Source organism: Uranotaenia lowii, unplaced genomic scaffold, assembly GCF_029784155.1.
Source record: "Uranotaenia lowii strain MFRU-FL unplaced genomic scaffold, ASM2978415v1 HiC_scaffold_57, whole genome shotgun sequence".
Lineage (NCBI taxonomy): Eukaryota > Metazoa > Arthropoda > Insecta > Diptera > Culicidae > Uranotaenia > Uranotaenia lowii.
Window position 1 is genome coordinate 54,604 of NW_026598500.1, and position 70,397 is coordinate 125,000.

The 70,397-nt window shown below is 37.5% G+C and overlaps 1 protein-coding gene across 2 annotated transcripts; it reads right to left on the bottom strand.

Moving 5' to 3' along the window:
- Window positions 1-9,682: 9,682 nt before the first annotated feature.
- On the bottom strand, window positions 9,683-57,364 carry LOC129760311 (GTPase-activating protein CdGAPr). Of its 2 annotated transcripts, none has more exons than XM_055757953.1 (8): window positions 57,252-57,364; window positions 25,171-25,674; window positions 18,842-20,499; window positions 18,499-18,773; window positions 18,165-18,436; window positions 17,537-18,102; window positions 14,064-17,063; window positions 9,683-12,027 (listed from the first exon to the last, which is right to left on the bottom strand). In XM_055757953.1, exons 2-8 carry the CDS (start codon window positions 25,408-25,410, stop codon window positions 11,949-11,951), a joined length of 6,090 nt encoding a protein of 2,029 aa, XP_055613928.1. In that variant the 5' UTR covers window positions 25,411-25,674; window positions 57,252-57,364; the 3' UTR covers window positions 9,683-11,948. The 2 variants fall into 2 exon arrangements, with proteins under 2 accessions (XP_055613928.1, XP_055613927.1); XM_055757952.1 differs by having other exon boundaries at window positions 18,842-20,649; window positions 57,252-57,363.
- Window positions 57,365-70,397: the final 13,033 nt, after the last annotated feature.

The following is a 70,397-nucleotide window of genomic DNA, read 5'->3' on the forward strand; positions in this document are numbered from 1 at the left end:
GCAAATAGAGTGAGAAAATCTGGTTGAAATTCGGACAATCTGGTAAGCTTAGTCTAACTTTTTTGGAATTCATTATTTGGGACTGAATAATTATCAACAAGTGAGCAATTTGTTGAAAAACTGTTGTAGAATTGTGGTCTTGACATGAGATTTCGAGGTTTTGGAGTTGAGATTGTAACTCTATTGATACTCTGGAATCATTTTAGTTGTTCATCAAATTTTGATTAGAAATGTCAAATTTTATGTTTAGCATAAAAAATTTCACTTAACATTTTTGTATCTTCATGGGGGGGGGGTTTAACTCCCAACCCCCCCCCCCCCCCCCCTACGGCCATGTTCACGGAAAGGTTCACCGCACAAGCAGCCCTCAACCAGCTAACCAACAACCCTGAATTAGTCATCGAGTCTTTATCGTCGAATATTTGTCTTTGCCAAGTTTGACAATGCAAACAATTGAGGTACGGTTGTTACTTAGGATAAGGTTTGAACGTGATAGTCCACGACAGGTACCTTAACTTCGTTCTACCGATATAACAGGGATTTCATTTTCGAGAAGACTGTCGAGAAATCGAAACAGCTCTTTGGAGCCCGGATGTTCTGTTCAGCAAGAGGTAACCTTGCTTCCTTCCGTAAGAAGACTTCGAGTTGAACAGCATCACTTCGGATCGATTTAAGAAGTTAATCTTTATTAGGGGCCGTTCAGATACCACGTGGACAGAAAAATGAGATTTTTTACCCCCTCCTCCCCCTCCGTGGACAAGCGTGGACATTTGGCAAACCCCTACCCCCCTCCCCGGATGTCCACGTGGACAGACTTGAAAAAGTTTTTATTTTAAATACCTATAATTTGACAGCTAGAAAACACCACTTTTTGCCTTTTTGTTATAGAAAGGGCTGATTTTGTAAAACCGAATAACAATTTCCTGATATAAAAACATTAAAAATTTTAAATTTCTTAATTATCATATTTATCACTTGCTTTCAAGTAGCTACTCATTGTTTAAACTTAAACTGGAAAGGTATGTGATTTTAAGATTTTGATTTAAACATCTTTATATCTATTCACCTTTAGAAAATATTTGAAAGTAAGTATGTCCACGTGGACATGACTCAAACCCCTACCCCCCTCTCCGTGGACAAGCGTGGACATTTCCATACCCCCTCCCACCCCTAAGTTGTCCACGTGGTATGTGAACGGCCCCTTAGAGGTCTTCAATTTTCTAAGGATTCCGATGTCCGATCAAATTTCTCGGACATCCCACATTCACCAGATCACGCTCCACTTGGTTTACCCACCTCGCTCGTTGCGCCCCTTCTCGTCTCGTTCCTACCGGAATACCAGCGAACACCTGTTTTGCAACACAGTCTTTTCGCATTTTTGCAACATGTCCTGCCCAGCGAATCTGGCCAGCCTTAACCACCTTCTGGATACTGGGTTCGCCGCTTCGCAGGTCTTCCTCGAGCAATATCCCTTCTCGTGCCCGTAGAGAACAACTGATCTGATGAGCGTCATGTTCAGGTTGCACTTTGTGCGGGGGTTAAGTCTTCTCGACCGCAGTTGCTTGTGGAGTCCATAGTAACCACGACTTCCGCTGATCATTCGCCGCCGGATCTCACGGCTGGTGTCATTGTCTGCGGTCACCAGTGAGCCGAGATAAACAAATTCTTTGACTGTCTCCAGGTCATCGCCGCCGATCGTGACCTTGTTATTATAGCACAAGCGGGTTCGGTCGGTCTCGGATCCGCAAGCCAGCATATACTTCGTCTTGGACGTATCCTCAACAAAATCCTTTCCACTTCGCGTTTCTCCTTCACCGCCTCAAATGATCTACCGATTATATCAATGTCATCGGAAAATTTGGCTGGTAAATGGTGGATAATGTGCAACACGAGTCCCATAGTGGTAATATCACCTCTTATTCACAACTCCTATCTCTACCTCCCCGTGGTGCCGGCTGGGATGCGAGTAACCTAAGCGGAGATCGGGTACCCAACCCCGGTGGATGCTTTGGTCGCATGCAGACTGAGAAGGTGGCCGCACGCGTCTGTTCCCCAGGTTCAAACAGCGTCTGTCTCGCAGCGAGCGGTTGAATTTTATTAAATGAAATGCGGCTCCCGCCAGCTAAGTCCAAGATGGCAGCCCCATCGCGGGATAGGGACTTTGAGCTGACAACCTACTGCTCCTGAGTCATAAAATTGTTACGGAATCCGAAAGAAATGACCGACCTGGAACTTTGGCGACGACTTTTAGCATGAAAACACGGACACGAATTGGAACTTGGAACATTTTAACCCTTGCCCAACAAGGCAAGCTGGCTCAACTTGCTAGAGAAGCTAGCCGCCTCAAGCTTGAATGCCTGGGACTGAGCGAAGTCCGTTGGCCTTACACTGGACAACACAGACTGTGTGGGCAAGTCCTGGGGACTGGGGAACGAGGAGTTAGTTTCCTGTTAAGCCCGCAGGCCTACGCGGCCCTCATTAGATGGGAACCGATAAACGAAAGAATAATCGAAAGCCTTCTTGAAGTCCGCAACAAACGAAGCGCAGACATTGCATCTGACCATCACCTCGTCCTTGGCGAGAAAGTCTGGTGTCGATACGACGTCCGCCGGTTGGGAAATCCAGAGGTGAAAAGGGCATACGTTGAACAGCTAGAATCCCGAGCCTCGGAATTGCCGACAGACGGTGCAGTCGAAGAACAGTGGTGTGGAATCAAGAATGCCTTTATCACGACGAGCCATGGTACTCTCGGTAAAGTTTGTGGAAGACGAAGTGAATGGATGTCGGATGAAACCTGGAGGATGATCGATGATCGGAGAAAGGCGAAAGTCGGAATTGAGCAGGCATGTACCGGGTCAGCCAAAGCAGCCGCCCGCTTACGATATGCGGAGCTGGAAAAGGCAGTTAAACGAGCTTGTAGACGAGACAAGAGAGCCTGGACAAACTTCCTAGCCGCAGAGGGAGAAAGAGCCGCTGCCAATGGAACCCCCCGCCTTTTGGGGGACGGGGTGCTAGAAAAAGTTACTACCTACGGCCATTCGTTTGGAGGCGGCGAAATGTATTATTCTGAGGCCGTTTTTGTTTGTCAGCTGGTGCGCACTGAACCTTCTAATAGTCGGTTTGAATTACTCCTCCTGGCCAACCTGAGCGTTAACATCCCCGATGACGATCTTGATATCATGTTTTGGGCAGCGGTCGTATTCACGCTCCAGCTGCGCGTAGAATTTGTCTTTGTCGTCACCGGTACTTCCAAGGTGAGGGCTGTGCACGTTAATAATACTGATGTTGAGGAACCGGACAAGGTTGCCGAGATCACAGAAAAATCTGTAATTTCACAGAATTTTGAGTAAATTTTTATCACAGAATCTGTGTCACAGAACACAGAATTTTTAAAAACTCACAGATTTCACAGAATTTTTGAATTTTAATGGAATTCCAGAAATATGATTTTTTATCCATAATAATATTTATATTTTTTACTTTGAATTAAAAAGTATGATAAGATATGTAATTTTAATTGATTTTGCCAAACTAATATATAAAAAAGACTTAATTTATCATGAATTTTCTATGAAATTATAGCAAAAAGCATCACAGAATTTTTGAGTAAAATCACAGAAATTCAGATTTTTTTTTCTCAAAAACACAGATTTTTTTTCGGCAACCTTGGAACCGGCCCATGATTCTCAACCGGTACATTCGTGTGTTCATCGGCCACCATTCGATCACGCTCTTTTGCATCTTTTCCATCACTATAAAAGCTGTTCCAAGCTCGTGTGTGTTGCCGCTGCTTTGATAGATGTTACGACCATCTGGGTACTTCGTACCGTGGAGTCCTTCCAGCATATTTATGTAGCTACTAGTCTAGGCTAAAATGTATCAAAATGGAAATCAAAGATTCATATTTTAAATTAAATCTCGTTTCCATATGATTGGATATGATTGTTTTGCATCACGCGTTTGTTAATTTCAAAATTTCAACAACCCAAACATTAATTTTTATGATTTCAGCTAGTAGAATTTTGGAAGTTTTTTTACCCCTAAATGTATGCAACTCCCTTATGCTTTTTCTTTGAAAACATTTTTGACAGAAAGTCAAAAAGTAATAATAATAATATCACAAATACATCAAAAGCTATAAATTTTCAAATGTCTTAAGATTTTTCATTAAAATCAAAGTTTTTTGCAACCCTTGCTTAGTAGGGAGAAAATCGCACGTTTTTCTAAATTTTAAAATGGGAGGTGAAACCAATAATTTTTTCCGACTACGTCAATTTCATGTCCCATCAATCTTAAAACTTTTGATGTACAAGTGGTATGATTATCTATGGACATTCAGTTTTTAAAAGCCATTGAAACTGAAACGCGTTGCATGATACCCCAGTTGACGGTACTTAACAAGTGTAATATCGTCAAGAAAAAAATATAGAAAAAGCACGAATTAACTGTAGGTACTCCCCAAATCTGCCGAACAGAATAGCACTCAGCGTGAAAGGATTTTTTTTAGCTAGTCTAATATTTATTCAGTTATTTCCTCTACAGCCGCTAATATTACACCTAAGGCACCTTTTAAATGGATTAACAGCAAAAAGCCTCTCGCTCGAGATGACCTGCTGACTTTATACGTATTTGATTAACGTATATTCCCTGCCCTGGTAGCTACGTATTCAAACCAGACGCGTTGAAATGTTTGATCTCACCTTTTTGTCCCTCCGTCTCGTCGTAGCCTGTTGTCAATTCAGTCCTATATAGTATTCGAGAGGAAAGGGGTGATATTTTCGAGATGATAAGGTAAAATGCGGAAAGTGACTCCCGTTCGACTTGTTGTTGTTGTTGTTGTGAGTCGGCTCAGCAGGGGAGCTTTGCTGCTGTTCTAATAAAGAGGATAATGCTGGTTTATTGCACCCCCGAATCGTTTGAGCCATGGGAGATTTCAGATTATAGTGTTTCTATTATATAGAAGCACAATCTGTTGCTGAAGATTAATACTTGAAAAGGTTAATTTCCCAAATAACACGAAAGTTTTATATTCAAAATTTCCATTCGAAAAACGTTCGATGTTGGGTATGATGTACCTCAAAGCGCCTAAATGTATACTATATTTTAAAGTCAGATGCCACGATGTTCCATTTCAATCAGTCAAAATTGAACACCTTCATATGGACAACACCAGAAATAAGAATGTTAGAATAATCATTACTCGTGGAACTTAAGTAATAGCGGGGGGAAATTTTTACTAAACATTTTTTGACGCATAGATCAGAACTTTGTAATTATGATTGCCCTAAGCTGATCTGAGGGTAAGTCCTCTTAGGGATTTTTTAAAGTATAGTTGGAAGTCATGAGAGATTGCGCTGTCTATAAACATTTTCTCAGGAAGTTTACCGAACCGGATAATTGCTCATTGAACTGCGGAACAAAGGATGATCCGATCCGATTTAGAGAGGGAAGTTAAAAAACGGCAACAAACTGCATTCAACTCTCGAGAGCCACCAGCATCCGCATCTCGGCTCGTGCCACTTCTTAACGTAAGAATAATAAACGATAACTATACGCGGAAGAGTGAAATTTGACACTCTCATGGCGCCCTCCTTTTTTTAAGGCTCACTAGGCATACGTTTTACGGACGAGATCAAGGATTTTCCGTTTCCCGAAAGAGGGTTTGCCCGAATAAAAAGCATGCTGTTTACCGTCGAAAAGTAAAACATGCCCGACCTAATAATCCCAGCAGGACTTTTGCGGTGTTGCTTCCTGCTGCTGGGTTCCCAATATTTGCCACTGTAAAACGCTTCCGGAAGGCAATTCTTTTCCTTAACTTAAAAAAACACATCTCAAATCCGTTTGCGTTCTTCATCATCCGTACACAAAACACCGACTAATTGCTGCAAATTAGTTTCACGTGCTCGTCTAGTTGGATAGTCAAACTCCGAGCAAACAGATTAGGCCGGGCCACGTGGCGCAACTTGAGAGCGGCGCGTGTCACGTGGCAGACTGACTGATGATGAAGCAAGGCCTTGTTGGTGGGTGTCAATCAACAGCGCAAAGCAACTGAAAGGCCGAGGAACATCTTGTTGAAGGATGAACCTGTTTTGAGGTCGACTTGGACTTACGTGTTGGTGTTACGCCCATCACGCGGGAAAAATGGATTGTCGGATTTTCCTAGCCGATGAAGTCAACAATTTAATGGTCTTCTCGTGAGCGGATGACACAAATCAATTGCCGATTCATTGTGGTAATTGAATAAATTCGCGTTGGAATTGGTTAATTTTTGGGTGTGGACAGGAAATGGTTCCCAAAGTCACGTGAATGCAGTAGGTTGCTTGAGCAGATTCAAATTTAGATTAACATTCAAATTCAAAATCCAGATTTAGTACCTATTTATAGAGTCAGAAAACAAATTCGATTATCAACACTAAATCCAGGATTCAGATTTTCGTAATCCACAACAAAACTTCAATTCAGAACTTTGGAAAGTTAGAATCATAGTATGAGAGAAAAAGTGTAAGATAAATCTATGATCGGTAACTTCTCAACTGGAAGCAAGTTATCCTATGTGCGTTTAATTTTTTCGATTCTTAAAAAAAAAATCATTGCATCACTGTATAATAGCAAAAAAAAAACTAGGTAAATAAAACATATTTTTTAAGGATAAAATTTCAAAATATTGCTTACAAATTAGATTTTTCATTCAACCTATCGTACTTAAAGTCAAATATTGTTCTCAAAGGTATTTTTTTTTAATTCTTACAGGAATTCAAATTTTCTAGACGTTATACTCGAGAATCTCTTGAAAGGAAAACTTTTTTCAACTGAGATTCACTGTATTTGTTTACTTTTTATTACAATCTTCCGCGCTTGAAAGATAGTATATATTGTGTTCTCAGCATGCGTAAATTTTGTGTTTTTGCTCGCGTTTTTTAAATTAAATTTAACTTATGAAATTAATTTGCGGCTTTATCGGTGAGGGTTAAAGAGTTGAAATGAAAGACTCTTTAACCCTCACCGATAAAGCCGCAAATTAATTTCATAAAACAAATTCACGGTGATTTCTCTTCATAATAAAAAAAAAATTAAATTTAACCTGATTGCTGCCAGACATGCTGAGAACTGAAGTGTCCATTACCAGGGGGCTCTTTCGAGCTTTTTGATGTGGGGGAGTGTGACGGGCCATTAAAAAAAATTATGTGTTTATGCTTACTGACTTTAAAATTCACAAAATTGTTTTGGTTTGCCAACAAACAAACTTTCTGCATATTTTTTTTCTTTTTGATGCAATTTTTTTTCACATCGAATCCTCTGAAATTTGTTTGTCTATCTATAGAAATTTAAAAAATTAGGGTCATTCTTCTTCGAAAACTCTATCAACCAAAATTTAGAATAATTTACTTAAAGTTTCAGAGCTTATGAATTGAAAAAAAAACATCAACACGGTCTAGTAACGATATCCCCCGTACAAAGCTAAAAATAGACCAGCGTTTCAAATGGATTCGCACTGCGAGACTACTCTATCGACTTTATGAAATCTAATTGGAATTCAAAACAAACCAATCAGACTTGGGACAGATGTCAAAACATTATCAAAGTATCTTTTCTACGGTTATGTTTTGTCGCAAAATTTTCTGTTGTGATGTTATTTTTCATACATATTCAAGTATTTGATGAAGGAAAATGGTAGAAATGTAAGTAATTTCTAAGTTTTATGAGTTTTGAGACAAAATTTAAATGAATTCTTAGTACAATTTTGAATGTAGATTACGTTAAACTAACATTAAATGTAGGGTTTTGAAGTATAAACATTAATATTCAACAATTTCAAACAAGAATTTTATTCAGAAATGAGCATTGTGTTAGGGGGAAGTCGTCTATGGCCGGACATCGCCTATGGCCGGACAACATAGATTTTTCGAAAACACAATATCCTAATAATGTTTCAACACCATGAAAATAAAGTAAATTGTAGCCTGATATGGTGTTAGAAATATGGTAATCCAATCTGAAAAGATAAACCAATGATAGGCATCCAAAGTTTTTGCCTAATAGTACGGAAAGGATCGCTTAAACTTTGCATTTGTATTGTGGTAAGTTTTTTCGGCTTGTAAAATTTGAACTGAACATGAACGACATCATTGATTGGTTATCTTTCGACTACAGTAGATATAAGATAATAAAACGGAAGTTCAAACGAAATACATATAAGGAAAATTTAAAAAAAATGCGATTTGTCTATGACCGGACACCAAGTTGTTGTCTATGACCGGACAAGAAAATATTAAAAATTTTAAATGATTTCAACTTGAAACTTTCATTTTTTTCATCTCTATAGCACCCTCAAATGGTTTGCAGAAGATAAGGATTCAATACGAAACTATTTTGGTCCTCTGAGAAACTTAAGATTTTGCTGTCCGGTCATAGACAATTTTTCTCTAGTTTTTTCGAAACAAATGTATCATTCTGGTTTATCAAGAAAACTTTTATGACTGGCTTCATAGATCGTTGTTCAGTATTAGAAAACACATACTCACAAGACCTGTGCATGTGATTTCAGTCATTTTGCTACGTATTTGTGCCATTGGTGACAATTTTGGTGAAGTAATTCGTAGTGTCCGGCCATAGACAACACTTTTGGAAATGAGAGAAAACTAACATGAAATGATTTCTTTTACCACATGAATATGTTGTAATTTTTTTTTTATCTAATATAGTTAAGTGATCATAATATGGATACTCTTCAAATCAGTAGAGGAACCAATATTTACAAAAATCAAGTTTTGAAGTTACTGCTTAAAAACCTTAAGTGTCCGGTAGTAGACGACTTCCCCTTATATTATTTTTTTTTAATCATAGGTTTGTTTATTAAGGCATTTTACTTATAAAGTTTCATTTTGCCGAGTGTATCACTTTATTAATCTATGTTAAAAGAATGGGGAGCCGTAATAGTCGCGGCGACTCAACTGTTAGTTGTATACTAATTTGGGGAAGGGAAGAGGAGCATTTAGGGTTCACTATTGAAAACGTTTTTCCATCTGGGCTCGGTGGTGGCTTCCTGTGAGCATTGTGTTATAATTAATTCTAAAATCAATACTCCGTAACTCAGATTAACACCAGCAAATAAAATATTCCAATTTTTTGTTTATTCATATAGAACGACAATTCTTACAAAATAAAAGTAATTTAAAAAGAATCAATTTCAAACAAACGTATGCGGAAGAAAACAGTCAAAAAATTTTTTTTAACCATCAGATATATTTTTAAACTTTAGGTTCTATGGAACGATTCATCCAATAGGATGAAAATCCCCGAAAAAAAAAATCATCCCTAGGTTATTTTATTTGAAAAAAAGCTCAATTATTGTTTTTTCCACGAATTAAAAATTAAATCTGTTATAAAAGAGCCTTCATTTTCTTATGTATTCTAAACAAGAATAGGGAAAGCAAAAATAAACAAAAAAAAAAGAAATCAACCCGTTCCTATCGGAACTGACAGACATGAACGAAATAGTGTTCTAAAAATAGAAGCTCTTCTTTACCGACAAAAACAAATCTTATTTGAAGCCACTCTTCCTCATCGATTCCAACTGGTCATGGGATTTTTTTTTTCGAAGCCTTTTCATTACCTTCCAAGAATAGTTTCGGATCAAAATCACAACACCAACGAAAAAACTTTCAATTCAACTGCATGGAGAAAGTTTATTTTATACTTTTTTCATGAATATTTCGGTTTGTCTTCTCTTCATCTTCCTAACTTTGCACAACTCGGTGTATTCCGTTCCCTATTTTTGTTGCTATCTTTCGTCTGTTGTGAAGCAGCAAATTGATGCTAATTCTTGTGTTTTACTTTTTTTTTTATTAATTTAAATCATTACCTTTCAATATCAATACTAGAGCTGTTAATATCAATATATAATAGTATATAGCATTTAAGAAAAGTATTCAAGTAGTAGTGTTCGATTTTCATTTTAAATGTTATGTGCTGTTGTTCGATTAGTTTATATAGGTTTGTTGTTGTAAAAGTATTCACGCGATGTGGTTACCATTTTTTCTGACTATATTATAACTCTATCATTTCGCGCTAGCATTTACATCTTCCCTTAGTTTGCTCTTTTACAATTCTTGAATTGAAAAATAACTCAAACAATCGTTTCCAAGTTTCATTCACGCTGAATGTTGAATATCCGATCTTAACCAGTTAATATAATATTTACAAATAAGAATCAAGACAGATTTTACAAGCTTTGTCGATGCTTTTTGGCAAACGGTTAATATCGAATTTGTATGATCTGTATGTAGTTTTGATCTTCAAAACGCGTGGAATCAAATAACTTTGTGATAATATCTCAAAATATCTACATAAGAATGAGGAAATTAATACAGAGGAAAAGTATTGATTCTACTAATTGTGTATGTGTGAAATCAGAGCAGTTAGTCTGCTATTTATGGCTCTGATGGACTTGGAAGTATCATTTATGGAACCAGACCTATGATTAGTCTTGAGAAAATGGGGACAATGGACTAGAGGGAAAGTGTTTTCTGTAATGAGAGAACTTATGTAATTGTAAGATTTTTGCAATCTACTTCTAATCTTGATTTATTGAGTTTAAGTTGGTAGATTGAAAATCAATCGAAAATCGATTGTATAAATATGAAAGTATTATCTGGCTATCTGTTGCTTAACTATTTATAGTGTTGACGAAAAATTATTGTCACTTCTTTCTGCCATGTCAACCGTTGTTCACAATTTTCTTTTGTGTTTTTCTTCGAAAGGAAAAAAAAAACTAAAACCGTCTTAAACAAGAAAAATCAACAAATTTTGTTCATCAAAACAACTAAAAGATAAAGAGATTTTTTGTCAAAACATTTTGATATTGGTAGAGAAAAAAAAAATAAAACGAATCACCGATCCTATCTATTAAAAGTATAACGTCATGTTCCATGTGATGTTACCAGATTGTTGAAATGTTTCATTTTTTTTTGTGATCTGTGCTAAAAATTTACACTCATTGTTCTATTTACAATTATCAAACATAGTTCTTAACAAAACAAAACGACTTAAAAGTCTTGTTGAACGAAACAAAACAAACGATTTTTACACCTCTGCTAAAGGATTTTCTAAATCGAGTCACTCGCACACGCCCACGCTGTCGAAAATTTTGCTCGCCCTTATAAAAAATAATGCTTTTTCAATAACTGCATTTTTGTATAGCGGCAATTTTTTTCAAGCAATATACATACTTTCTATCAACTTTTCCCTATCAATATCGTTGGCTTTTGATTTTTCTTTGTAGTAAAATTATTCCAAAAGGAAGCAAATCGAGTTGATGGAAATATTTGCCATTTTTCTGTTATGGTTCTCACGAGAAAAAGTTGCGATACATTACCCTACACTGCGACGAGATATACATTTATAGCACTAAAATATGTCATTGTTTTCATGTAGATTTGCAATACTTTTGTGATGTTTGTTTCTGAGTATTCTCAATTAACGTCTTACCAATGTTGTGTTTGTAGACCAAATGTTTTCTGTAGTTCATTAGAGTCGCAATTATCTATCGAGCATATTTTCACCAATTTCGACTTTTTCTGTTTTCTTGATTAGTGATAAGAGTTTGCAATTGCATATATCTATCGAGCACGTAGTTTTTTTTTAAATTTTTACTTATCAATAACTTTCAGTTGGTTATAACAATAGCATGTATCTGTTCTTTTCTTTTAATTATTCGCATGTGTTAGATTTCCAATACTGAGAAAAATGGCTAGAGCTTTAGTAAAGTAGAAATTGGTCATCGCTATCATTTCTTTGCCTGATTTTCATAACACATATTTGACCACGCATAATTTCAAAAAGCACGTGTAAGTTAAAAAACTGTAAATTTTATCTTCCATTTCGTCTGAAATTCGTCTGCACACTATTTATAGACTTTGCTGACTTTGCTCCCGGAATTGATTGTTCGCCTACGACTGGCTTTGAGAGCGTGATTCAAACATTGCGGCCACATCTTTAATGGAAATCTGCGGGGAGTAAAGATCTCGGCTGAAAGAAGAATTGTTAAATAAAAGTATGTTAAAAGTTCATCGAATAGTCGGTTAAAGGTTAGAAATCATTGAAGTCAATTTAGTAGAAGTAAAGTCAAATAATGTACAAAGTGAACAAATTTACTAAGCAATGGCAAAATGGAATATTGCATTTCAGAATGAATGTTAGTGAAAATAATTTATATTTTGAAATTGTTAACTGAGATGGAATGCATGAAAATGTAAAGAAATTTGATGTTTTTTTTCTTACGTGCACCTTTGTTTTATTTTTTGGCCACATCGTGACATTCTTCCCTTAGTTTTATCTCTGTTTCATGTTAATGTGGCAAGGTTCTGAATTTCTAATCAGACGAAAATAATGTAGCTAAAAATAACTTTGTCGATAATGCAGTGCTACGAGAAGAATTAACCATTCGTACATAATTGTACTAAAATTTCCTTTTGTACTAAAAGTGTTCACTCAACATTGTAGGCAAGGTTGTACGCAACATACAATGCATTTCCACTCAGATTTGTCAACATAATGAAAAATGCTCAAAAAATTTTGAAAAAATTCAAATTTTCATTCTTTTTCAACTGAATTGTTAATCAAAACTCGAAAGATCTTAAACAAAATAAGAACAATTGCTTAGTTGCCCTTCAGTTCAAATATGCAAATGCAGAACTCGGAACTTGATTTTTTTTTGTAATTAAATTAAATTTTCTTTATTCGAAACGGCTCACACCTTGAGACAAAAGGCAGAAACACAATACAGCGTCGGTCGTCGCGTCACGTCAGCGGTCAACGCTGTCGATAAGTACTAAAACGCGGACGCTGAATGTCTCTTGACGCTGAATTGTGATGCAAAAATCGTCGGGTGCGTCGCGTCCGCGTTTTAGTACTTATCGACAGCGTTGACCGCTGACGTGACGCGACGACCGACGCTGTATGTATTGTGTTTAGGCAGCCACACAATACCGCGTCGTCCGTCGCGTAACGTCAGCTGTCAACGCCGTCGTTGTGTACTAAAACGCTGACGCGACGCACTCTACAATTTTCGCACCACAATATAGCGTCCACTGACAGGGCTGACAGGGAAATATTGAGAGAAAACTCGCAAACTCCAACGCAAAATGTTTCATTTATTTTTATTTAAAAAAACGGGAACATACAAATCAAGTTAATATTTCTAAAAAACGCTTTATATGTAATTTCATCATTATCATTATAATGTTAAAAATAAATTTCAATGACGTTTTTCAACAAATGTGTATCATCGAAGAGATAAAATGACGATGATATGATTTTTGAATCTGTTTGTGTCAATCTTTGACGAAAAATATCAAATACGATTAGTTCAAACCCATGCTGACGCGCTTAAATTTTGATATTTTTCAAAACCAAAACGTCGACGCTCGAAAACGCTGCCGTTTAGAACAAGTTTTGCGTTTTAGTACAATGCCTTCGCTGGCGCGACGCACCATTGTGGCGACTCAAACGGAAAATGGCATCCTCAAAATTAAATGTCAACGCGACGCGACGATCGACGCTGTATTGTGTGGCAGCCTTTTCTGCCTAAACTCGTTTCATATGTTGGAACAAGATGTCTTGGAATATTTGAACATAGTTTTTGAAATATTCAATGAAAAATAAGTAATTTTTTCAGATGATCGAATATTTAAAGACATGAAACAAACTCTGAACAGATAAATTATCTTTGCCTAGAAAACATAGATTCAAAACTAGTTAAATAATGATTTTTGAAAATTGTATGATGATGATCACAAGCTCTGAGAAGCGTGCTGTGTGTGCATATTGGCAGCTTCATTAGAAAAAAAGGCAACGATTTTAAGTGAAAAGTGAAATGAAAGGATTTATAAAGAATACCTTCGGTGCCATGTTCACGAATGTGCATGTTTCCTATCTCTAAAAACGTGATGATTTTCAGGTGAGTGGTCAAGAAGGGGTTTATCAAACACTGTACACTATTTACACCATCATTTGGAAAAACAGGGGATGCTAGAAGGACACAAAGGAAAAAAAACTATACTCACTGTGCACCGGAGCCGGAACCATTTCGCACAAAACTCTTATTGTTGGCACCACCACCACCAACGACTGCGCCACTGCTGGCGTTTTCCCTTTCTCGACCGGATACTACCGAGGCATCGTTACTACTTCCGCTGCCACTGCTACTAGTACGCTGTTTGTCAAATTTTTGACGAGTTTTCAGCTCGAATTTACTATCACACACCTGTGAGATGCTGGCATCTTGGGCCGAGGTATGACGCGGTGGAGAAGACGACGGAAGACAGTCGTTTTGATTCTTTTCGTCACTAATGCGCCGAGTTCGTCCGGTGACGGCAACGGTTGTGAGCGAAACGGCCGTCGTTAACGGGTTTGGCATTGGGTTATCTAGGCTACTGTATTGATGGTGCTGTTGCTGATGGTCTGACAACTCTACTCGAGATTTGGATCGGAATCGAAGTGAGTCGAACTTTTTACCCGGATCAACTACAATCTGATCTTGGTCTTTGAAATCTCTAAGCTCCGATTTTGATTTCGATTTAAGTTTGGCATAATCGCTAGTTCGATCGCCTTTAAATGATTCGGAGCGATATTTTTCGCTGAGTTGATGGCGTCGTTCTTCTTTGATTTTTTCGATTCGACTTCGGTCCAATTTGCAGCTTCCAAGCATTTTCAGACTGCTCACGCTGGTTATGCTATTGCGGTCTTCATCGTTCTGCAGTTGCTGTTTGAGAAAAGCTTCCTTGCGAGACATGGGTATTTGACCGGCAGGGACCGCTGTCGGAGACCGCGGGTCATAATTGTACTGGACCAGGGAAATGCGATTCTCGGTGGTGGGAGTTATTCGAACGTTATACGCCCGAGCTTCTTTGGTATCTTCGATCTTAGTGGACAGATCTAGTTTGAGTTCGGTAGGTGATATTTTCTGTTGCTGTTGTTGCTGTTTGAGACAACAATCGTGAACTGGAGTAACGGGAGTACCTCGATCGTTACGATTCTCAATTCCGTCTCCAATGAGCGATGGAAGTTTTTTCGGTGGATTTAGGCTCTTTGGTCTGGTGAAATCTAGCGACTTACGTCGATTAGGGTTGTTCTCATTGAGAATGTTGTCGATTTCCGGGATCTGTTGAATACTTTTGTTGAAGTTTTCCAACTTTCGCGCGCTACCAAACTCTCGCACGAATGCATTTTCGTCCAAGCTCCTAGTAATGTTCGTTAGATTGTGATAATCTTTAGCAGATTTATTACGTATAGTTACAACCGGACCAGCACTGCCTCGATTGTTGTTCAGCTTGGACTGTTGGTGGAAATCAAATGGAGGACTACTTTCAACTGGACTTGTCTCAAATTTGGTAGCTAATGCTTTAACATTAACATTCGTACTAGCTTTAATTTCGATTTTCGGTGGAATTTCGATACGATATTCCATTTCATTGTCTAAATCGCTACGATCCGCACAGAATGAGGAGAACTCATCGTCCGTTGTTGTGGACTTTAGCGTCGAACACGCAACAGGATTGATCGGTCCCGGAATCATGTTTTCGTACACCGGAACGAATGGTTTCTTGCGCAGTTCGACATTTTCGTAAAGTGAAACGTCCGCATTGTCGAATTCGAGACTATCGTCATTCACATCCGACATCGGGACGTCGTCACTTTCCTCCTCACTCTTGCTGGTCATAACGAAGTCAACCTTCTCCTTCAACACCTCCGAGTGAGACGAATCGGTTCCGATCCGCGAATCTCGCTTATTATTATTAATACCGTCCGTATTTTCATCCTCGTCCTCTTCCTCATCATCTTCATCTTCCTTAATTTTAAGTTTGATTTTTCCTTCGCCATTCAGCGACTCTACAACTGGCATGCGAACCTCTTCTTCGTTTATCGATAAGTCTACCAAATTTGAGCCCATTTCTCTATTCCCGTCCCGATGTTGTTGTTCCTGCTGCTGTTGCTGTTCTTCACCGTCTCCCAACAAACAGTTCACTTCGGAAACTGCGTTTCGGTAAAACTTGACCTGTTCATAGACCATAGTTTCATCGAAGTTTGTCTCCAGTAACCGTTTGGCAACATCTTGGGAACCATTCGCTTCTAACGGAGTCACCATAACATTCTCGTAAATGCTTCGCCGTTCACGTTGGTATTCTTCTTCTTCCAGCAGCTCTTCTCCAGATTGCGGCTTCTTCTCATGTGCCACCATAACTACCTGATCCAGTTTCTTGGCCGTCGGTGAAGTCGGGGTTATTGAGCCAGCTGAATTTGTCGGCGATCTAAATATACTATCATCCTGTTCCTTTCGCACTGGTGACCTAACGTTGTACGTTATGTTTATGGTAGCCTTAATGGGTGTTCCTGGTTTGTTGGGAACCACCTTGGATGCAAACGTTGCCAGTTCGCTTGGTGATAGTTCCGGATTCAGATTCTGATAGCAATACTCACTTGGAGTCATCGATTGACTAGTCGTAGTGTTTGTCGTGTTGGTGGTATTCGTAGTGTCCGAGGCGAAATTCGATGGTGTATTCGGGGAAGAAGTTTTCTTCGTAGCCGAATGTTGAACAGAATTCAACTTAGAACCAGCCTCACTCAGGTCAAGCGAAAGCTCCCGTTTCAGTGCCTTCATGTCCCGCTTTTCCGGGCACAAATCTTCTTTGGTTTGCTCTAATGGTTGGTGATGTAGCTGTTGACCCAACATACTGGAAACGTCCATTTCGTAGACAGGAGTGTTCAGCTGACTGCTGTTGTCCGAGCTTGTAGTTGATCCCACCAAGAGTGAATAACACGGACTCTGCACCGGCGATTGAGGTGTCATAACGCTTAGTTTGCTACGTTGGGTATCACTTTTGCGAATAACGTTCTCGGAACAACTCCTCGGCACCACCTGTAAATCGTCGCTCGCTCCTTCATCATTGGCACCGGTTGCCGATCCAGCTAGCAATTCATTTCCGGTATTGTTGCTATTGGGTTGGTAGTAACTGTAACGGCCCGGGTGTTTAGGTGGTTTCGGCGCCTGGCTGGACAGAATAAAACTGTGACGGAAAAAAGGGGAAAATAGAGTGAAAACTAAATAGCGAGAGGAACGAAAGACGATCGCAAGAAGTCAAACCTGGACTGGACAGTTCAGTAAAAGTTTGGTGACAGAATGAGGGCCCAGGTAAAGTTTTAATTTGTGTTTTGAAAAACCTAACAACGTTCTAATCAACTAGTTTGGTCATAATTAAAACTTCAAAATTATTAACTTTTATGAAAAAATGTGATAAGCGAGTAAAACTCATGTTTCCATAAACTTCATTTGGTTTCAACTTGTATTAAATTTGACTTCCTGCCATCGACGGTTTTAATTTTTTTCGAATGAAAGGCGACACATGCAAGATTGGAAACAATACTAATCTAACACAACGAAAAATACTTGAACGAGGGAATTTTGACAGGAAAAATGTGAAATCGTTGAAAACTTTATACTACAAACGGTTGTTCAAGGGATCTCTCCCTAAAAAGTTACCTCTCATACAGCGAAGTACCACCGATTTTTTGCGATTGTCCCAGTTGCTGCGGCCCTTCGGTACCACTGATAGGGTCCTTCTGTACGCTTCCATTTGCCTCTTTGCTTTTGGCATTGGTACCGGGATAACTGAATCGTGTTTCCTTGATGGGAGATTCATACTTGACATAACTGTACTGGGGTCCAGGGTAGGAGTTTCTGATTCCAATGAGTTCATTCTCGCCATCTGAATCCTCCTGTAGCGGGGGTCGGTGCACTTGAGCACTGGTAAAAATGGTACTGCTGTTCAGAGAAGTTTCACCGCCGGACACGTTATGCTCCGGAGTGTTACAATCTATGAACTGAATATCGCTGAGTTGATCTTCCAATTTGTACCGTTTGCACTGACTTTCGTCGGGATTCAGTAATCCGGTTTCTGCCGAAGCTACCATCCACTGCTGCTGCTGCTTGTTACCCTCAGTAGGGCTTTGTATGTTTAACCTGGGTTGCTTTTTGGGACTGGGATTTACACTGTTGCCTCCACTGGTATATTCTTCAGGCCGGGCTCGAAGCGTTCGTCGAATAGACTAAAAATGAAAAAAGGATAATAACATTTTTTTTATCAACATTTAAGATAGAAGTTTGTTACCTCCTTCGCCACCTTTGGACTGCTGACTAAACTTTCACTCTCGGAGAATATACGCATTTCCGGTTCCTCCCGGTCGAAGTTTAAACCGAGCTCGGAAAGTTCCCGACTGGGACAGGTTACGACTCCTGTTCCTCGCAGAGGAGATTGAAGCAGATCGAAGTAGGAATCGTGCGAAACTGACCGACTGTGGCCGGCAGTCCGCAAACTGTCCACTGAATTGGATCGTGCACATGAATCAATCGTCCGCGCCTTTCCGTCGTATAGATCAACACCTGAAATGAGAAATAAGCAAAAGTGTTCAATTGCTTTTCGAACCGATCATTAACGATCATACTCTTGGTCATTTTATCAAGCAGCAATCCACTGGTGCTCTCCTTGACGGCACCACCATTCTGATCCATGACCACTGCCCCTCGACTGTTACCGCCGGATCGCTCTTCGATAGTTATGGTTCGGCCACCGTTCGTCACTATCGTCGTCGGTGCATCCTTGGAGGTAGGCGTCGTCGCCGGGCTGTACTCTTTCATGTCGTGGTTGCTGTTCGATTGTCGGGGTTGACGAGTGAAGATCGATTTCCAAGAGGAGTGAGATTTGCGTTTGTTCCAACTTCTGAGAAAATAAAGACAAAATAATGTTAGATTAATCCAAGATTAAAAAAATATTCAAAATGTATTTACCTGGGTACCGGTAGCACCGTGTGGTATTTATCCGGCAGGCTGGAGGGACCACCTCCGACCTCGATGTAGGACCCAATGTGCGTCGATGGATTGGTGATGTTGATGGGGATGCTCTTTTCGCAGGTTTCCATGCAATTCCTGCGAATACGAGCTTCTTCTAGGCTCAGCAGTTTGGCACCACCCACACTTAGACTTTTGGGACGTTCCATCGAGAGTGATAGTTCCTGTTCCCCGCCGTGGTTCTGGATACTGTTACTATCGCTCAACGACGTAGGTTGCGATTCCTGATAGTGGCTACCAAAGTCGTCTGCATTGTCGTCGAAAATCTGTTCACAGTTGCTGATCAGATATTCGGTAACCACAGCTTGGACACCGACACCTCGAAGAGCAGCCACACCTCCGGATTCTAGTGCCGGAGATCTGAGGAGATTGGGGGCCCATACTATGGCAATGTTCCGTTCAGTCATTCCTGTCCGAGCAGAGTGTCGAGCAATCTTGAACAAATGTGTTGCCAGATACTTTAGCGTTCGATAATGAGGAGGAGGCAGTTTTTGTACGGTCTGTCTGATCAATCGCAGCTTCAGATCTGTGGGAGCATCTAATCGAGTTTGGATAGCATCTACAAAGTGGTCGTACAATTGATACGTACAAAGAGGGTTTGGCAGTTCTCGGAAGTACATCTTAAGTAAGGAACTAACGGCATGTATGTCCTGTTTGATTTCCGGATGGGTAAGATCCGGGATTCGCTCTTCGTCGAAGGCACGTCTAAGTTTCTGTATATTGGAGGTTATACCGGACAATCGATAAATTCCATCCACAATGCCGTACTCTTCGATAAACTCAGCGCAACACTTCAGAACCATTGGAATGTCTTGTCCACTGTTGAGTAAATGCTCGCCCAAATCACAGGAGAACACACGCTCCCTATAAATTCCACTTTGCTTCAGTCTTCTTCTGGAAGGCCTTGATAGGATGAAACTGCGGAAGAAGGCAATCAGTTTACCATGTTTCCTGAGGACTGGCTTCGTCGGCGATACATCGAGCGATCCAACCAGAGGGGCCGGAAAAGGCATATGACGGGGAACTTTATCACCGATGGTGGCCACACAGCTCTGCGGGAAGAACCCAACTTCGTATTGATTCTTCTGGAGATGACTTTTCTTGCCACGCCACCAGATCGATTCCGCTGGACTTGGCATATCGATGACCGATATCATATCTCCAACTTCAATTGAAATCTCGTCACATGCCTGGGCCACATATCGCCTGACTCCATAGGCCGCACCAACAGCAGGAGTATTAATGCTTTTCATCGTTTCCTCATCAGCTACCGGAAGTCTGCGACCTTTGTTATCAATTTGCATCCAAGTCAATACCGGACCGCAAGTCATCGCATCCGAAGCGATCATCGATAACCGAGTGAGGTAATTGCCGACGATCGTTTCCAGGTCTTCCTCGCTTTTATCCAGCACGTCCATCTCTTTCAAGTCCTCCAACTCGCTGACCCTTCGATCGTACACACATCGGTGAAGCATCTCATCCAAGAAGCGCATATTGTCAAATGATCGCTTGATCATGAACGAATCCGACCGGCCGGCGTTGACGCGCACGATGAACCAGCAGTTGTTCTTGGTCCCATTTCCGCCACCGGCAGCCGTCTGGGAACTAGAAAGATCAGTACTGGCCAGCAGCGAGCCAAGCTGGGACTCATTCTTTTCGTCGGCCACCAACCGGACGGACAATCGGCCCAGCTGGACTCGCTCGTAGTGGAAGTGGGCACACTCTTCTAGCTTCGGAAAACGACAGGACTGCAAGAGGGAAAACGAAACAGGAAAGAAAGCGGTGTGACGGTTACTAAGAGGTTGGAGCTGTGCCATGGTCAATGCTTGATTTAAGAAGGTATTCCTACTGCTAATCGCCTGATTCTATGGGTATACCAAATTCTATTGTAGTAATGATCTACATATGAAATGATTTATTTGGGGACTAAATATTCCAAAGCTTCAAGTTGAATAACACTGATTGAAACGGTCATCGAATCATTCTCTGAATTCAACCACGGTGCTTATCTTGCTTTCAAATATGTACCATTATTTCATTGACCACGTGGTGGCTTATCCATTGATGGTTATCGACTGTCCGTTTAAACAAACTTGGTATCATATATTTGATTTTATTCAGTTTTTACTTCATTTCCAAAGTTTTTACGAAGAATCGACAATACTCGATCTGTTAAAGAAAGACTTTGACCAGTTAGGTGCTTAGAATTTTTAGATTGAAAGTTCAAGTCTAGAAAAAGCCGTGATGCTGCTAGAGAGAAAAAGGTGTAAGAAGCAATCAGAGGTACCTAAATTTATCCACAATGAGCAAAACATTAAAATTCAGTTCATTGATGTCTGAGCAAAGTTTACAGAAACAACTTTTTTTAAGATAGAAAATTAAGTTATGTTAGATTTATGTACTCTTCTTGTACGATTTTTCAAGATTAGTTTATCGACGCAAAAAAACTAACTTTCAAATTTAGTTATAATTTTGTGTCATTTGTGTCATATTTGTCATTTTTGCATTTTTTGTCATTTTTGTCATTTTTGCCTTTTTTTTATTTATGTTATTTTCATCATTTTTGCACGTTTAGTGTTATATGTGTCACGTGTGTAGCTTTTGTGATTTTAGTGATTTTTGTCATTTTTATCATTTTGATGATTTTTGTCATTCTTGTTAATTTTGTTTTTTTTTTGTCATTTTTGACATTTTTGTCACTTTTGTCATTTTTGCCACTTTAAGTCATTTCAGTCATTTCAGTCATCTTAGTCATTTTTGTCATTTTTGTCATTTTTGTCATTTTTGTCATTTTTGTCATTTTTGTCATTTTTGTCATTTTTGTAATTTTTGTCATTTTTGTAATTTTTGTCATTTTTGTCATTTTTGTCATTTTTGTCATTTTTGTCATTTTTGTCATTTTTGTCATTTTTGTCATTTTTGTCATTTTTGTCATTTTTGTCATTTTTGTCATTTTTGTCATTTTTGTCATTTTTGTCATTTTTGTCATTTTTGTCATTTTTGTCATTTTTGTCATTTTTGTCATTTTTGTCATTTTTGTCATTTTTGTCATTTTTGTCATTTTTGTCATTTTTGTCATTTTTGTCATTTTTGTCATTTTTGTCATTTTTATCATTTTTGTCATTTTTGTCATTTTTGTCATTTTTGTCATTTTTGTCATTTTTGTCATTTTTGTCATTTTTGTCATTGTTGTCATTTTTGTCATTTTTGTCATTTTTTGTCATTTTTGTCATTTTTGTCATTTTTGTTATTTTTGTCATTTTTGTCATTTTTGTCATTTTGGTCATTTTTGTCGTTTTTGTCATTTTTGTAACTTTTGGCAGTTTTATCAATGCTGTCATTTTTGTCATTTTTTTTTTATTTTTGTCATTTTTCGTCATTTTTTGTCATTTTTGTCATTTTTGTCATTTTTGTCATTTTTGTAATTTTTGTAATTTTTGTAATTTTTGTAATTTTTGTAATTTTTGCCTTTTTTGTCATTTTTGCCATTTTTGTTATTTTTGCCATTTTTGTCATTTTTGTCATATTTGTCATTTTTGTAATTTTTGTAATTTTTGTAATTTTTGTAATTTTTGTAATTTTTGTCATTTTTATCATTTTTGTCATTTTTGTCATTTTTGTCATTTTTGTCATTTTTATAATTTTTGTCATTTTTGTCATTTTTGTTATTTTTGTCATTTTTGTCATTTTTGTCATTTTTGTCATTTTTGTCATTTTTGTCATTTTTGTCATTTTTGTCATTTTTGCCATTTTTGTCATTTTTGTCATTTTTGGCATTTTTGGCATTTTTGACATTTTTGTCATTTTTGTCATTTTGGTCATTTTGGTCATTTTTGTCATTTTTGTCATTTTCGTCATTCTTGCTATTTTTTAATTTTTGTCATTGCTGCCTTTTTTTGTCATTTTTGTCATTTGTGTCATTTTTGTCATTTTGTTTTTTTTTTTTTTGTCATTTTGGTTATTTTGGTCATTTTTGTCATTTTGGTAATTTTGGTCATTTTGGTTATTTTGGTCATTTTGATCATTTTGGTCATTTTGGTCATTTTGGTCATTTTGGTCATTTTGGTCATTTTGGTCATTTTTGTCATTTTGGTCATTTTGGTCATTTTTGTCAATATTTTTCATTTTTGTCATTTTTGTCTTTTTTGTCATTTTTGTCATTTTGGTTATTTCGGTCATTTTTGTCATTTTGGTCATTTTTGTCAATTTGTCATTTTCGTTGTTTTTGTCTTTTTGTCGTTTTTGTCATTTTTCATAATTTATATTTTTGTTATTTATGTCATTTTTGTAATTTTTGTATTTTTTTTAATTTTTGTAATCTATGTCATTTTTGTCATTTCGTCATTTTTGTCATTTTTGTCATTTCTTATGTTTGCCTTTTTTGTCATTTTTGTGATTTTTGTAATTTTTATAATTGTTGCCTTTTTTGCACTTACGTCGTTTTTTGTAATTTTTGACATTTTTTTTTTTCATTTTTGATATTGTTTTTCATTTTCGTCACTATTGTAATTTTTGACATTTTTTTTTTTCATTTTTGTCATTTGTGTTATTTGTGTTTTTGTACCATTTTGTCATTTGTGCCATTTGAATATTTTGTCCTTTTTATCATCTTTATCTATTGTCATTTTTACCTTTTTTTTCAGTTTTGTCATTTGTGTGTTTTTTTCTTGTCATTTTCGTCATTTTTGTTACTTCAGTCATTTTGTAATATTTGGTATTCTTGTATTTTTTCTTCTTTTTGTCTCTTTTTTCATTTGTGATATTTTGCCAGTTGTATGTCATAATTGTTTTATTGTTATATTCGACATTTTTGTCAATTGCGTCACTTTTGTAGTTTTAGTAATTTAGTAGGTAATTTAAGTCATTTTTATCATTGATGACTTTGTCAGTTAGGTAATTTTGTTATTTTTTAAATTTTAAGCATTTCTTCAATTCTATACACTTGAGTCATTTTACCATTTTTGTCACTTTTGATATTTTTGTGTTTTTGTCACTTTTTTCCTTTTTTCATATTTTTTGCCTTTTTTCGTAGAATTTAAAATCTATATTCACTCGTTGACACATTCCCGGCCAGACAATTTCCAAATCAAATGAGGAATGAAAAACCGGTTGAATGTGAAAAAAATATGCTTCGGAAGTTTCGGCGGTTACTTTTTATGCAGATAGGATAGGGTAATTAAGTTTCCAATCTCATTTCAGCGACCGGATCCCTTCGCGAATTTATGAGTTCCATTAGCCAAACACCGATCAATCGCCTTTGCAGGGATCCAATACCTCACTAACGAATTTTTTTTCATAAAATTAAAAAAAAAAAAGAAAGTGGTTCCATGTTAGATTGCTTGGAACAGGTATCTAGATTGTTTTTTTTTCAATCGAATCTACATCGTTTATTCCTATGAAGAGTAAACGCTACTCCACCAGGGAACAGATTTCAACACAACTTGTCGCCCTCACCCGACGAAAAAGGGCGAACGAGAGCAAGTGCAGTGAATCATAATTCGATTTGCGAGTAAATTATGCACATGCCGGCCGCCATTCGTCGGGTTGCCTATGTTGGGGGGGGCTGGCTCGAAGGTTGCCACCGTTTCTATGTTCTCTACAAAATGTCAACAGGAGGACGGTGTTGTTGTGGCCATTGCAATCCATCTATGAAGGGGTTGAAAGATAGCCCGGAGGAGCATTGGCCACGAATCCAATATCAAGCATCGCAAGTATCGTAGATGGGGAAGGAAGGCTTGTTTTTTTTGCACAGTCTAATAAAAACGAGTTGCAATTGGATCGCGCTTTGCGGCAGTGCTTCTGCGAGTTGAGTGCAGCCGTGTAGTATTTTTTTCTCTTCTACCTATTTGCATTGAACTTGTTCTACACGACACGACGATGATATTAGAGAAGGCAGGAGGGTGTTGTCCAGTTTTATATTTCATGCGGCTGTAATTTTCAATGTCAATATCGAGTTTTTGCTTGATTGGAGAAGAGCGTTGTGTTTTTACTTTGTGCATACACACATCGAGATTATTGGGGTGGGTATAAAGATACAAATTGTAAGTGATTAATCCAATGTAAGTGGGCAAAGTTGATTGGTTGATATTTAAATTCTTACTTAAAAATCTTATGAATAAGAATCAATCTAAATTTTAGCAAAAAAAAAATAGATGCCAATTTTGTATGATGAATGTTTCCTAGCAGCTGATCTAAGACAATTTTTACTAGCTTTAGCTTCTCCTTCTAATCGTACTGTTAAGCCTCCTAAGTCTACCGAAATAACTTACCCCTCCCAAATTTTGGGACCGCGTCAGGTTGGCACTTTTGACATGCGTCGAATCCGTTGAGGCGTTGGAAATCTGCGACGTATTCATCACCGACGACGATCCTGCCGGTCCTCCCCCATCCGCTGAAGTCGTACTAGTGTTGAACATGTCATAGTTAATCTCCGACTCGCTGTCGCTGGTGGTGCGATTTTTCTCGGACATCAGCATCATGGCGTTTTTGGCGGCACTGTGACTGCTCATGTTGACGATGATGATTGCCGGCTTTCCTTCTTCTGCGGGATGGCGTTGCCAAAGAGTAGTAGCGGGGTCCGGGTTTTTTGAAGAATCCGTCGGTTCGACAGATTTCGTAAACTTCTTGGTACGAGACGTGGGAAAATCGATTCGAAGGGCGCGATTGGCCTACGCGACCAGGTATCGATAGAGACGCTCCCCGACGCCAGCGACGCCTCCACGCGAGTGACTACTCTTCCTCATCGTCTGGTTCAGTTCACTTGCCGGTTGAATCTGCGGAAAATATAGAAAACATAGAGACAATCCTATTAGGTTGATGTTTCAATCAGGTCCGCCATAAAGTTGGGGAAAATAAGAGTCAACATGGGGGTAAAAATCTCATCAGTTATTCAATTTTCGAAACTGACACCAAAAGCAGCACCGAGAAAGCTTCCATCATACATGAGTTTGTACTAGGAAGGCGCTGTGAGTTTGCATCCAAGTGGAAATTTCAGCTGATTGCAAATCGTCGTCGTTTTTCCATAGTCACTGAATGGCTCCGGGGGCTAATCTAACCAGAGACAAGTGGGGCTCCGGCTTGTCTAGTTTGGAAATGCATCAGCGACGACGACGATGGACGGCCAGCAACTCATCGTCCGTCCGGTGAACAGACTCGGCTCTGTCTGTTGGGATCAACACCACTTCACCGTAGCTGGACTCGATTGCACAAACAAATATAGACAAAATAGTTTCCGGCAATGTGCTTGTTTGAAGTTACAACGCGGCTATGGGGTACATTAAAGTATAATATCGTAAACCAAAATCGCAAGCTAGGTTCAGTGTTCAGTTTGACTTTAAAAAAAGGTTCGAATCTTTTCTATCTTTGACCTCTGGGAGACTTTTCGAATAAATGAAGAAGCAGTAGAAAATTTTATTTCAGATTCAAATTAACGCCAATGGTGTCGAATTGACACTAAAGTACGGAGGACCAGGGACATAATGGGCACCCTAAGGTAGACGCTTATATATTTAACCACTCGAAGCAGCGTCCACAACTGTAACATGTTCCTTACTTGCTGAGAAGTGAAAAATAGGTAATGAGGCTCAAAAACATTCAAATTATATTTGTAACCTTTTTTTAGTATTTTTCTACAACACTGTTTCTGTTTCAGCCCTATGTGATAGAAATGTGGCTAATTTTGCATCACAGCAAGCGAAAATGATCTTGAAAATGCTTTTGCATGGCAAAATTTTCGAAATGTGCCGTAAGTGACAAAATTTCTACCACTTTTTCCCAACACCAGTGAACTTGCTCTAAGTGAATTGGGGTACAACCAAGGGATTGCAATAGAGAGAGAATTCTTTGCATTTGGAATGGTTATGCTAAAAATTCCACAATTGATTCACAATTTGTCACAATTTGCAACAATTCGCACATTTTCTCTCTTTGAACACTGGGTTCTCTCATTTCAACTCAAATTTACTCATTGTCCCGCACAATTGGCAACAATTTACCACAAATGTTCTCTCTTTGTCTCTCGTATCTTCTCTCTTTATCTCAGTGCCCCGGCTCCGGAATTAGATAAGTCAATCATAGGAACTGGATGCTCACATCGTATGCATACCCAACCAGGGTTGTCAACCTTTTTTTTCAAAAATCAGGAATCTGGTGAAATAATTTTTGGTCACTCTAACATGTGTAGTGAGCCACTTGCTTGAATAATTCTACTGAGCATTTCTACCAAGCAATCGAAAGATTCCCTTTTTAAATAAGAATTAAAGGAAATCTTTCGATTGCTTTGATCAGCCACATTTTCACTTTTTCACTTCAGCATTGGTACCTAATCCAGTTCCTTACTACCCATTTTTCATCACATTCGCAAAAATCAGGCAAAAATTCAATGGCTTATCAGGTTGTCAGGCTGAGCCTCGAAAAATAAGGCAAATCCTGAAAAATCAGGCACATTGGCATCTCTGCAAGCAGGGTTGCCAACTTTTTTGTTTCCAAAAATCAGGGACTGTCGAAAAAAAAATCAGAATAGGTCAAAATAACGGAAATTTCGCTCAAAATGATGATCCTTTTTTTGGTCGTCTCTCCAAATATATGAATTATGATGATGAATGATAAATTGCCGAAATAGACAAAATTGTCAAAATTGATAACATTGACAAATTTGAAGCAACTGCAAAAATTTACAAAAATGCGATAAATGCCAAAAATTAGAAAATTGACAAAATTTGCAAAATAAAAAAAAACTGAATTAACAAATTTGAAAAAGTTAAAAAAAGATAAAATTTGAAATTGAAAAAATTGGCAAACTTTTTACAAAATTGACAAAAAAGACAAAAAAGACTTAATGATAGAACGACAAAAAATGACTGATTTAAAAAAAAATGGTCAAAATTTACAAAATTGAAAAAATTGATAAATTTGGTAAAATTTAAAAAAAAATCATAATGGACCAAACTGACAAAATTGATAAATTGGAAAAACTCGACATCGGATGACAAAAATGATAAGAATTACAAAAACGACAAAATGGGAAAAATGTTAAAATTGACAAAAAATACAAAATTGACAAATAAGGTAAAAATGACAAAACCGACAAAATTTTCAAAAATTACCAAATTAAAAAAAATTAAATATTGGCAAAAATGCAAAAGTTAACGAAATGGACAAAACTGATAAAATTAACAAAGTTGACAAAAATGAAAAATTTAGAAAAATTGACCCAATTGACAAGTTTTGCCACTTATGTCGATTTCTTCAGTTTTGTCAATTTTAGTAATTTCATCAAATTAACCAATTTTGTCATTTTGCTTATTTGCCTATTTTTTATCATTTTTGTCAATTTGGCCAATTTTGTCAATTTTGCCATTTTTTAATTATTTTAAATTTAGTTAATTTTGTTACTTTTGTCAAATTCGAAAATTTTGATATTTTTCATAATATTCATTTTTTTGACAACTTTGTTAATTTTGTCCATTTCGTCAATTTAGTCAGTTCCATAAATTTTGTCATTTATGTTTATTTTTTCAATCTGATCAGCCTGTTTTTATGCCAGTTTTGTCAATTTTGTAATTTTTATCAATTTTGTACATTTTTTAAATTTTGTTTTTTTTTAACTTTGCCAATTTTTGCTATTTGTGTCAATGTTCTTATTCTTTACAACTTTGTTAAATTTGTCAATTTCAACATTAATATTATACTTATTTAAAAAAAAATCATAGAAACGAAATCATATAGGATTTTCCAGGAACCAGCCATTCCAAAACAACTAATTGGTTTCAAATTATCTAAAAATTAAGGATTCATTTTTGGTTCATTATGGATTTACTGCGTACGAAATCTTTAATCATAATTTAATGATTCAAAATTAAGAATTGTATCATTTGTTTATTATTTTATGTCATAAGTAATAATTTACAGGCTGTAAGAAAGGCCAAGATCCAGTGCCAAGTGTATTTAATCAGGTTTTTGAATCTTTTATTTTTTTTATATTAGAACCAGAGCTGCAAATTAGCATGTCTATGTCATGCGATACTGATTTTCGGTAAGCGACATAAGCATACAACGTTATGACCAAGATAATGACAGACATCATGCTTGCTCTGACTTTTTTCTTCTTACAACCAACAACTATATTTTTTCAACTGTTGCGCAACTTAAACGTAAAATCCCTCCCAACACAGCCAGAAAATGAAATGGAGAGACGACCGTATGTGTGATGCGAGTGGAGTGCAAAAGTGTCATTCAATATTGACATTGCTACCTGACCGACATAAAATAAAAATCTGCACTTAGGGCGACAGAGGGTGTCCGTTTCACCCCACCTAAAGGTGCTCACTTGTATAATTTTGTTTGAAGCAACTAAGTCTTGAAAAAGTACCACGTTTGACCACGGACAACGTTACAAGTTACTGCTACGGGGAGCATTGCCAAAATAGAAAATCGAAGGCTGGCGTTATGAACATAACTAACTTACGAACAGTGTGGAAGAAGACTACAAATCTAAAATTACTCTATAGTTGACTTATGTTGGGGTTTTTTGACGAAGAATTACGTCTTACATCAAGACTACAGGAGTACAACTTGGACGAGTTATGCGTCACGGACCTGTTCCACTATGAAAGACATCCAATTTGAATAACTTTCTTATCACTGGTCTGTGGTAGTTTTGTTGTTGTCACCGCTTAGAGACATTCGACAGAAATTACCAAACTTCTGGCCAGCAACAGATTTGCCACGTTAGCGGTAAAGCTGTAATTAAACAACCGGTGCTGAGTAAAGCGAAATTTACACAACCACGAAGGAAATCAGGATCAGGATCGGGATTTGCTTCAGGATTTGGATCAGATGCAGGATCAACACTAGCACCAGCATCAGAATATGTATTAGGATCAGGGTCAGGATCCGGAACCGAACCAACATCGAGATTAGGATCATAATCATGTCAAGGATCATGAGCGGGGTCACGACATGAATCAGGATTAAGATTTGAATCAGGATCAGTATAATGATAAGGAAAGGTTCAAGATATGGATATCGATTAGTATCAGGGTCAGGGTCAGAGCCAGGATCAGAGTTTGGGTCAGGATCAGGTTTAACATTAGAACTAGGGTCAAGATCATGATCAGGATAAAAATAAGGATGTTAATGTTGAAATTTACCGCAAAACGATCGTGAAATTGTTCAATTCCATTGAACCTTGAACCAATCAAAAATTGAAACATTTTTTTACAAGAAATACATTGACAAATAAGAGGTTCTCGTAATTCTACAAAAACCTAATGGTCATGTGTTGTACTCAACTGTTTTTTCTTATACTAAGTACCCGAAAATTGAAATGGTCGTAATAAGTTCTAACAATATAAAAATGTTAACCTTAAAAACCAAACGCAGTCAGCCAAAATCGAGAGTAACCTCGAATTTAATTAGCGGGTTTCCATTTTCATTCGACAAGGAACAACCATTTATAGAGAAACCCGAAATCGTGGAGCTCCCAAAAATTCTTCCACGAATGGTGTCACACATCACGTGCCAGGGATTCATGCTTTTTCGGGGGCCAATTCCATTACCGTCTCTGAGCGGCGGGGCCACCATATGTACCCATATCACACGGTAAGTTAATTATAAATAAGCAATTGAAGTCCAACCGGGTGGGTTGCCAAATATAGGGCCGATAGACACAGATAGACAGATATCGGATACATCGGAGGGAGAAATCGGTTGGATAGAACTGCGTAAATTTTCAAAGATTTATGGATATGATAGCATAAATTAGCATTCGATAGGGCAACGTGACTGAACGAAGCATCGCCATCGCCATGATCCGCACGGGTGATGAATTTTATGCAAATTTGTGCTCAAAGCAAGTGCTTAATTATTCGTCGAGATGTTCACGGTAGCTGGTTTTGCAAATATATATGTACACACCTACATATGTGCAATGGATTTTCGAAGTTAGTAAATATTTGTGACAAAGTGTGATTCCTGAAAGCTGTATTTATATTCAACTTGAAATGAATCAACCATTCAATAATCGCCCTAGGCTTGGCAAGGTAGATTCCTTAGATTCTGCTATGATCAACACGTTTCCCAAGAATGGTTATTAAAAGGACAATTACATTAGTCATAGATTGAATGATTGATTAGATTTAAACCTATTAAAGGCAAATAAAAACTATTCCAAAAGCGCCAATCTTGTGCTGTACACGTGAATTTCTGCTCAAAACCGCAAATCCGCGCAAGGTAGGTACGTATTCAATAGAAAACACCTCCAATCAGTGTCGTTACCAATTTGCGGCTGAGAAATAGAACAACAACCACAACACGATCGCGACTGATCGGGAAACGTGAATCAATCGCGTCGGCGTTCGATGAATGCAGCAGCAGCAGCAGCTTGCTTGTGGCTGCTAAACTATTTGTCATATGAAAAATATTGAATCTTAGTCCGTGGTTTTGATGGGCAACAAATTGTCCTCAGGGTTAAAATTTGTTTGGCTTGTGCATCAGGGTGTCTTTTCGAGATGCATGTTTTTGTTATATAAGTCTCGTTCATAGAAGAATTATTTTGATAATAATTTCGAAATGTCTTTTGATGGAGACTGCTCGTTATAGACATTATTAGTAGTGACGCAAACAATCTGAAAATTGAGATTGATCTTCGATTCATACAGTGAGCGAAATAAGAATAGCACCACTATGTGTTTTGCTTGTAAAAATATGAATGATTGAAAATTACGAAAATTTTCTTCCACAGTTTGTTCTGAATTGCTTAACGGATAAATCAAGCATAAGTATACTTTTTTTGGACGTAGCAATTGGCGTTGAGGACCAAAATTGTGAAAAAAGGGTGCGAAATAAGAATAGCACCACTTGAGTTTTTCAACAAAAACATGATTATTTTTCAAAATTTACTGTGTAAAAGTGAATAATAATGTTTCTACGAATTATTTGAATAGATAACTGCATTTTAAGGAGTTTTCCAGAATTCCAAAGATTTTCAAAGGTTTTAAAAGGGGGTTTTAAGAGATGCTCCTTTAGCGTTCAGGAATTTGATATTTGGGCTGTAATTCTTTACCAAACTACTTACTTTCTTCATTAAAATGACGTGAAATAATGAAACAAACATTCGAGATTAATTTTGAATCAGAAAAAATAGGTTGGAAATCAAAAACTTTGATTTTGTTCAGTAAACCACACTTTTTTCCAGTTTCAAGTCGTAGATGGCAGCACTATCTTGCAGTTTAAACCAAATTTAGTCTCAATATTGATTTTACAGGTTTATTGAGGTCCATATTAATCATTTTAAGGTATTTTCGCATCACAATTTTGTGGAAGTTCACGCTGCAGAAAGCTTTTCCGGATTTGCAAAAGAATCACCAGCACAAAAATGTACAACCGCCAAAATTTCTGCTCATCTCAACTTCCGATTCAATTGCAAATCATACCAATAATACTGCTGGCCGTCTGGTCCACCAAGCTCCATCGCAAAGTATAACTATATTCTGATAATCGGTCCAAAAAAATCACTTTAAGTGACCTTGATGCAATTCTAATTTTTTTTGGATTTAGTGATCTTAGAATTTCCAAAGCGTTCACACGGTACATGTATTTATTTCTTGACCAAAATCATCCAGCACTCCCCAATTAATCAAGGATATTCGAAGATGGGCATGAATTTGGTTTAATGGCAAGATAGTGCTGCCATCTATGACTTAAAACTAGAGAAATAGTGATTGATTATTAAAAAACATTAGTATTTTTGAATTCCAACCTGTTTTTGGATTCAAACTCAGCTTCAAATCAATATTTCATCATTTTGCATCATACTTATAAATGTTAATGAAGAAATCAAGTATCTTGATAAAGTTTTATAGCTCAAATATCAAATTCCTTAACGCTAGAGGAGCATCTCTTAAAACCCCCTTTTAATACCTTTGAAAACCTTTTGAATTCTGGAAAACTCCTTAAAATACAGTTATCTATTCAAATAATTCGTAGAAGCATTATTATTCACTTTTACTCAATGAATTTTGAAAAATAATCATGTTTTTGTTGAAAAGCTCAAGTGGTGCTATTCTTATTTCGCACCCTTTTTTCACATTTTTGGTCCTCAACGCCAATTGCTACGTCCAAAAAAAGTATACTTATGCTTGATTTATCCGTTAAGCAATTCAGAACAAACTGTGGAAGAAAATTTTCGTAATTTTCAATCATTCATATTTTTACAAGCAAAACACATAGTGGTGCTATTCTTATTTCGCTCACTGTATAAGGTCTGAACCATCTAACCATTACAGAAGAATGATTAAATAGTCGTATTCTTTCTTTCATGATTTTTTCTTCTTCAATATCTTTCTAAACATTTGGAGATAATGACATCAAGAAAAAAATTTAAAAATATGATTTTTCACTTATTTCATACAAAACTCTAACAACGCCAGGTCATTTACCGGTCCCCATTTCTATGAAATCATTGAAAGTGTAACTTTAAACTAACCGAATTTGAAAAACAATAACAAAGTAACAGTAAAATATTGTATCCCTCAGCCGTCTTTAGACCTAGAGAGCTGAAATATGGCATGGATACTCATTAAAGCCAGTAATGACGAAAAATGTTTTCAGATTTTCGGATGATCCCTTTTGAAGGGGGTCGTCTATACAAGACAAATATTGTTTTAGCGATAAAATCGTTATTATACATCGGATTGCAATGGAAATTTGCACATGAGTGTTTTGAGCAATCGATTCCAGGTATCAAATTGAGGAACGGAGGTTGGTCGAAAAGGTCGTCCATACCAATTGTTCAATGTTTTTGCGATATTGACGTTATTATAGATTGGATTGTGATGAAAATTTGCGCATAGGTATTTTGAGGAACGAGCAATCGACTCCAGGTATCAAATTGAGGTACAGGGTTTGGTCAAAGGGATCGTCCATATCAGCTGTTTAATGTTTATGCGATATTGTATTATACATCGGATTGTAATGAATGTTTTGAGGGATGGGCAATCGATTCCAGATATTAAATTGTGAGACAGGAGTCGACCAAAAGGGTCGTTCATATCAACTGTATGATGTTTTTTGCGACATTGCCTTGATTATGCATAGGATTGTAATGGAAATTGGCACATGGGAGTTTTACAGCCAAGAAAATTGATTTCAGGTGTCAAGTTATGGATCGTAATCCAAAAAAAGGGGTCGTCCATATTTGTTGTTCACTATTTACGAGATATTGTCGTGATTATGCATCGGATTGAGGTGTGAATCAACAGATGAGGATAATGAGATATGAGGAAATGATTTCAGGAAGCAAGTTCCGGGTCACGGGAAAGGTTGCCGAAAAAAATTCTGTGTTTATGACAAAAAAAAATCTCGAATTCTGTGATTTGAACCTGAAATTCTGTGACGGTTTTCTGTGACGCTTTATTTTATGAAGCTCATAGGAAAATTATGTAAAACATCAACAAATTCGAAATTTCTTACAATTTTGATTGAAAAAAATAAATTCGCGTTGTCTTGTTTTCATATTATCATAAATTATAGTCAGAAATAAAAAGTCAAAAATGACAAACAAATTTTGGAAATCTCTATAAAATTTAGAAAATCTGTGAATTCTGTGAAAATTTTTAAAATTCTGTGATCTGTGGCACAGATTCTGTGAGGAAATTTGGCTCAAAATTCTGTGATAATACAGATTTTTCTGTAATTTCGACAACCTTGGTCACGGGTCGTCGAAAGGGGTCATCTTTAATTGACGATATTATACATCGGATTTGATCAGAAAACATCCCAAAAGAGAGTTTTGAGGGACGGAAAATTAGTTTTAATTATCGAATTTCAGGCCAAGGGACGGTTAAAGAAGACGTTCACAAAAAAAGTTCAGTGATATGTGCAATAATTTTGTGAGAGGCAGACAATTTATACTTGGTATCCAATCTTAATGTGAAGATCAAGAAAAGGAGTAGTGCGATAAACAAATAGTAAATTTTTCTGTCATAATGTTGTGATTTTGCAACCGATCGAGAAGGAAAAACTCTCACATATTTTTTTTTTTTTTTGAAAAGCCAATCAACCTCTTGATTTGAATTTCAAGTTGAAGGACAAGAAAAAGTTGTGATTTTAAGCACTGTTGAATGTTTTACCCAAAATGCGTATTAATGATTGAAAGCGAAACGAAGTTCGTACGGGATCAGCAAGTAATAATATAATTTAAAAAAAAAACTTATTTAAAATAACAATTTCTAAAAAATTATTTGTCCATAAAAGTTGAAAAATTGCCCTTTCTGATGTATTTATTTTTATTTTAGTATGTTTTCAACTTTCAGAGATATTGAACAATTAAAACATGATATTTTTAAAAGAAATCACCCAAAAAGTACCACTCAACTTCAAAATAGTGACTTGACATCTTCAATGAAGTAGTTTTCACAACTCTCTCATACAAAGTTTGTCTCAAAACTCGCTACGAAAAAAGTTAAACGAATTTTTCGTTTTTTGAGGTTAGTTTTCGAAAAAATGTCTTTAAAACATGTTGTTTCAAAAGAAGCTTTGACGCTTTCAACAAAGTTTCTTAAAATTGGATGATCTACAACTTTTTTGAAGACGTCATAGTGATAAAATGATAAGTACAAAAAATAGAAAAAAATATCTCACTTATAGGTGAATTGATCAGGAAAAAATTCACAACAAAATATACGCATTTATAAATGGAGGAGAATTGTAGAACAAAACTATAAAGATATTTTGACATTCAAGTCTTCAAAAAGCCCATGATCACGTTTTTCGAGTTTAAAACCACTGTGCAGTGGCCGGTGTCAATATACACCTTATCACAGTCGGAACAACTGATTTTGTATGCACCAGATCTAAGAAGGAGATCTACTGAATCTTTAGTCGATCCTAAGATGGGTTTCAGTTGATTATTTCAGCTAGTGAATGCTAGTTCAATATTAAACTTTGTCAACTTTTGTCGCAAGTCGAGTGCGTTGACACTGTTGAACTTCTTCTGAATGGGAGTTAAAGTAGTGAAAGATTTCCGTTGAAGCAATCTTTTCTTTTTTTCTTTAGGATGGCTTGAATGGATTGTTTGGAAAATATATTGAAGTGGAATGAAGTTCATTCTATCGATCATGTGATGAAACGCCGCTATCTTATGCAGGAGCGAGTGGCTGGATGAGCTCGGTATGACGCTCATGGTACTTGTCGGATTTCTGTAAATTTCGAATTGGAATAAGCCTTCATCTCTTTTTACCAAAACATCCAGGAAAGGTAGTTTTCTGTGTTTTTCTATTTCGTAAATGAATTTGATATTCTTATGCAAACCGTTTATGGATGTTAGAAGTTTTCCCTTTATTTGTCTATAAAACAAATCCCACTTTAAATTTCCAAGTGCTCCCATTGTGTTGTTGAAGCTACCAATCTTCATACAGATTAGAAGCTTCTTTAACGAGAACACTTGGAAACAAAGCTGAAATATCAAAGGAAACCATGATCTCGTCCTCTTCGATTTCTCCCGAGACTTAAAGGTGGTTAACGAATTCAAGTGTGTTGTTTACTGATCTTGTTTTAAAGGGTTTCGGCATCCTCGGCTGGTCCAATAACCACTTAGTTACTTTTTCGGAAGGCGTTTTAACACCCGAAATTATCTCCCTCATCTCATTCCCTGGTTTGTGAACCTTTGATTCTAGGGACGAAAACTTTCAATCGGCTCTTTCAAGGCAATCGGCTCCAACCCCAAGATAGGTCCACAGTTCTACAACGTTTTATCCACATCCTTAATCATCTCCGATAAAAGTGTCCACAATGAAATTGCCACACACAAAGTTGATTCGCAAATTCCGAGTTTGCATCCGATTGCCATCGAATTTTCAGAGATTGAAAATAACTATTAAACTGCATTTTACCATTTTACTCTTCACTATCTTAGGTCGTTTAAGAAGGTGCTGCTTTATAATCGTAATTTATAATAGTACGGTTGAACATTTTCGGCACGAAATTGACCTTATTGTCCGCATACCCCTTCAGCACGTCCTTGGGGTAGTGGCAGAAGATTGTTGGGACGTTGTTGGCCTTCAGGAGAGGAAGCAGCCGCTTCTGGGGGCACTCTTTCATGTACACCTGTCCATTCATCGTGTCCTGGGTCACGAAAGGTGCAATCTGCTTCCCACACGTGCAGATGGCTTGCCAAACCAGGAATTTATTCGCAATTTTGGACATCTTCTGAGTGCGGACATGCTCCGGAACGCTGAACTTATCCTTGGCCGTGAAAAACAGGTTGCCGGGGATAAATAAAGTCTTAGCCAAATCAAAAGATTATCAGGTTTCATACCTTAAACCCCTAGTGGTGATTATACATCAAACGACGAAGAAACATTAAGTTGTCTATTCAATACTCACTTTCCAGGTTGTGTTGATCAAGATTCATCGATAGAGCCTGAGTTCTTTTCTGGAAGCCTAGATTCCTTGCATTTTGCTCGGAAAATAGTTACTACAGAATCGATCAAATGGGCAATCGATGGTTTTGCTCAATTCAAATCTCCTGGAAGTGACGGTTTATTTCCAGTTTTGCTTCAAAAAGGTTTCGATCATTTCAAACACATATTAAGAAAAATAATGATAAGCAGTTTTGCTCATGGATATATTCCTAAACTTTGGCGGCAGATAGCCGTGAAATTCATCCCTAAAGGGGGACGATCATCATACGACGAAGCCAAAAGCTTTCGTCCTATTAGTCTAAGTTCATTTCTATTAAAAGCACTTGAACGTTCAATTGATCATCATATCAGGCAAGAATGTCTTGTCCAACATCCGCTTAATGCGACACAACATGCATACCAAACAGGAAAATCAACATTAACTCTTCTGCACAACGTAGTACATAATATTGAAAATAGTTTTTCACAGAAAGAATCATGTCTAGGAGCATTTCTAGACATAGAAGGAGCATTTGATAATGTCTCGTTTACATCAATAATGGATGCGGCACTACTTCATGGAGTGCCTAGTGTTATAACTAACTGGATTAGCGCAATGCTAAGTAACAGGAATCTTCATTCGTCTTTAAGATAGGCTTCAATTACAAAAGTTAGCACACGTGGTTGCCCACAGGGAGGTGTACTATCACCTCTTTTGTGGAACCTAGTTGCAGACGGCTTGTTGAGAAAACTCAATGACCGTGGAATACCAACCTATGGATTCGCAGATGATTATCTTCTGCTGGTAAGAGGTTTGTGCATAAGCACATTATTTGATATAATGCAACAGGCTCTGCGCTTTGTTGAACGATGGTGTTCTCATGTAGAACTTTCAGTTAATCCTCTAAAAACTAATATTGTTTTATTTACTAAAAAACGTATCACCCGCGGGGTGCGCCCTCTGCTGTTTTATGGTTCCGAAATCACCGTGTCTGATCAAGTTAAATATTTGGGTGTCATTCTTGACTCCAAATTGAACTGGTCTGATCACATCGAATTCAGAATCAAAAAAGCATGCATGGCCTTCGGACAATGCCGACGTGCAATCGGGAAAAACTGGGGACTCAAACCCAAACATATTCACTGGATTTACTCCACAATAGTAAGACCAATTCTGGCCTATGGGTGTCTAGTGTGGTGGCAGAAAGGAGAAGTTGCAACAGTTCGGACTAAACTAAATCACCTTCAAAGAATGTGTCTTTTGGGGATGTCCGGATCGTTCACTACAACTCCTACTGCAGCACTAGAGGCTCTGGTTTCTATCAAACCTCTACACTTGTTCCTAAAACAGGAAGCCTTCTCATGTGCTTTTCGTCTACAGGCAGTTGGTCTCTGGCTGTCAGGAAATATCGAAAGATCATCGAGTCATACAAATGTGTGGCCTGAATTAGTTAGATTAAACAAGTTTAATCTAGCGCCAAACGATTTAACACTCTCGAGTAGTTTTCCCTACATGGGGTTTAAAGTCAAATTTCCTTCTCCTCAAGAATGGTTATCAGGTTTCGTAGAGGACCAAATGTCCTCTCATATTGTATTTTATACTGACGGTTCATTATCAAACGGCCGTGCAGGTGCAGGAATTTACTGTCACGAGTTGAACATAGAACATGCTCAACCTCTAGGAAAATATTGTACAGTCTTTCAGGCTGAGCTATATGCTATTATGTATGGAGTGCAAATTGCACTTCAAAAGAAGATTATGTTCAGAACAATTTATTTCTGTTCAGATAGCCAAGCAGCTATCAAATCACTCAGTGCTTCCAGTTCTAGATCAAAACTAGTAATCGCATGCCGGAAAGCAATCGAAGAACTTGCTGAAGGTAATGGATTAAACCTTCTATGGGTACCCGGACATAAGGGAATTTTTGGAAACGAATGCGCCGACGAACTCGCTAGAGCTGAATCGGAAAAGGAATTTTACGGACCAGAGCCGGCTGTCCCAATATCACCATGTTGGTTCAGAAACCAAATTCAAACTTGGTCCTCCAACCAGCATAAACGATACTGGGAAGAGTTGGACACTTGTCGCCAAACTAAATTATTTTTAGAAAAACCATCTCCAATCATATCGAGTTACTTATTAACTTTAAATAAATCTCATTGCAACATCTTGATCAGAGCACTCTCCGGTCATTGTAAACTCAACTATCACATGCACAACATTCAGCGTGCTGAATCTCCAGTATGTGGTAGTTGTGAATCAGATGTGGAAGATCCCTTCCATCTTATATGTAACTGTCCCTCATTTGCCAGACTACGTTTTTGTACTCTGGGATCTTACGCTATAAGCGAATCTGAGTTTAAGAAATTAAACTTAAAAAACATTCTATCATTCCTTACCGAATGTAGAAAAGAGCTTTAATGCTAATAATCCCTAGTGGAAAGGCTTTATGCCATCTTAAATAGATTGAATTTATTTCTTCCTTTTATTGGTTTTTCAGGTTTCTCAGGTAAATGATGAAATCTTGGATAAAAAAAAGGCTAGGCACAATTTTTTCGTATGTTTGGATAACGTGCCGCTATGAAGCCTACCCACATTCTGATACCTGATCTGTTTGAAGTCGGCCTTCACGTACAATTTCCTGGCACAGGTTTCGGCAGACTTGTTCTGCCTCTCGACGCTATTAGGGGCCTTTTGTACCTTGGACGGTCGAAGCCCAGCCTAAGTTTTGACCTTCTGGACAAAACTTCGGCTTAGGTGCAGCTTCTTAGCCACATCCCGAACGGAGGCATACGGGTTTCGGATGAAGGCCCCAACTTCGCGGTTGTGATTTTTGGTGTTGTTCGGAATACTTTTTCCTTCACTTCTGGGCTTCGGATAGATGGTCAATCGTTCCTCGAACCACTAAATTACTTGCGACAACGTGAAATTCGCGATTCCCAACGTTTTAGCGATGGAACGATGCAAAAGATCCTGACTCTCGTGGTGAATGTGCAAGATTTTATCACGCACGAGCTGTTCTTTCGACTCCATTTCCGCGAGTTTTGATTACAAGACTTTAAAACTTGCAGGATGTAAACAATGCACTATGAACTAAATCCACCCAAATTTTCATTAAATTCTACCCAACAGTTAAAAAGTTAGAGCAATTTCATCGTGGACACCCTTTAGTGGGTCCTCTCTTCGAACTCGGTACGGTCTTTCGTCGGTTTTAGTCTGCATTAACAGGTTATAATCCGTTTTGTCCATGATGACCACCGAATTTCCCTCGTCCGCCTTAACGTAGAACACCTCCTTTTTTTTCTAGCTCTGTATCTCTTCGTCGTTGGATTTCCCATTGATGCCCTTTCTGAAAACATTCGCCACTTTATCTCTGGCGCAATCCTTCTGGGACGGGGACAGCTTGCTGGACCTGATAGCCGTCTCTACATCGATGATTATCTGGACCATCCTTGGTTTCTTCGACACCGCGTAGTTCAGACCTTTTTTTAGTAGATTGATCTGATTGTCGGTGAACTCTTCCTTCGACCGATTCACCGCAATCGGCATCAAGGAGAGCTCGTGGCAACAAAGCCTAACCGCCGCACACAGGGGTAAAATATGAAAAAGACGATCAAAACTATTTTCTGACGGAACTATGCGTTTTAGACCTATAGTGTCTTCGAGACAAATGACCAACATTACAAGAGCTAAAAAATTAGTTTTTTGAAAAATTGATTAATCCACCTAGCAGTCAAATAGAAAAACTAACTTTTTTAATATCCATTTTAGAGCTATACTACCGTATCTACCGTATCAAGTCCAAGTGGTTCAAGTAGGCCTACTGTTGAAAATCCTATACGTTGCAGCCTGATAGAAATAGTTACGCTCAAATCAGTATAAAAACTTAATTTTTGGCTCACTTCTATTGACATTTACACTATGAAGACCATATTTGGCCACTTTGAGTTGTATATTTTTTGAAAGGTGGTACTTTTTTGATTGCAAAACTGTAAAATATGTGACCGAACTCGTCCGAACTCAGGAGATATAATCAGTTAAAAATGACTATTTTTGTTAAGTATTTTTAATATATCTCGTTTGAACTTCGAAATTTTTATATAGTATATTCAGCAAAAGTGTGCAACTTTACTGTCTCCAAAACTCTCTGGAACATATTTTACATGAAAAATCGCTCGCAAAAAAGTTATGTTGAAAAAACTGAAAATTGATGATATTTTTCTAAAAAATGTCATAACTTTGAAACTATTATTGATACAGTAATAACTCCTTTGACAAAGTTGCTAGAATTGGTACAAGCTAAAAACTTTTCTCAGACAGTATAGCTCTAAAATGGATATTAAAAAAGTTAGTTTTTCTAACTGACTGCTAGGTGGATTAATCAATTTTTCAAAAAATTAATTTTTTAGCCCTTGTAATGTTTGTTATTTGTCTCGAAGACACTATAGGTCTTAAACGCATAGTTTCGGCAGAAAATAGTTTTGATCGTCTTTTTCAGGTTTTACCCCTGTGTGCGCCGTAATCCGAACTGTCGACGAGAACCTTGATTGGAACCAAGTGAAGACGCTAGCTCAGGATCGTCAACAGTGGAAGTCTTTTACCACGACTCTGTGCGCCAGAGAATCAACGCAGGATCATTACGTAAGTATTTTTTTAATGAAATGACCTATTCGATCTTGTATCTGTTTCAACCTCATCTTGATTTAATTTAATAGTTAATTTGCTCACGGACCTTCGTCCAAAAACATAACCCAACGCAAAAAAACGTACTGAACTAGAATATTATTCATGGCCGGATTTTGTATAAAATTCACTCCAAAAATAATGATTCGGAAACTTGATGAAAAAACAACAAACCGACACTTATGGCGCACACAAATTTGAAGAGCAGGCAATAAAGAGAGGAAAAAAGGCTAAGTTGGACATTAACGACGTTTTAAACAGCTGATTCGTAATTATGATAATCAGTTTTGCTACAGCGGCACTCTGCATATGCTATGCTATGCTGTGCATGTTGTTGTTTGTAAACATATTCAGTTAGATGCTGATCTCGGCTGCATGCATGCTGCATGTGTGGTGGGTGCTTCACAGCCGAACGGGCAAGTGGGTTCATCCAACTAAAAGCGTTACGAACACGAACTCGTTCATCTCTTCTGCTACCATCATCATTCGGATTGTGATTCGATTGGGTGGAGGTGTAGGCGTTGGCGGTTGAGGGTGTGTCATTCCGACGAAGATGTACGCTTGTTTTACTGCTGTTGTTGGTTTTGTTAATCTTATGCGGTGGCCGGCGGCGGCGGCAGTAAAATAAAACGCAGAAAAAACAACAGCCGCGAAATCAACATTATGACAGTACGGCGACCAAAGCGAACAACAACATCCATTTGCCTAGCCATTGTTATTAATCAGTACACGGTTTGTTATGTTGTTATGTTGGATGGGCGAGGGAGGGGGAGGAAAAGTGAGGGAGTTGCTCTGTCGATTCATGTTGGCAGCGATGGACGCGCACGAGCCGCCACTAAGAAGATACACAGGTGGTAACAGTATCATTACATACAATTTTCGCGTTTTTATGATTTGCTTTAATGGAGCTCTTCCAGCTGAAACAATGACACACTTAAAGATGCTCGATTCGATATCTTGAGTGGTACATCGATGTGAGAAAAAAAACAGATAAACGAAATTATTTTCCACAAAGTGCGGTTACAAGTTTACTGATTACTATGTCAGTGATGATAATAACAGGTAGAGGAATTAAATACCATTGGTATACCAAAATAGATGATTTGAAAAGATTTCTTTTTTTTTTAATCGTTTCAAAACCTCTTATTTAACCTTACAATTTAAAGATCTCAACTGTGATATGATTAAGATAAATCTCTAAATGCAATACGTCTGTCGAATCAAATGCTAAATTTCCGAAGATGTCATGTCGAGATATTTAGTATCCGACATCTTTAGTTTAGAGAGAAAGTGGAATAATTTGTATTAGTTTTTGCAAGAACTGGTTAAGCGACGAACCTCTATAAGCGGAAGTAATTGCCAGACCACTTGTTTTTTTAGCAAAAAAAACTCCTAACGTGAGAATATAAAGCCTTAATATGCGAGGGTTCCCATGCTAGGGCGAGGAAATTGATTAAAAATGCTTTCCCGAACGTAAGTTTTAGTTAAAACTGACCTCCAGGTTCCATAAACATATTATTCTATACGACTAGTTATAGGGATGTTGCTGAACTTCTATCAGAGAAACCTGATTTAAGTTTCCTCTCTAACTCAAAAGATTAAGTATTCGTCTCTAAATTGTATCGAATGTTCTACAAGTTTGTGTTTCTGAAACTAGACGTAATTTTTACACCAGTCTTCTGAAGGCTGTAGGATAGAGTGACCGACTTTCGAAAAACTTACGCGAATCTGGTAAAAGTTGATCAATAACCTACCACAAGCTCAAATGCTTAATTTGAACCCCCACTGAAAGAGGTCGCTCAACAAGGCTGAAGTTTGTAATCAGTTCGACACAGTTTGTTCGGAAGTGCATAGGAAACTACTTTTCATCAATAACTTTTTTCAATACCGATTGGGCTGAAATTTTTTGTGTGAGCTTCTGATAGGTTAATGAACGGTATATGTTCGAGACGCGTTAGGTTTTTCTTAGTCACATACAAATTAGGATCGCTCTACTACAGGATGGCATAGGCTACGAAATGAATGTTATTATGGGTAAAAGTCAGTTGAAGAAAGAAGTGTCCTAGTTCTAAATGAAGCAGATAAACATTCCGTTGCTGGTGGTCATCGATTTTAATGTCGAATATAAAATAGTTTAGTGACAGCTGAGGTAGAAAAAAAAACATTCCGACTTCGATGCCAAACATCAAACACTACAACCGTATTTCGCTACAAAACATGTTTCGGCCACAATATTTAACGCTGCATACATTACTACAAAAAAAGTTAAGCACGGTATGCAGCTTTGCTACTCTTCCAGAAGACAATAGCATAAATTGCACAACGATCTAAAAGAGAAAAAAGCGGCCCAAACAATTTATGTTCGATCTGCTCCAACATATCAGAGAGTGAGCTAGACTGGAACCATGTGTGTTCGTTCAGTACACCCCGGTACCTTTTTATCTACTCTAAGTCAACAACTGAACATACGGCCCAGAATCTGGGTTCATTGTTGTTTCAGCTCCCAACCAATCTCCCCGTTCAGTTCGAGCTAGCCTAGCCTAGCTGAAAGGTATTGCTGAAATTTCGTCTACAGTTTGGTCGGTCGACCCACTGGATTCAGACACAGATCATGAAAACCGGAGCATGAATGCATCCACGCGAGAAGCAACCAATGTAAATATAGTGATGAGAGAGAAAAATAAAAACATCCGAAATAGACCATAACTTCGCCGAATATAAATAAAACATTTCCGAGGAAGAAATATTTGCCAAAGTATTTCGACTTCCTTTTTGGCGAACCAAGCAGCGAAGAAATTTTTTGGTTGAAGACATTTTATGTACCAGTATCACAGGAGGTAGTTCTCTATTAGGGTGTCATTGCTTTTGATAGTTTTTTCATGTGGTTATATACGCTCTTGGTCATCAATCATTTGATTTGTTTTTGTATATTCTATTTTTTTTTGTCAAATTCATATTTATGTGGGGTATGAAAAGAGCAAACACTACCTGTACTTGAATAGTAAAAAAGGGGCATGATAGAGGGCAGACTACATATACCACCAAATTTGAGACGAAAGTTTGTTTATTTCCGGATCCAGAGAGAACTATAAGTTGTATAATATCCAACAAATTCTTACAATAAAATGTGCCACTATGATGAGAAAAGTTGTTTCCATCAATATAAAGTGTATTTCAAATCAAGAACGTGACACTCATAACAATATACTGTTCTTGTGGAATTAATTACACTAGTTTACAAAATTTTAAAAAAATCGTGAACTTAATTTACCGACCTAAATTTTTAATATGAAATCGAGGGCTGAATCCGAAAATGATATTCAAAAACTACTCAGTAGAACAGTTTTGAGTTATGCTGAAAATATGAAAATTTGTAAAAATAAAAAAGTACTTTCACATAGATTAAAATATCTCGGACTGCATAAAAAAAATTTGAAATTTTTTTGCATATTAAAGGTGAATATATTTACTATCGATCACCTGAACTTCATTTTTACGTATGATCAAGAGTATTGTTGATATTCGTTACTTTATGATAGAAAAAAATTATAAAAAACGCAGTCTTCAGGTGAAATGTTTTTCTTAACTTTGGCTTTAATAAAATTAATCATAAAAACAATAGACTAATTGAGAAAAAAGTTATTAATGAAAAACCAGTATTTTTTTTCCTTCCGAGCATAATACCTTGAAATCAAATTCACGTTTGAGACTCGAGTAACCCTCCCCATGGTCAGATCCTTCTAAAATTTGGCATGTGACCTTCTGATAAGCTGATAAATAATTGAAGCAAGTGAGATTTTCTATGTTTAATTCTTCCTATACTATGTTTAGTACAATGCGGTTCGTTAAATTATTAAAAAATGCAAAAATTACTATTAATGTAAAGTAACCATTACGTCTCCAATTTTCAACCGATTTCTATAAACAACCACTTAAAATCTTTGTTTTGAATTGACATTTAAAGCCAATAGAAAATCAGATTTTTAAATGTTACCATCGAGTCTAAAACTTTCGCTCAAACAAAATTTTCTCTAAAAAAATGCGTTTTTTTTATAATTTGTTCTATCATCTAAGATATTTTAATCTAAGTTAAAGTACTTTTTTATTTTTTTATAATTTTCATATTTGGAGCATAATTCAAAAACTGTTCTACTGAAAATTTTTTAACTTCATTTTTGGATTCAGCGCCCGATTTCAGATTAAAAATGACCTTCAGTTTACTTAGTTCAAAAATGTTGTAAACTAATGTTATTTAATCTGTGGGTGAGGGTGAGTATTGGAATTTTATTACACTTTTTATTTAAAAATATGTATGGCCAAAAATATGTTGGTGTCAGTTTGTGAGAAAAATATAATAAATGAAATTTTTCCGGAGCCTTTTAGGATTTTTAGGGAATTGAAGAATTTTTAAACATTGTATAATATTTTTGAAAGCTCAGGCCAACAGCTTTTCTTGAGACCCGCTTGATTATCTTAAAAATTATGCATAACTAAATGCGGACCGCTTACAATAAAAATGAATAGATAAATATACTAAATATTGATGTTTATTATTGCATGGTTTTTGAATTTGTATATACACTGCTGGCCACAAGTTTGGAATCAATCCTTAAAAACATCAAAAAATTTACGGCCATATCTTAATCATCTTCTGACATGTTGCATTTCTTTTTATTTCATAAGGAAGATGATGAGCAAAACCCTTTTCGTTTGTGTTTGGCAAATGAAATATGTCATAAGATGACTAAAAAACGGTCGAAAAAAAACTTCATGTTTTTGAGGGGGTGAGCCACCCGTTGACGTTTATGAGTTTGACATGCCTGTTCTAGAGTGTTGATTCGACATTGTTGGCTATAAATCCATGTACCTCTCTCAACTCTTAACCAATATGAATAAAATGTTAGCTCTAGAACTCTTGTAATGTACATTGACTTGATTCTGCTAAGATAATTTGTCTTTTTCGTGATACGGCTTTGAAAAACTACAATAAAAAACAATGATTCTAAAAAATTTGTAATTTTTCAATTTTTTTTTAATTGAATTACATTTTTAAGCAAAATTTCTTCAAATAGAAAAATTCTTTGAAAATAAACTTAATTCTGGGAGCAAGTTTACGATAGGTTTTAAAAGAAAAATATATATCTACTATAAAGATTTTCAATAAACTCCCACTTTTCAGAAATTTTCCGATATTCTTTGTTTTAAAATTCAGGAATCTTATGATGCCAAAACTTTTTAAATAACGTCAACTTGCATTACAGTTTTCAATTTTTTTTGTGAGACAACAAACGGGTTTTTGGCCATGGTGATAAAAAGATGAAATATATTATTAAAAATTTAATGTATAGTCTTAAAGACCTATTACATAAAATAAAAAGAAATTGCATTTCTGTTTTTTTATGAATAAAAACTACTGAATCCCCTTCGATGTATTTTTTTTAAATTTTTGTTAAAAAATCATCCTAGACAGATTTTTTTCTGATTTATTATTCACAAATTGTTGCTTATTCGTTTCTTCATAAAACGAAGGGTTAACAACATGTTTTATTTTAAAAAAAACAGTTGATTTTTTTATATAAACACAGAAACATCCTATATTTTGTTGTTTTCTTAACCCACATCAAACAAACCCTGGAGTGTCAATTTGACACTCTTGACCAAAATCAATATATCTCTCTTGTTTCCCAGCTGATTTATACAACATTTATAATTTTGGAAACCTCTTAACGTAACTCAAATATCAAATATGTTTTTCAGACATTATTCACATATAACACTTCAGTTTTTCGTTACTCAATGTCTAGGAAAAAATCCGAAAAAATATACTTCAGAAAAAAGACTGTAGATTGGCTACGGGATGCTAAAAAAAATATCACTAAGTATCCATGAAAGCTGAAGTTAGAAGCTATACGTTGCACATAGGGATTTTTTTTATAAATTTTTAAAGATCATGACCACAACCACAAAAAATGTAAAAGTGGTGTAAAAACCGTACTTTTCAATTAATGAACTGTCTGAAATTGCGTTTAAGTCACACCAGATGAGTTGTGAAAGAGGATTGAAGAGTTGACGTATTAGGCACATTTTTGCATTTTTAGATTGTAAAAATACAAAACACAGAATTTTTGACGAGTTTTAAAAAGTACCTGTTTTTTTACTTTTTGTCAATTTGCAATTTTATCAGATTTTCTTGCACTAAATGCACTCAAATTCAACTTTGCACTAGATTTTGAGTATATTACGGCAAGATTTTCGCAATAAATTTGTATTCACCAGAAAGCCGATTTCATACCGATTCTAGTGGTGTTATTACATAAGCGCTGCGATACTTTACTACAAAAATTTGATAAATATAAAACTAAAAGTAAATCCAGAAAATTTAAGCGGACGCTTGCATTTTTGTCTGTTTCCGCTCACTCACTCGAATCGGTATGAAATTGGCTTTCTGGAAAACATAAATTTATTTAGGAAAATTTGGGGCAATATACTCAAAATCCAGTGCAACGTTGAATTTTAGTGCAAGAAAATCTGGGAAATTGCAAATTGACAAAAAGCTAAAACAAACAGCTACTTTTGAAAATTCGTTAAAAATTCTGTTTTTCGTATTTTGACAAAATAAAAATGCAAAAAGGACCAAAATTACATCAACTCTTTAATCCTCTTTTCAAAATTTATCTGGTGTGACTTAAACAATTTTGACGGTTCATTGATTGGAAAGTTGAAGGTTAATGATTTCCAAAATCATGATCCGATGAATCCGATATTCTTTGTGTTGAAATCAGGAATCTAATGATGCCAAAGTTTTTGAAATAACGTGCTTTATAGTTTTCATTTTTTTTTGTTAGACAACAAACGGTTTCTTGGCCATGGTGATAAAGAGATAGAACATATTATTTGAAATTTCGTGTGTAGTCTTTAACACCTACAACATAAATTTAAAAAAAAAAACACATTCACAAATTGTTACTTATTCGTTCCTCTATGAAACGGATGGTTAAAAACTTGATAATTGAAAAAAACATCTGATTATTCAACTAAATCACAGAAACATCCTATATTTTGTTTTTGGTTTCAAAATTAGTGCTCAATACCGGTTTTAACGGAAACGGAATACCGAATACCGGTTTTGAGAAAATGGCTCGGTATTACCATTTCTAATATCAATACACTTTGAGTTATTTTCTGTATTGATTTGGAGTCAAGATATATCATTCTCTGAAAATAATATAAAAAAAATTTGAGCTTAAAATTTTAATGATTTGGGATGACGGTATTTGCGTGAACAATTAAACAAAAAACTAATCAAGGACTTTCCTAAACGATTCAAAAATACAATACAAATTTAAAGAATGGTGAAATTTTCATCATACAGGTCATTACTTCATGTTTATTTTCCTACTCCAAGGTAGTCTGGTAATGGGATACAGCCTCACAGAATTATAGCGCATCAGAAACTGCTGTTGTCTGATCTGTAAGTGTACCCACCAAAACTACTCTCAGCGGCCCTGCAGGGAGAGATTGTATTTTCAATATCAATAAACAATCGCCAGCGATCTGTGTTTGTTTATTTCCTGGATAAAAATTATAGCCATAAACATCACTGGAAACATGGCAAGATCTCCGTGTCTGGCCAATCGAACGCTCAAATAATGAGGAAAAAGAACATCATCAGCAGACGTCTTCATGATCATCTTCATGAAGATGTCCGGAAATTGTGTGTAGATGATGGCCATAGCGAAAGAGGGATAAAATATTGCAATTTTGCAGCCAATAACATGGAACATCACGCGGTTCAAAAATGCTATGGCGCTTTCGCCCCCTCCCAACAACGATGACGACCAGGACAACAACAACAACAGCAGCAACTACTAACATAAAGCCATCGGAACAACCCGTTCTTCCCGAGCGATGTGAATCGTTCAATGAATGTTTTATGAGGTGCTAAAACCATTCAGACTAGCAATTATTCGCCTTGGACACAAAACAGCACCAGAAGAGAAGAAAAAAACCTTACACAATCAACACACCTAAAACCGAAGAATTTGTTTCAGTCGTGTTTAGGGCAATGAAACGACAGCTAGTAGGTAGGCACTTTGAAAATAGCTTTTATTCGGTTAGGAAGAAGGTAAGGTACTTTTTCCTCGACCGTACAGCCCAAAACCAATCAATTGGTCTTTACGAACAAAGCTCCAATCTATGCTCGCTTATGCACCTTGCCAAAATCAGCCTTAAACTTTCGCATTTATTAGTTTTGAACAAATCGTTTTTATGAACGTTTTTTTCCGGAGCTTTAATAAAATGTTAACAACAAAACACCAACATACTTGCTATAGTTTAGTTTGGTACAAGAAGTAATGATACCTTTCGCTTTCAATGAAATTCAACAAGAGAGGCGAAAAGAGACGAAATAAAAAGAAATGCACCACTCATCGCCAGCAATGAACGAACAAAGCACGTTTAAGTGGAGGCACGACAATTTGGGCAAAGCTACTACTAAACGTATACCTGTTAACCGTACCTACAACTAAGCTATGAACGAACAGGCTAACGCCTAGCATAGCTAGACAGATGTTGGCTGGTTGATGGCGTGGATAAGGTCTTTGGCTGCAATACTACTATACTAGGTAGAGCGCATACGAAAAGCAAAACAAGAAGAAGAAAAAACTGGAAACATAAAGGCCGCGGAGGATCATTGACTTTGGCATTATCCGTCATTATTACCGACTGACTGAGTAGTGCTTTTTTTAGGCGGTAGGAAGTACAGTGAATCCCTAGTAACCGGTAATGCTTCCGATTTGCATTTATGACAATTTAGGCATGGTTTTTTCATAGTCATTAGCGTTTTCAAGCTATTTGTACACGGGAAAAAAAGTAATTGATTTTGTTTTCATCTTTGAATATATCAGCAGAACTTGCTTGAACGATATTCATACTCTTCTGATATTATAAACGTATTTGTGGGTAAAAAGTAGGAAAAATTGTAATGTGCATATTTTGAAAAAAAAAATCAAAACAATGACCAAAACCCATTCGACGCAATTTCAGTTTAAACCAGCGCAAATATCTAGAGTAAAGTGTCAAAAGGAAGATCTATGAATGAAACAGGATTCAAAATATGAGTTGTTATAAAAAATTACATTGTTGGGTCCATCATGTTACTGATGACTTTACATTTTGCACTGCTGGAGCCTCTTGAAGCATTGCATGAAAAGTAGTCATGCAGTACCTCGCTAGGCACCCAGCAGTGATGTCAATTGAATTTATTATTTTTCAATGCGAAAAGACATACTCCGGTTAAACAGCTCATAACTTTTTTGTCTAATAAGATACCAAGTTACAGTCTTCGATATAGTTGAGCGGAAAATTTTCTTAAGGAAATTTATAAATTGGCACAAAAACTATAAGCAGGCTCGGTTCCACAGAAGAAACAAAAATGATGTTGATTTTTCAGTACAGAATATTCAATTTTCTCATACAAACCTAAAAGTTCAAATTTACTCATGTAAACGTTACATAAAAATTCGGCAAAAAATCGTGGATGAGTTTTGGACCAAAACGAAGCTTTTTTTACCCCCGGGTTTGAGAAATTAAAAAAATGTCCCCAAATTGACTCAGTCTATCATCCTAATAATGTTTTAATACCATGGAAATAAAGTGAATAGCAGCTGAAATGATGTTTGAAATATGGTAATCCAATCTGTAAAGATAAACCAATGATAGGCATCGAAAGCTTTTGCCTAGTAATACAGAGAGGATCGCCTAAACTTTGCATTTTTTTGGCTTGTAAAATGTGAATTGCACATAAACGAATTGCACAAAAAACTGTGAAAAAACTGTGTTTTTTGGTCTTCTTTAGGTTCCGCTTGACAATAGCCCAGTATTTCTCAATTGGGCTGAGCTCTGGCGTGTTGGGAGAGTTCTTGTCCTTGGGAACCACCTGCACGTTGTTGGCGGCGTACCACTCCATGGCGTATTTACCGTAATGGCAAGATTCCAAATCCGGCCAAAACAGTACGGAACAACCGTGTTTATTCAGGAAAGGCAGCAGACGTTTATTCAAACACTCTTTCACGTAAATTTTTTGGTTGACAGTTCCGGAAGCTATGAAAATGCTGCTTTTCAAGCCACAGGTACAGATGGATTGAAAAACCAGATATTTCTACGCGAACTTTGACAGTTTCATGTGCTTGAAAATATCTGCTGCTTTTCCCCTTCCTTTTGCCGTATAAAACTCCTGTCCCGGAAGCTGCTTGTAGTCGGCTTTGGCGTAGGTTTCGTCGTCCATTACCACGCAGTCAAACTTCGTCAGCATCGTCGTGTAAAGCCTCCGGGATCGCGCTTTGGCCGTCGTATTTTGTTTATCAGCGCGATTTGGAGTCACTACTTCTTGTTAATCGATAGTCCGGCTCGTTTTTTGGCTCGATGCACGGTTGTAGACGATACACCCAGCTTATTTGCGGCATCTCGGAGAGAGAAGTTAGGGTTTCGCTTGAAACTACCGGCAACTCTCTTTGTCGTCTCAGCGACTTCCGGTTTTCGATTTTCCCCCGATCCAGACTTCCTGGCTGTCGACAAACGTTCCCCAAACACTTTAATAACATTTGTAACGGTTGATTTGGCAACTTTCAGCGATTTTTCCAGCTTTGCGTGCGAGTAGCTCGGATTTACGCGATGCGCGAGCAAAATTTTGATACGCTGCTCTTCTTCCTTGGACGGCATTTTGGCAACTGAAGAGTGAATTCCAAAATCAAAATAGGAGCAACATTGCACACACACACACACACTCACACACACACACACACACACACACACACACACACACACACACACACACACACACACACACACACACACACACACTCCTTCAAAATGAGGGGTGTTCAGGTTTATTAAATGCAAAATTGAAAGAAATACGTCAAGTTGATATTTAAGGTTAAGTTATAAAAAAACAGGATTTTTCATCTTCTGATTCGGAAGACAGGCAGATACATTGTTGATTTGGTTTCTGAAGTTATTAACCTTGTGTCTTACCAATAAGAAAATGAGAAATCTAAAGGCGTAATCGTGCACGAGTCTACAAGACACTTCTGCTTATTTATTGGTATTTTATTCTGCTCTCAAGCGTGTAAGTGCCATTTTGGCTTGTATGTCATGTCGTGTCATGGACCATTCGTTACTGACGAGAAGGCGTTCTTCTTAACAGTTGCAGGTGGATAACCAAAACTATATAATTTAATTATAAATATATCAATAGAGAGGTGAGAAATTGGTTTAAATTAGGGTTTATTTCTACATTTGAAAACAAATAGAGTAGATCAGAAAAAAGAATCATCAAAATTGTTTCACAAGTTGCAAAACTTTTATTGGATGTTGCCTTTCTTGTCGCATTTGAACCTCGCAATTCGTGAACAGCAAAGGAACTGCCTCCATAATTCATGTCGACCTCTAATTGCAATTGAAAGTGAAAAGGAAACAACGCATTTTTGGGTTTCTCCTATGAGGAGAGTCAAAACCATCATAAGTCGTTGGAAAGGCTTATAGGTGCGGTGACTATTATTTCGCGCACATGTACCTACTTTCAATTGATTGATGACTTTCAAAACTCGAAGGTTATGTAACACCTCTATTTTTACCCTTTTGGGGATAGGACAGAGTGACGGGATCTGCCAAACACGTCAATATTCAAGAAAGCTCAATAAATTTGTCGTGCTGATCGATTGACTTGCTTTCGATGGACTTTTTTGGCAACCGGTTTTTATGATCCGCTGCAGAACGAATTTCTCGGAAATATTAATAACTACATACATTATGCAGGGTGGCCACTCAAAATCGATTTTTGATTTCCCGCATTTTTCCCGTCTTTTTCCCGCATGGTCTCCCGAAATTTCCGATTTTGTAAAACAGAAAACCAAGCAAAATTCCGAATATTTTTTGAATATTTATTTCTTTCAGTGGTAAATGATCTTTCGATGTTTTTTTTTCGGTTATTTTTACCAATTAAACTACAAATCATTAGATTGATACGCAGGGTTTCTTTTTTTTAATTTTTAAAACTACGTCACTCGAGTCGAAAATGTTGAACAAATATGATTGTTTATAAAAGAAAAAGGGTAAGGTACACCAGGGTAATTGTGGACGTGGGGTATGTGGGGACGATGGATGTTAAAAAAAATACTGTGCAGTATTTCTTCAAACTGTTAACTGTGAATGTTAAATTTACTTGTTATCTATCTAAAAACTGTAAAAGAAATACGATTCCGAAAATAGCGGATGTTTACAGCGACTTTTTGTTAATTTTCTATTTTTAACTACGATGTAGAGTTGATGTGCATCTTTTTCAATGGCAAATTTCTCGTAAACTAGCTGGCTCTTGACGGAAAACTCTAAATTGAAAGCGGGGTAGAAGACACCAGCAACAATTTACGAGATAACTTTTCTTGCTTTGCGTCTATCCAGCTCGTCTCTTCAGCGTTTGTAAACAACATGTTTTGCATCAAATTGAAGATAATTTTATCAAAATTGAATCACTACGGTTTTTCAATGGTTTTTTTTTAGTTGAACTATACGAAAAACCGTCCACACTTAGATATCTCAGTGGACCTTATATTAATTAAAATATTGTGTGATTATCGTGTTTTCGCTGTATTTGTTTCTCAGATATTTTTAAGTTTTTTAATTTTTTTGTCCATCAAGCTTGCCTCTCTCTGAGCGTCAGATAACACCTTAAATTATTTCGCCTCCAGTTCCTTTGCCTTATTTTTTGCCCCTCGCTTCCGTTTTGCAATAGTTTCTTCCAGATTCTTCTGTATTTTTTTAATTTTAAGGACTCGACATGCCTCGAGTGAGAATTGCGAGCATACTGCATTGACGATTTCGTTACAATTATTCCCATTGTTCAATGCAGAGGTATGAAATGTTCATTTGGAACGCGAAGAAAAACACATTGAAAGCACACTGGAATGTACAGAATTGTGCAGCAAAATTCATCAGATCTGCGGCAGAATTCATCAAGTGTGCAGAAAATTCACCAGATGTGCGTTCCATCTTTTTGATTTCCCATTTACATGGGATTCGATGAATACGTCATACCTCTGAACCGATCCAACTCGACGGGAAGATCCGTTTCGACCTGGTAGAATTCATCGAAGTCAATTGGAAAGAGACTGGTGATCAACTGCCAATCCATTTCTACTTGTTTCGACCTCTTCCGACCAACTTCATTCAACAGATTTTCACTAAGCCAAAAATTCCCGACTTTTCGAAAGAATTCCCGGCTTTTTCCCGCTTTTTTCCCGTTGGATTTCAAATCCCGTCTTTTTCCCGCATTTCCCGTTTTTCCCGAATGGGTGGCCACCCTGATTATGTAGGTATCGCTAAAGCTAGTCTGTACCAATGATGTCATTTTTCAGATTCGCCAACCAAGAAGTTTCAACTCATAAATAAACGTTAAGTCTACATATGAAGCTCTATCTGATTGTGTTCTGTGAGTTGACAAACAGAATACGCGGCAGGAAAAATGACGACACCCCGTTGGCTACAAAAGCAAAAACCGGAGCTGGAGCACCCAGTCTCCAAGGACTAAAAAGTTGTAAAACTATTCGGTCGTATATCTCTATATCTGGTTTTACTATCTGACGCCACCGGCGCCGGCCGTCGCCATCATCAATTCCGGTCCTGTGGCCACGTTAAGTCGGAACGAGCACAGAATTATCTGATTTGAGTTTACCCAGCCAGTGTATTATTGAGCCGGTAGCAATGAGATGCCGCCGCATCATAAAAGCGCAATGGTAAAATCCTTTGGATTCCTTCGACGCCAACCGAAGTTGGACCAAAAACAAAAACATTGAAATTGTTCCACTACTCTGATGACTGCAAAAAAAAATGACGCCACCTCGGGCTATGTTTTAGAATATCTAGTCCCGAGAAAAGCATTCTTTGTTCATTTATCCGTTGTTGACATTCGTTTATAGGTGACTATATGCGAACAATATGGGTCCTGTCCAGTTCAGGGTCTCGTACTTAGGTATGCACAGCTTATGCCCCAGAATACTTGACATGGTTTCTGCGTCGTCGACAAGAAATTGAAAAGGGGTGAGAGAGCTTTCACTAGCAGCTTGATTAGGGTGGCCCACGCATGGTTTGTCACGGTCGCCAAATATCTACCGAAATTTCATTGTTTGGAAAATATTGTTTGGTTTTGGTGAGTTTCAAACAATGATTGGGAACACCTTTAGAAAAGAGACACATGAACACATGAACCCAAAGAGAAACTTGATTCCAAAATGAGCCACTCTAAACTTTCCATCATTTGGCGAGCCAAGGAAAGCAAAAGTAAATCACTATCAAGCACCGAAATAAAGCGTTAAGCAAAGAGCTTACGTGTACACAACTCAAGAATTCGTATCACGCCGAACTCGCTGATACTTTTGGGGATAAAACGAAATCGAAATACGGCATGGACACACCAAAGAAGTAGAGAAAAAACTAGCGGGTACTTTCATTCGTCCGAAAGTGATGATATCAGCCAATTGATTCGACTTTGATTCGTGTACATCTGTAGTTGACTAAATTTCCTCCTCGAACGGTAGTGGGTTGCTCTATTAATCATAATTGATCACATGCTGCTGTAACAACTCTATAATTCGACACATGAATGACACTTTCTTTTGCTTTCGTTTCATGGAAGCTCTGTAGTGAGAAGTGGATCGGACAATGTGACATCCCAAATGCGAACATTCAATAGGAGTATAAAAAGTGAAAGCATCATAAAAACCAACTTACTCATTTCGTGTTATTAGAGGATGTTCTCTAGCTGTTGGTACTAAATAACGTACAATTTGAGACGAAGAAAAACAACTGCTTCGAAAAGGTTGCCTAAACAAAGACGTTTTTGCGCAGCATCTGCAAAAATGAGGCACAAATGTTAACCCCATGTGTTTGTTCGACTCGGTCGTCGTGATTGGGGTGTGGAGCCTGCTGTGTGATAATGACCTGCAACAAGACTTTCCCCAGCACTGGAAACAGAAATGTCCGATCGGTTTTTTTTTCAATCTCGGCAGTTAGCGGAAATAAGTGGCATTAAATAACCTTTCGAATGGGTACTTTTAGCTGATCATCAAAACATTATTAGGAAAGTAAAACTGTTTTTTTGTTCAAACAAAAACGAATGTATTTTTCAAATAACAAAAGTTTTAGAAGAAAGCAGCAATTTATTGGTATTTTTCAATGTGTGAAGCTGATATTTGTCGAAGAGAATTTCACCTACCAATTGTTGCTAAATTCATTGTCACGTTTTTCAGGAACACACCTGTAAGAAAGAACAGAAAAAAACAAGTTAGTCAATAAGGTTGACAAGTTGCCAGCGAATCGAAGAATAATAATTAGTGGGACACTGGCACCTCAAGCAGCTGGCTAATGGTGTCAGATATCCGAAAAGAAAAGAGGCACGAATTTGAATGAATAACCGAACATTATTGCTGCTAATTGTGGCGCCATGACCCGTTATTTGACGCACAAGCATAAGACTTGTTATGAAGATTTAGTTTGGCATTGCCAAGCATAAGCAGTGTACATCAGCTAAATATCTACCTGACGATCATGAAGTTCAACTTTAGGGAAACAAATAGATAGAGAGTAACTAAATCTGGGAAATCAAGTTAAAAAATATTAATGAGAATCGTTTTTAATATGAAAACAAGTGTGACGAAGGTAAATAAATTAAAGTGGAAACCGGCAGAAAGTGGTTAAAGCAGAAAACAGATATTATCACATTTAAAAAAAAAGTTTATTGGAAGTGATGTTTGATTCGAACTCAATTTTTCATTAGTGCAAAATTTCTCAGTTTTCGTTTGTTCAAAAGAGGCTTGTGCTAGGTTCGATTAGAGTGATTTTTTTTGAAGATTTACATGATTATTTTTGCCACATCACTGATACTTGATTTGAACTTACATTTTATTCAATCAACGTCAATTTCTAAGTTCCAGTTCGCTAAAAAAAGATACAAGTTTGATTTGAAAACTGAAATGATCATCCCCTACCAATAAGTTGTTTGCTATTGAGATATACATAGATGTGTAGCGAATTTGTTCGGTAATAAAATAAAATTTTGGTGGGTCAAGTGGAATCCGATGTGAAAGCGTTTTTTTTGTATTTTTTGCTACATTACTTCAACAGTAATTATTTCGTTGCACACGAAACAGTATTGAACGACCCCTCGTCACTTTGTTTACATTAAGTCTTAGCTATCATTGGATGTAAGTGTTACTTTTGTAATCAGGTGTTATCCGAAAAATGGATTTCGAACAGAAACGTAGCGCTGTGGTTGCCTTGTTCCTAGCTGGCAAACGGCAGAAGGACATTGTTCGCAAGCTGTCCGATATAAGTGTATGCAGAAGTTTTGTACAGTTAAAAGATACCTGGAGACCAAAAAACGGTATGGTGGGGGACGCCGACCTACTGTGGTGACACCGGCGTGGTGGCGAAGATCGAAGCGAGAGAAATCCTCGTCGTAGTGCCACTAAATTGGCAGAGGATCTCAACATATCGGATCGAAGACTCCGTCGGATCCTGAAAGATAAACTTCAGACCAAGCCCTACAACATCCAAAAGGTCCAAGACCTTACGGAGAAGCAGAAACAAAAACGGGTAAAAAGATCGAAGGCGCTGCTGAAGAGGGCCGCAGAAAGAAGGTTGAAGAATATCTTGTTTACCGACGAGAAACTCTTCACCGTACAGCAGTTCGTGAATAAGCAGAATGACAGAGTTTGGTTGCCAAACAGATCACGAAGTCATGTCGACTTGATGACGGCCACCCGGCGACAGATACCAGCATCGGTGATGGTGGTTTGGGCCGGAATTATCCGTGATGGCCGGACTCCGCTGGTTTTTGTCCCTGAAGGAGTGAAGATCAACCTAAATACTAGTTCTACAGAATGACGTCGAACCGTGGGCACGTCGTCATTTTGGTTCCAGGGATTGGGTTTTCCAACAGGACCCGGCGCCGGCTCACAAAGCAAAGAAAACCCAACTTTGGATTGCGCAACATTTTCCAGGGTTCATTTCGAGCTCCTTGTGGACGGCGAGTTCGCCAGACCTGAACCCTATGGACTTCGCTGTTTGGAGTATGTTGGAGGCCGAAGTCTGCTCTAAGAAACATGAAGGTGTGGAGGTCCTGAAGCGACATCTCGTGGCATCCTGGGATACAACTCCAAAAGAACATCTGCGGGCCTCATACCATGCGTTCCTCGACCGTCTGCGGCAAGTGGATAAACTCAACGGCGAACAAGTCGAACTTTACCAGTGAATTTTGAAAAAGTAATTTGTTTTAAAGAGAAATTAAATGAATTTGTAGTAAAAAGTTGTTGTTTTGATTAATTTATATGTTCATTTCAATGCATCACCTCAATTGCCGGACCCTGTATATAGAGGTTATGTATTGACTTTTCGGTATTATCAGGTCAATTATAACACTTGTTATATGTGCTTCATCCAACGTTTCGAATTATATTTATTCTTTATCAAGGAATCGGACATCCATGTTATTGTCCAAAGCAGATGCACTCCTAAAGCGTTCATCAATCGTCGGAATTCTTCCGATATCAGAATATTGGGCATTCAGAATTTCGACGATTGATGAACGCTTTAGGAGTGCATCTGCTTTGGACAGTAACACGAATGCCCAACTCCTTGATAAAGATAATATAATTCGAAACGTTGGATGAAGCACACATAAAAAGTGTTATAAATGACCTGATAAGACTGAAAAGCCGATACATAACTTAAAAATTATTCACGGTCGAACAATAAACTAATTGTATAGGTAATACTGTTTTTTCGCAAAAAAATATTTTTTGCAATGTGTTTTATATTATGAACTCGAACTTTTTACAACCAAGAACTTTCCATTCATCATTGAATGAAATGAGATGACGAAATAAAACTACAGGGAGAACGGATGTATCCGATTTGAACGTCAAATAACTCCGTCATTTTTCAACCTATGTATATCGACAGGTAAACACAATTTCGAAACGTCATCTAGTGTCATTTTAGCCCTCAGTCGTATAGACCAAAAGAACGCGCTGAAAGTGTAGTACTTTACATCGAAAACGATCGATCAATTGTGAAAACTGTGCATGCTTATCGGAAAAATCGTAGTCACAAAAAATGGTGATTTGAACTTCTCCCCGTTCTCCGGATTTACCGGTACCACACTTTTTCCGTGAGCATATAAAAGAAAAAAAAATACGCCAGCAAATCGAAAAAATTTTATCTTGTGTTATTATTTGTTTGTTATTAGTTGTTATAATTAAATCAACAGATCATATATTGATCCAAAAGATATTTAAAAATTAAGAGACTAACTACAAATACAAATCTACACTGAACATAGAACACTAAGAATTCTTCTTCGGAATATAACCTTCGAAACGTCAAAATCAAAATGCTCTGAGAAGCAGTTAAAAGTCTTGATGACGCCAATTATTGCAGAGTTGGCCCCGTAATTGTTTAGTCTAACAGGAACGAAGAGCTGAAGATCCCGAACCACGAGGTCGGACGCTAAGTGGAACAACTTCCAAAAGTGCGGGAGAGTCGATTCTTGATGAAAGCAGATCAGCGACGAAAGAAGCACGAATGACGGTCCTGTGGGCTTGCAGCGTGTCGATGTCGATCAGGCGGCAGCGGCTTTCGTAGCTGGGAAGTCGAAAAGGGTCTTGCCAGTTTGAGTGTCGAAGGGCATACCTCAAAAAACGTCGTTGGATGGCTTCGATGCGATCAAAACCGTTTTGATAATATGGGCAACAAACAGCAGAAGCATCGTTTCCAAGGAAATAAACGGCTGAGAACAAGCGTCGTTAGCGGGAAAATGATATTACTACACATTTATTACGGTTTAAAGGTAGGCGATTGGCATCACACCAGGAGGCAAAGAGGTTAAACTGGTTCTGCAGGAAGTTCACATCTTCGGAGCCATTGATAGAGTAGTACAGTTTCAAGTCGGCGGCGTACGCCAATTTTGGTCCATCGATGAGTTGCAGCACGTCATTGAAGTAGATTAGGAATACTAACGGCCCTAAATGACTTCCCTGAGGCACGCCTGATGAAGCTGAGAACTGCCTGGAAAAACAATTACCCGTACGAACTGTCAATTTACGTCCAGTAAGGTAACTGCGGAACCAGCCAATAAGAAATCCTAAACGCGCGAGCTTTCTAATGGCAATATCATGGTTCACCTTGTCGAATGCGGCAGACAGATCGGTATAGATGGCATCAGTTTGGGATTTCTTTGCAAAACTTTCATGCATATACGAGGTAAAGGTTAGTGAGTTAGTTGTAGTTGAGCGTTGAGGCATAAATCCATGCTGGTCGTTGGAGAGGTTGTGCTTGCAGAACATGAAAATGGGATCTAAAACCACCAATTCGAAAAGTTTGGCTATAGCACACAGAGTTGAAATTCCTCGGTAATTATTAACATCTTTCCTATCTCCCTTTTTATGAACCGGGAACATGTAAGCTTCTTTCCACAGTGAGGGGAAGGTGGCCTGGTCAAGCGAAGCTTGGAAGATAAGCTTTATAGGAGTCAGCAAAGAAGGCATAAAACGCTCCAGGAAGGTAGCTGGTATCCCATCCGGGCCCGTAGAGAAGGAGTTTTTGAGCTTAGTGGCTGCTTTAGAGATAATTGTGTCCTTGAATGTAATACCGTTTAAAGAAAAGCCCAGTGGTGAAGCACTCCTGATGGCACAATTCAGTTGGTCGTCGGTTTTTGAAGATGTATCAAAGAAATGTAAAGCAATGATCATTTAGTATCCGGACACATTGTTTCGGTGATAGCTACTTTACTAGAACTCGGATATACACACATTTATCAGCGTTGTGTTGGTTATAATAAGGACTATCTTGCCTATTAATCTATTAATTTCATTTTTAAATTTACATGTGTTTTAGATATTTACGATGCAAGAAGACATGATATACATAATTTTGCACAACCGCCTTGGAAATTCTTCATTGTCGATTTGAAAACTCATGAACTGTTGATTTTTTATGAAACTTTTTTGGCCCAAATGGTTAAAAAGTATAAGAAACCACTCTAGGATGCTCACGAAGTTCAAGCCAAGCATCGTAGTGGAACCCTTGATCTCAACTATGGTTAAAAGTCTATGGTTATTCGGGATAAATTAATGCAGACTCCTTAACTATGCAGTAAATCCGTTTCCGGCAGGCAATATGTGCTGCCTGTTTAGTACACACCCAGTAAGTAACTAAAAATGAGCAGTTCCTTGGATCGCAATTTGTGTAATCGGTTTTTAGGCAATGTGCCAGATGTATGCCAGAAATTTATGTTAAAACTGAATTTAAGAGGACCAATTTTTCGAGATGCCCACTCATTAAAAGGTTCCAACCAGATTCCAATTGGTTTTTCCAGGTGAATTTGTGTAAAATATCATGATTTTGCAAAGGTGGTAAAGGGGCTTCTGCGGTAAAAATAATAGATCAATACCTGACTGAAAAAAGTGTGCAAAGATAAAAAGAGAGATTTTATGATAAGGTACGAGTATTTCTTAACATCAACAGTAAATTCATTTTTTTATATTTTTACTTTAAATATCATATTGATACCTTCATTCCCTCCATAGAACGTTTTCCGATCCAATGAATGGTTTTTAAAATACACACGTTTGTAATGGTCCGGATTCTAAATGATCATAGCCTTAGATGAAATAACCGCTATAAAGCCCAAAATGCTGGCCAATGTTATGCAGAATGATCGCCCGTTTTTGTGTATCAAATCAAATATTGACCCCAATCGTCGTTGTATTCTAAATCTGGTTTGGAATGAATGGCGTACAATATCCTGAAAGATTTTTTTTTATTTTTTTTTAAATCGATAGAAAATTCTGGAGTTAGTCAGAGACATCCGAAACTAGCACAAATCCATTCAATAGCAGAAAATTGCGCAAACATTAGAGCATGGTGAAAAATAAAGAAAAATAAAATCAATTTCCGACTTTTGTCCACTGGCCAACGTACTGTGCGTTGAGAAAACATTCAATAGCTAACAAAATAGAATCAAATAGCGGACTGGTTATTTTTCAGGGATTTCCTAATTTGTGGTTATATGCCGCAATTATTTTAAATTGATTTCTTAATCCGCTGCAATCAAAATTCAAACGGCTAAGTAATATTATTGGCATTGTTTGGATTTTTAACATATGATACACAATAGAATAATGATTAATGGTTGAAATTTTTTTCTGCATCGATGAATTCCAACCAGCGAACGCGCCGGTTTGCAAACGAAAATAAATAACTCCAGATAGCTAACGCATGATTTCATCCCATAAATTTGTAGGCAATAGGCTTTTTATTATTTTAATCTCGCAACAATCATCAGTTCACTGACCCAATCCTCCACCTGATCATACCTGATCCGTTGATGGACGGACACGAACTGGTCTCTTGCTCAGTTAACATAAATAAACTAACAAAACATAAACATGAAACAAGATAATCGAACGACGTGCCCTGGACGCCCAAGCCAGTCTATAAACTAATGATGAAAGTGAAAATGGTTTTATCGACTCCAAATGCACAGGAAAAGTAGCGAAAAGATAAAATATCGAGGATGTAGCATTACATTCCATAAAACGTTAGATTTGTATTGATTGGTAATTGAAGATGGAGAGAAAAAAAGTAGCCTAAAGTGGCATTCCAAATTTTCTTGTCTTCCTAGCGAAGGTGAGAAGTGTGAATTCAGCTCTGGCTGGTAAAAAAAGAAGCTCAAATGGAAAGTTTCCAAGACCTGCTGAAGCACTTCTTGTTTGGAAGTCATTGTTGTTACATTGAGAGTGCTTATAATAAGTTGAATTGCATCAACCAACATTCGTATTGGTATTGATCGAAAGTTTCAAACCTGTATATGAATACAACTTGACTCGTGCTCGAGGTAGCCACAAGCCACTCTACAAGAGTTGCTTTTCGATGTTGACGTTACATAAAAAATGCGTGGGAAATTACTTGCTTTCGTTGTTGATAGCGCGCGTGTGGATTAACATGAGCGCTGACAGTAGTACAATTCACAGGTTTTTGAGTTTTTGAATTGCGCTGAACTGTTTTTTTTCAGTTGTTTCGATAACATAATTTTTATTGAAGGAATGGTTAACTCTGTTTCTGTGAATCGTGAATTGAAAATATGTTATGAGACCAAACAAAAAATTGGTTAATGCTGCATTTGGAAGAAGACAAGTTTTCTTTCTTAGATCTAGGTACTTGTTGTTCGCAAACATTGACAAATTTCGTCAGAACGAAATGTGTTTCCCTTCTAACGCCAAATTGTCTAATTTCGGTCTTAGAACAAGTAGCTCAACCTAAATGGAAGCTATGAATCACAAATCTAGGTCAAACTAATAAGTCGAGGTGTAGTGGCAGGCAGATAACAAACTTTACGACCCTTTAGCGGCGCGTTTTCCATTTACATTTGAATGGGTCCCTTTGACATTCACTGCTGTCCCGTCCGGCTTTAAAGCAGAGTGTTTGCATTTCGCAGAAATATGGATGGATGGATGAATGCTCCAACGCCGGCGGTGGCCGGTAAAGCACATCCAGGCAGTCAAACAGACGCAGTTAGCTAAGCTAACCGTATTGATGTTCGATTTGATGGACAACAGACCGCGGGGTCTAGCGCGGTCTCGAAAGTCGTTAAATATATCATTAGAACAGATAGAAACAAACTGGTATCATAGGGTAGTTAATGATCTGAATGCCACTCTCCGACCGAAGTACTTCCGTGGGATGTTTTAGCAATATTATGGCTGGTTGTAAATCTTCACATGTGACATTGGTTGTAACCTTACAAAATGCAAGAGCTTGTAAAAATTGTTAGAAAACCAAGATAAGAATAAAAAAAAATCATAATAGTTTTCAAAATGATTTAGAATAACAAGCTATAGAGGTTATCTTCAAAACAATTCTCAAAAAGGTCTTCATCAATCCCTAATAATCTTCACAAAATTATTGAGACGGTAATTTTTGAATTAGTTCATGCTTTGTATAAATCAATCCATAAAGACACATTTGCTAGAACAAGCTAGTAAAGCCAATTTATGACGGTCGCCGTATTAGCACAGGTGTGCTTTCAAAGAACTTTTCATTTGACCAATCCTTACTTGTTAAAACAGTTTCTGACGGTCGCCATGTTAGTGCGGGTGTCCGTCAGAATTTTCATTTTAACGATTCAAATTATTGACCTTTTTTTTACGGTCGCCATGTTAGCATATGAGTGCATAGGCATAAACAAACAAATTGTCTTCGGAATTCTAAAAGCATTTTTGACGATTTTTGACTTTTGCGTCAGCCCACTGATCTGGACACCTGCAAATTTTTAACCGTCTTCTCCCATCATGTTTGCTGTCAAAAAAAGTTGTGTTAGTTGCGTGTCAGCAAGTGTAAACAGAAAATGTTAAACCTGTCCCATTTCGGCTGTCTCATTAGTGAGTGGATCGGAAAGAATGAACAAAACATCGACGTTCCACTTACAATGTCGTGCCGAGGGAGCATAGTGAGTGAGTCGTGTTTATCGGATGACCACGCCATTAGTCACACACCCACCAGAAATTTGGCAGAGCGGCGGCCCGCGAGTACATTGACACATAAATTAATGAACTGAACTCGAAATGCTGTGCCATAAAACGAGGTGTGGGTGTCACCCTACCTGTTGTAGTTGGTTGGTTTATCCAGTCGGCAGTGTTATATCGACGGGAAATTTGCGTGATCAGGTTACATCAGCCTGCCATCCAGGAACCGCTATTCGGAGATAAGCAGTAAATATAAAATGAAGAATCATCACTGATTGATGCACTCAATCATGTTCAGTGTGCCCATATGCTAATTTTGGACCACTGGGAGCCAACACTTACAGACTCATTGGTGAAATTACCTTTGGCGCGTATCAAGCGGCTTTAAAACCAACTGAAACTAAACGGTACATGAGCGATGAATTGCTTAGGCAGGTTGTTCGCGGAACGAAGGAACTCCGAAGCGGGACTCCTCAACTTAACCTCAAACGCGCGTAAGCGAGATCTTAACACTGATTGTATTATAAAGAGGCGAAATTAACTGGCCACGCTCGGCGGTCTCTCTGCTGCTGGGTTTCGTGCGGTGGGCTCGAGAAGTGATACAAATTATGGGCGTTTTAAGTATTTATTCATCACCAGCAGCATCGCGTGTGTGTTCCTTTGCGAAGAGGGGGAGATGTATTAAAATAATTAAGACTGATTTGTTAAACAGTTGGACCTCGAAGTAAGGGTGATTGTATTTTTTTTAGTACTCAATTCTCTGACGCCATTGTTATATATGGTATGACTTCTTAGAGCATTTTTACGCGAAATAAATATTGTAGGACGTAACATTGTAGAATTATTTACAGACGTTATTGAATCGATCGATTTTGTTCATACTTCAAGTTACCTTCAAGCTCAAAATTTCGGAACTGTCAGCCTTTCATGCAGATGCAAGCACCGTGTCTGTAAAAAAAATCCACTGAAATATGTTGTGTAATATTCAACCATAGCAACGCAACATTATGGACGATGCCAAAAAATGGGTTTTATTGTGTATAATTTTTCATGGCATTAAAAAAAATCGACAAAAAGTAATAACCAAAAGCCTCTACCCTGTTCCTTCCTTTCGATCGTTTAAGCGGAGAGCACAAGGCCCTCCCCATAAACTTTCAATTTAAATCAATTTAGTTCGGCTGAATGCCTCGAAGATCGCGTAATGCTACTGACGTCTGACTGACCATGAGAAAGGGGTAAACGTATGTATAACGAATATGTGGGCATTGGGAGCTCCACGAAAAAAAAAACAAACAACAATTCTATACTCATATTTCCTTGTATATGCACTTTAGCGATGATCATCTGTTGGTCATCTTCACTTACTCTCATCGTAGCCGATGCAAAAATGTGCGGATGTGAAATAAGATTCAAAAAGAATAAAATCTTTTTAGGGGTTCAGGATTAAACAAATGGATTGGCTTCTAAATTGGAAAATAACAAGTGTAACTTTTTTTTCGTCATGTGCCTACCAAGAGAGTCTTCTATTGTTCAACTTGATCTTAAACTCGGGAATGGCGTTTATGAACAAAAATCCAGATACACTTTCGCCATAGATATTGATACCATTTTCGGGCATCTTCTTACACCAATCCTGACATTAATCGATGATGCGCTTATTGTCATTGGATTCGTTTACAGGATGTATGAGTGACCTGAATATGGGTAACAAGCAATAACTCATTTTTTTTGCTATTGCTTCATGAGACCTATCATAACTAACATGGAGAAATTGGAGTTTCGACGAATTCTTCTATGATTTATAAATATATTTATATCTAATAGTTTAAAGTTTATTTGTGAACTATGCGAATAATTGTCTCCAGCATACTTGAAGCAGGCAAAAGTTTCAAGAAATTCTTCAATCCTCAATCAAAACATTGTGATCTTTTTTAAAAAAAAAAACAACCATTTTAGCAGAAAATGCCAACAAGTCCAGCAATGCAAGATATTCAGCAACGATAACCGAGAGATTTGTGGGGCCTGCATCGATGCTAACGATGCAACTTTCGATTTCAGCACATTTTCTTTCCTCGATCAGTAAGAAATGTGTTTCGGATCGCGCGCACATGCGATCGCGTTCAGCTCGGCTTTTGTTTCAATCAGGCAGCATCACGATGATGATGATGATGGAATTGTTAATAGGTCAGTCTCAGTTTGCCACTTTCACCACAATCAATTCCATCATGCTATGCTATGCTATCAACAGCAGCAGAAACGATCGTGTGGATATGCCTGGCCTGGCCGACCGAAGAGTCTTGATCGATCAACCCTTACGATCGACCGACAACGCCGAAGCTGTCCGCACGCCATCAGTTTTGCGATCGATCGACGAAATGTCAGCAGCTCGTCGTAGCGCTGCGACGACGGATTGCAGAGCGCGATGAAAGCCCTGATGCCATGATACTGCTTTCAATTCACAGTTCGTGTTTGGTGATCGTGCGAGTTAGACGCAAATTCTTCAAGCTCCAATAGTTTTTTTTTTTTTCTAACCACGCACCGTCGGCTTTAAAGCTGAGCGGTAACAATAGCTTCAATTCAATTCCTAAGTAAAGAAAGGAATATGGCGGAACTGGAGTTAAAAGCGAATTCGCTTCGTATACGATTCCAGCGTGGAAGCACGGAACCAACAGAAGCTCAAATATTTGAGTTTCTGAAAGGGAAACTTGGCCTCAAACCCGACAATCTGTTGGCCATGTACAAAGATCGCCCAGAGTTATCAGTTATCGTTAAATTTAAAACTGATAGTGATCTGCAGGCAACGTTGCAGAATCACCCAGGAACGATGGATTTCCATCACGGTACAAGTGGGAAAAGTGCGGTTCAACTGTCTCCAGCATCAGCTGTCGTCCGTTATGTGAGACTATTCAACCTTCCCCCGGAGATCGATGACCGGGAGATTTGGACAGCGATGTCAAAATTTGGCAAAGTTCAGCGAGCTGTTCGGGAAAAATATGGTGCCGACACTGGATTTCCTATCTGGACTTCGGTTCGTGGAGTCTACATGGAGTTGGACGAAGGAGTAGAAATCCCCAGCAGCGTGCATATACGAAATATACGCGCTCGTGTCTTTTACGAAGGATTGATCAACAAATGCTTCAAATGTGGCAGCACCGAGCATTTGAAGATCAATTGTCCCAAGATCTCGGTAAATGAGCGGATGGACCAAAACCGTCGAGCGGAAGGCAAGCCGGAAGAGCAGGGAGTGGAAAACATTCAAACACAGAAACCATCATACAGCACAATTGCCAGCAACACGTGGTCGAAACCGTTGAAAATTCGATCGCCAGCGATGCTCCCGAGTTCGTCTTCATCCGACGTCGCCCAAAACGGACTCACGAGTTTGAACGCTTTATTCCCGGCTGCAGCGAAACCGAGACGCAGCGCACAACCTTCTTCCTCTCCAACCCAGCGAAATTTGGATTCGACGATGGAAGCTACCGAAGAGGCGTCGCCCGCAATCGGTGATGCGAATGATGCGATGCCAACGACGTCAACCGACGAAAGCCACCCGAAAGATGTTACCGAGATGGGTATGGATTGCGTAGATGACAACCGGAAGCGAGGACGGCCGAAGGGGACCAATGAGACGGTGCCGCGTTCGGGCTCAGAAGCCAGCTCGGACTCCGAAAGTCTAGCTTCTGAGGAAATGGATCTTCATCAAACATCGATCAGCGCATCTCAAGGTATGATGACCAGGAATAAAAAGAAGGTGCAACGTTTGCGTGACAGTGGAGGTAAGGTAGACGAAGTTAGCAAAGCTAGTCCGAATGTAGGTTAGTTTTTTTTCCTTTCTGCTTTTTACCAGTAATTGAATTTTTATTTTCTTTGTAATTTTCTTTTTACATAATTTTTGTTCAGTCATGAATTATATTTTGAGAATAGCATCTGTTAATTTGAATAGTTCTAATAGCTTGGTCAACAAATTCCTTCTACGAGATTTTGTGTACAATAATGATGTTGACATACTGTTTCTACAGGAAGTATGTTACTCTAATTTTTCTTTTATTCCATCACACCTTTCATTAATAAATTTAAATGATTCAGGATCGGGAACCGCCATTTTGTTGAGATCATCGCTGGAGTTTTCTGAACCTTTATTTGAAAAAAGTGGCCGAATATCTTCAATTATTGTTTATAAAACTAATTACGTAAATGTTTACGCACACTCGGGAACCAATAGAAAAAAAGAACGAGAAAATTTATTTATTAACGACCTTTCTTTGCACATAGCTAAACCAAACTGTTTCCAAACTGTTATTGGCGGCGATTTCAACTGTGTTTTGAATCCCATAGATTCAAGCGGGAGCTCTAATAACGTATCGTCAGCATTAAAGAATGTTGTTAATTTACTTGAACTGAAAGATATTGCATTAGAATTAAAAAAAAACACCCACACATTTTTCCGTGGAGATACCTCTTCAAGACTGGACAGATTCTATATTTCCAAAAACTTGTCGAATAATGTGCTGGATTTTTCTACTGTTGCTGTTCCTTTTTCTGACCATTGCGCAATTTTAATGAAACTTAAAGTAAATCAAGACTCTATTATCATTAAAGGCAGAGGATATTGGAAAGTTAATAGTTCGATTCTTAAAAATTGCTCGGCAAATGAACGCTTTGTTGAAAACTATCAAACATGGAAGTTGCGTCAATTATATTTTAATGATAGAAATAGGTGGTGGCACGAGGTTGCGAAAAATAAATTAAAACAATTTTATAAACTCGAAAGTTGGACGTTGAATAATTCCATAGCTAGTGAAAAAAGTTATTTTTATGCGAAATTAATGGAGTGGATG

What these genes read in the sequence shown, in the direction of transcription:
- LOC129760311 (XM_055757952.1), bottom strand. Translation starts at nt 25,410, where the DNA reads ATGAGCAGTCACAGTGCCGCCAAAAACGCCATGATGCTGATGTCCGAG. An exon ending in GGTCCCAAAATTTGGGAGGG is followed by an intron (nt 20,650 to 25,170) that starts GTAAGTTATTTC and finishes TCCCTCTTGCAG; the next exon opens with TCCTGTCGTTTTCCGAAGCT. An exon ending in GCTTGATAAAATGACCAAGA is followed by an intron (nt 18,437 to 18,498) that starts GTATGATCGTTA and finishes TTCTCATTTCAG; the next exon opens with GTGTTGATCTATACGACGGA.